We start from the raw sequence: 72,089 nt of genomic DNA, 5'->3' as shown, positions 1-72,089 counted from the left end.
ATTTTCCTTTCTCCCACGATTTTGGCATTAACAGTATGTTTTCTGTTTCTCGCTGTTAGAGTATATGCGGCGGCGAATTTGGAAAATGTATCTATAATATTTTTGCCGTTAATCGTGGAAATGTCTATATGCATTATATCTAATGGTTTAACAGGTGTTGGAGGTTTTTCAAATTTATGTTTTAAATGTTTGGAATATACATTCTGATAATGCGAAAAGTTTCATTTCCTTGTTTTTTTTTTTGGCGCAAGTTGATTTTTTGTTCTTCTTGTTTCATGTGAGAAATAGAGTTTCCTGTCCTAAATAATGTTTGTAAATTAAAATCATTTATTGGTTTTTCCGAAATCGGAATACCATCATCCCAGTTTTCTTCCGCAGAGTGAGTAGTACTACCCAAAGTGGCTTGATTGGACATTGTATCAAAAGCATTTATGTTTAGATTAATTGATGTGTCAGTCTTTATTCGACTAAGGGCATCGGCGTTTATGTTTAGTTTCCCTTTTTATACCCTCCATAGTTTCCCTTTTTATACCCATATAGTGTGGAAGGTATATTAAGTTTGTCATTCTCTTTGTAACACTTCGAAATACTCATTTGAGACCCCACAAAGTATATATATTCTTGATCAGCATACAATTCTAAGTCGATTTAGCAATGTCCGTCCGTATGTCCGTCTGTGGAAATCACTCTAGCTTTCGAACAAATTGAAGTAGATTGATAAAATTTTACTGAATTGTATGTTATGTCTGCAGGACGATTGGGCCATGTAGGTCCACGTTTTGATAACGCCACCTTCCAGTATTCGTTATTTTTATGGTTCTAGCGACATTATTCACTGACATTGCTTCAAAGTTGGTATTTGAAATTCGTAATGTATACTACAGCATATGACAAAAAATGGGCCATGTAGGTCCACGTCTTCATATAGCCCCCATATAACGGTCCCCTTCCCGATATTCGGTATTTTGATGATCTTAACGACATTATTTTCCGGAACTTTTTCAAATTTTGTATTTAAAATTCGTAATGGATACTACAGCCTATGGCAGAAAATTGTCAGTGCAGGTCCACGTTTTATAACACCCATGGTACCTCCCTATATTCGGTATTTTGATTTTAGCTACATTATAAACAGATTTTTTTTAAGTTATTTAACGGATTTTATTTTTTTTAAATTATTAAATTTGTACCAAATGGTGGAGGGTATTTAAAGATCGCCCCGGTCGAACTTACGGTTTTTTTACTTGTTAATAAAAATTCCATGCACTTTTTTTGTTTTGTGATAATCCGTCACAACACTGTGTATTTTGACAGAAGTTATTTTGGAGAAGAATTTGTCCGGTACCAAACATCATTCTTATGGATGAAACATATACATGAGAGCTATAGTTATATTTGATTGACTGAATTCGGTGGGATGTACCAAAATACAGGTTGTATAAGTTCGATACTTTGGTTACGCCAAGGTATATGTTCGATACAGCATTACAATTTATTACATTAATTGGCCGCTCAGTCGAGTTCAATGGAGAAATCTTCTCGCCTAATTCGGATTGTGGGGAAGAGCTTATGCTCTCTTCTGCACTTTCTCCTAAGAGTCATATTCGCTCAGTTCGGATGCAGAGAGGCACTCTCCAATGCTGCGGTTGTCGTTGCTGGTCACGACCTTGTTCCGCTATTGTGCTCATCTGCAACCACACTTGTTCTTTCGTTCTCGTCGCATTCACACGCAAAGGTAAAGTCTCGTTTAGTTTGAAACTCACTACTTTACAAATAAACCATTTGAAAATACATATAAACTACCTAATGTTTGTTTTTATTTTCTTTACTTTTGGGGATTATTTGTTCGGGTATCACGCCAACATTTTGGTCCATTGGAGCCGGATAATAACTTGCAATCATTTTGATCCATTTGAGCTGTATCATTTACGCAAAGTTATTGCAGTTTTTCAAATTGTTGCTTTTTCCCCCCTCGTCAGTACTCGAAGGTACGTAGTTCAGTTTCTTTTATATTGAGCATATCGCGAGTGTTGTCATTTTTCCATTTTCGTTTCGTTAAAACATTGCCTTTTTGTTCCCAACGTTGCATACTAGTCGCCCTACAATTACCTTAACGCGAGTGTTACATACAGTCCACATAAATTCGTTAGTTGTGCTAAGTAATCGTTTTGAAATAAATATTACCTCTAATATTTTAATTTATTGTAATACATTCGCGCTTTATTTACAAAAAATCGATAATATTTTACTTTTATTCCTTCATAGTTTTTTACTATTCGCATATTATTGATTTAATTTGTCTGTCGGTGATTGATCTGTAGTGCTTGCTTGTTTTTTCTCTCCATACACTCCTTCCATTTGTCGTTGAATTCGCCAGCCACTAGTGAGAAAAAACAATAACAACACTGCTTCTATCCATCGTGCCCTTTTTTCTTGCAATTTACAATATACCAACAATTTCTTCATATTCCCGACTCTCACTGTTAGATCGGTTTCGTTGGTTTATTTTTGGTCGGTTTAATAATATTTAAATCTACCAACAATTTTATTCTCTCCCCATCTAACACTGTTAGGCCGTCGTCGTTGGTTGTTTTGCAGTGAGGTAGTTAACTACTCACATACGTTGATCGCTCTGCCGACGCTGCTTGTGTTTTATTTCGTTTTGTGCGGTATTCGTTGCAGTCAATCGCGCAGTGGGTCAAATCGTCAAAAAAGTGAAATATATTTTAAAAATTTTTTATTGAAAAATATTTTGATATTATTGTTGAATATAACAATAATAGTAATTCAATCTCAATTAACCGTTATATTTCTTGGTTAAAGCACCCTACAATCGGTCGTAGTGACTTTATGTACACAAATTCAATTATAGTTGAGGAAATTAATTATAAATACAATTTGATTCTTTCGAATTTAAGCGCTTTTTTACGGTTTATTTTTTCGTGCACCCTACTGTTGGTATTAAACGAATTTTACATAATTTTGCAAAAAATGTTCTATTTTTCTAATTTTTTGAATTTTTGTCGATACTTTTGGGGTTTTTTGTTTGTTTCTGACAATGTTGTCAAATTTGTGGTCGGCTTCAAGCTGATTAGAGCTGAAAATCATACATTATTTAACCTTGAAGTTCGAAACACAGAACTTCAGGATTTGTGGAAAAAGGCAAAGGATAATTATGATAAGTATCTAGATCACTTGATTTCTGTTGAAGGTATTAATTCAGAAGATATTTCCTCTGCTGACGCAAAACATCAATCTACGTATGAAAGCTTAAATCGGTAAAATATCCTAATTCCACACCAGCTGCTCTAGTCGTGAGTATTACTCAAAATAGTCCATCTCTACCTAATTCTCATGGTGTAAATATATCTTGTTATAGTTCGAATCTGCCAAATTTGTCAAGTACTTCTGTCCAGAACCCCTCAGGCATATCGATTTCTAATTGGAGTTTGCCACCCACTGCTTCCAATACCATGCATAATCTCAACTTACCACCGTGTGAGATTGACGATTTTCATGGAGATTTTTTGTCGTGGCCCACATTTCGGGACCTTTTCTCAGCCATGTTTATTAATAACTCTCGGCTAAGTGACATCGAGAGACTTTGTCACTTGGTACAGGTGAGACCAGCGAAATAGTGTCAAAGTTTCCGCTCACCCACAAAAGTTTCGCGTTGGCTTGGAAGTCGTTGAAGGATACTTTCGATAATAAACGTATTTTGGTTCATAATCACCTCAAATTCCTTTTTGATCTTCCGGTGTTCGATACTGAGACCAGCTCTAATTTGAAAACTCTACAGCGTGGAATAAATTGTTGTCTGTCTGCCATATCTGTATATGATGTCGTCACGGATCAATGGGATCCAATTTTGGTCTTTATTTGTAAACAGCGTTTGCCTAAGTTAACAGTAGCATTGTGGGAGCAAAGTATTAAAGATAAATCTTCCTTATCCTCTTGGAAAGAATTAGACAAATTCTTTACGGAAAGAATACAAACTCTAGCTCGCTTGCATGACACGAGAGGTTCCCCATCTAGTTCAGCCCACAAAACTAGAATTAAAACTCAAGTTGCTAACTCTGCTATTAAAGATAAATCGAAAGCGGTATGTATACTTTGTCGAAATGCATATCATTCCTTGCGTTCTTGTCCCAAATTTAGAACCCTCTCATTTGAAAAAAGATATGAAGCTGCTAAAAAGCAGGGATCTTGTCTTAATTGTCTTTCGGTCGGTCATTCTGTTAAGAATTGCTCAAGTAGCCATATTTGTAACCTTTGTAAAAGTCGTCATCATACGTTGTTGCATAGACTTTATCCAGACTCGTCATCTGCTCCATCGAACACATCCTCATCAAATAATGTAAATTCTCAGCAGGTAGATGGAAATGTTGCTTCCACGTCTTCTGGCGCTAATCCTAGAGTAATAAATAGTCAAGTTTTACATGCATCCCAAAATAGAAATGTCTTGTTAGGAAATTCCATGGTTAATATTGTTCATTTAGGAGTTTCGTATCCAGTTAGTGCTCTCATCGACCCAGGATCGGAGGCTTCGTTTATCACAGAAAATCTACTAAAGCGCCTTAAGTTGCTCACCCGGTCTATCTCTGCCACAGTATCTGGTGTAAATGGTTTAACATACTCCACTTCAAAGAAAAATTGTACCCTGCGGATCAGTTCTCGATTTGATTTTTCCTCAATTGTCGAAACTAGCGCGTTCGTACTTCCCAAAAATTTCTGGTATTCTCCCATCATTCCCCCTTAGTTCCGGCATCACTTTTCGTTTGCATAATCTTCGTTTGGCTGATTCTAATCTCTATAATTCTAGACCTGTCGATTTGTTGTTACGAGCAGATTTATATCCGAAGATTTTGAGGGAAGGTACGCAAATTAACATATTATGTTCCCTGTTAGGTCAAAACACGATGTTCGGCTGGATTCTGACTGGTCCCATGCCTTCTTCCTCAGTCCAGGTCTTTACGACTGTGTTGGATTTCGCTGAGGAAGAATCTCTCCGCAGAACACTACTCCGGTTTTGGTAAAAAGACGACCTACCCAAATTGAAACTTGTTTCACCATCGGTCATGTTCTCTGCGAGGAACTATCGTGTCACGTCAATGCGAGATTCGGAGAATCGTTCCAGCCCGAATTTCCGCAAACATCGCAATTGGGGGGACCCTTGTATTAGCTCTTTAAATTAATTAGTCGGTCAGAAAATTCACTTTTTTTGTATATCTTCGTAGATATTGTCGAGTTTAGTTCTAGCTACTTTAGCTTTTATAATAATTGTAGTCAAATTTTCAAACTTATCTAATATTTGCCTCTCCTACTCTAAATCCGGCTAAAAAAATGGTACAGCTCCGTATATTCATTATTGTTCTAAAGTCTTATTTTACTGAGGGGATTAGTCTCCATTACTTTCGAAAAGTTCACTTCGTTCACGCAACCCTTTTTGTACCAAGACGGAGTCATGCGTCTTAATGGCCGTCTATCTAAGTCTCCTACGCTGTCATACACAGAAAGTCAATTAATTATATTGCTATGTTCTTGCCGATTTGTTCGTTTGCTTGCAGAATTTTTTCACGCTATTGTTTTTAATCGTTGTAAGACATGTATACTTGAGAAAAAGCGTTCATGTACTGAAATCCTGGGCGCTCTTCCTCGGGAAAGAACCGTAGTTACTCGAGCATTTCATACTACGGGTGTTGATTTCGCAGGACCCTTTGATATGAAGTCTTTTACGGGTAGAGCGTGTCGTATCACAAAAGCCTATGTATGTGTCTTCGTCTGCTTTTCAACCAAAGCAGTTCATTAAGAAGCCACTTCGGACTTGTCTTCTGCTTCCTTCTGGCTTGCTTTGTGGGTTTCTGGTCGTCGCTGTTGCCCTACTTTAATAAGGGGACTTATTTTGTCGGTGCACCTCTCGAAATTAAAAGTTATTGTTTGTCGACCAGTCAAGAAATTAATGTTTATCGATCCTGAATAACTAGGCACGTTCTTTCATTGCATTAAAAATCATTTAGTTTTTATAGAAATGGATTCATCTTCAGACTTTTTCGCGGTACTCGTTTTGTCGTTTAAAAAAACCAAATTGCAATCTAATACTCTTGAAATAATAAAAAAAAATGCCCAGTGAAACTGAATTATCGTACCTACTCACTACAAACCTTAGTTTAAGCCGCGAATTTAGTCTAACTCATGTTGCCACGCAGAAGAGAGCTTACACTCTCTTCTGCACTTTCTCCTAAAAGTCATATTCGATCAGTGCGGATGCAGAGAGGCACTTTCAAATGCTGCGATTGTCGTTGCTGGTCACGACCTTGTTCCGCTATTGTGCTCATCAGCAAATACACTTGTTCTTTCGGTCTCGTCGCATTCACACGCAAAGGTAAAGTCTCGTTTCGTTTAAAACTCACTACTTTACAAATAAACCATTTGAAAATACATATAAACTACCTAATCCTTGTTTTTATTTTCTTTACTTTTTGGGTTTATTTGTTCGGGTATCACGCCTTTGGTATCACGTCGACACAGGTCAGTTGGACTTATATTAGCCATTTGGTGCACAATTAACGCGAGATCGGTTGAATATATATGGGAGCTATGTCTAAATCTGATCTGTCGATCACCAATTTTAATGGAGAGGTCCTTGGGACAAACAAATATTGTTTGCAAGATTTCATCTCAATCGGATAATAAATGCGACCTTCATTTTGTTCGCAAGAATACATCGACATGCAGAAATCGCCTCAGAAAGTGATTCTATGAAGATGCTCAAAAGTACCACTATGTTGTTTAGGGTATAATCACTATTTAATAATTTTTCGAATAAATATATATTAATTTTCGCTTTAAAATGTCGGGCTTCTCCGTTATTCCTAATCCATTGTTATGATTGAAAAAATTACTTCAAATTCTTTAATTTTAATTAAACAAGTAAAATATTATCAATGGGTTTTGCCGACAGATTTGCACCCTCAGAGTTATGATTATTCAAACTGTTGACCCTTTATAGGGGAGGTTCCGAAGCAGTTAGCCAATATTTCATTACAGTTATTTTTCAGTATATTGAACAATTTATAATTTTAAATCATTTTATATATAGCAATTATTTTAGTTAATGACTTGTTAAGAGTTGATGTGCTGATGTTGTTGTTGTTGATGATGCTTCTGTATATCCTCCCTCCTCAGAAGCGATAACAATAGTGGCAGGAAGTTCTTTTACCACTAATTTTGTCTTCTGTTTCGTTATATATTTATGTGCCTGTGAAGTTTTGTATAGTTTGATAAGTCTTCCATGGCTAACTTATTTTCTAGATGGTACTCTTTAAGTTTAGGTATGTTTAAAATTTCTATTGTGGACAAAGGTTTTATGTTTATTTCTGTGGGTAGTTTTACAATAATATAATCTGCATATCATTTATAAGTCTTGAGTTGGATTTTATGCTATTTTGTATCTTGTTCTTTATTTATGTGGTCTGTGATATTTTCTATTTTTCAATGATTCTAGTACTAAGTATATTCTGTTTACCAGTTTCAGTTTGTAATTTATTTGTTAGATTAAATAAAGCTTGGTTAACACGGAGAGCATCATTATCGTCCATATTACTTGTAATAAATTTAACTGCTGAACACATATCGTTTAATAATCCTCTTTTCCCGCGGTATTTAGGAGTTATTGAATTCAAGCTCTTTAAGTTTAAATTTTGTTACCTGTGAGCAAACTGTTTGACAGATTCCTCAATTTTCATGACATTATCCTTATATGTATCTAATTTTATTATATGCATAAGGTTGATATGGTCAGGTAATGTTTTAGCAGTTCCTAGTTTTATTTGTAATAATCCCTGGGTGTATGTTAAATTGTGTACCTCCAGTGTTTGGATGCGTATCATGGGTATTAATCTGAAATAAAAGATTATGAACATTGTTTTTTTTTGATTTGTGAAGATTCGTGTTTTGTGTAGTAAGTAATGTTGCTTTGTTGTTTTGTTTCACTTTGTGCCTAGAAAATCTCGGTGTTATTTTATTTTTACTACATTCCTTCCTGTATATATAGTTATCTACATTATAATCTAGTGGGTCTTGTCTGTCTGTATAAAGTTTTTCTATGCGTTTGTCCGTATCAGTTTCCAATTTTTTCTTAACATATTCCTAGAGTTAAGTTCGAAAATGATTTAGCTTGGAAAGATATTCGTGTTCATTGTTGAATGTAATTTCACGGTTAATTTTATAGGTTATTCCATAGAAAATTTCGAAAGGAGTAATTTTAGTAGAAGAATGGATTGTTTTATTATAGGTTATTAGAACTTCTGTTAGGATGTCGTCTTGATCCATTTGTTTATTTTCTTTTTTCTTTAATTTTCTCGACTATTAATCTGTTAGATTCAGTTAATGTTGAATGGAGTCTTTCCACGGGGGCATTTCTAGAAGATTGTTGGAAAGACGTAAAGTGTAGGTTAATTTGGTATTGCTGACAAAAGTCTTTAAATAAGTTTAAAGTGAATTCGGTTCCCTGAACACAAACAATTTTGTTAGGTATGTTTTCTGATTCTCGCTGTTAGAGTATATGCGGCGGCGAATTTGGAAAATTTATCTATAATTTTTTTGCCGTTAATTGTGTAAAAGTCTATATGTATTTTATCTAATGGTTTAACAGGTGTTGGAGGTTTTTCAAATTGATTCTTTGAAGGATGTCTATCTTAGTCTTTGGCATGGAATACAATTATTTATTGTTTGAGCTATCTTTGATTTCATGTATGGAGAGTAATATTCGCGTTTTAGGTGGTCATAGGTTTCTTGTATGCCTCTGTGAATATTGTTTTCGTGATAATCTTGAATGATTTTATCCTGATTATCGTTTTTTTATGTCCTTTGCTATTTCAGTACACCTAACTAAACGAAAAATTTTGCATTGTGCAAAATGTTAGGAATATACATTCTGATAACGCGAAAAGTTTCATTATCTGTAAAAATTTCCGCGGTTTTATTGGGCACAAGATGATTTTTTTAAAATGTGTGTTCTAATTTCCTCTGTATAATTGGGGTGTGGGGTTCCTATATTTGGTTTTTAAAACTACTTCTTTTTTCATGTGAGAATTAGAGTTTCCCGTCCTAAATAATGTTTATAAATTAAAATCATATATTACTTTTTCCGAAATCGGAATACCATTATCGCAGTTTTCATCGGCAGAGTGAATAGTACTCCCGAAGTGGCTTGATTGGACATTGTATCAAATGCATTTATGTTTAGGTTAACTGATATGTCAGTGTTTATTCGACTAAGGGCATCGGCGCTTGTGCTTAGTTTGCCTTTTTTTGTATATAATTTCATAAGCGAAATCCTCTAATTTCAATCGCCATCTTATTAATTTAGAACTTGGCTCTTTCAGGCTCAAAATCCATGTGAGTGGTTTATAATCTGTTATGATTCTGAAGCGGTGACCAATAGGTATGGTCGAAAATATTTGGTGGCCCAAATTATGTCTAAGAGTTCTATTTCTATTGTTGAGTTATTGATTTCCGATGTCATGAGTGTGCGGCGTGCGTAGCAAATCGGTTTGTCGTTCCCTATAGGTCCTTGCGAAAAATGGCTCCTAGCTCAAAATTACTTGCTTCAGTCGTGAGATTTAAAGGCTTAGAAAAATTTGGATGTTGTTTATAAATTTTGCTTATAGTTATCGGTGACTATAACAGTTTTATTTTTCTTCAGACAACCTGTAATTGTCTAAAATGGCTTTATTTCTTTTTGATTTGTGGGAAGAGGAAGGTTTTGGATCGCCTTTATTTTTTCAGGATTTGGTTTTACTCCTTCTGTGGTCACCAAATGGCCTAAAAATGCGCATTCCTTATTTAAGAATTCGGATTTTTCTAGTTGAATCTTAGAATTAGCTTCACTAAGGGCTTCAAAAACTTTTCCTAAATTTTCTGAACGTTTTTGGAGTAAGGTGGAATGTACAATGATGTCGTCTAAATATACAAGACACACCGCTTCTATCAAATCTTTAAATACGCAATCCATCACCCTTTGAAATGTTGATGGTGCATTTTTTTAAGCCGAAGCGCATTCTCACAAATTCGTAGTGTCCATTTTCTACTGTAAATGCCGTATTGGAAATATCTTTTGGATGTTTTGGGGGTATCTATATGAATTTGTCTAAATAGGAATGTCGCCTCTTATGACAATGTTGTGTTTTATTTAATTGGTAAAGGTAAGGTACTGATTATCTTGAAGAAAAATATCTTTAAATTCTTTACATAGCTTTGTGATAACCTTCTGTCCTCAATATTAAAATGGTTAATTCTAAGATTGTCCTAATGTTCGAAGCTAATATAATAATAATCTCTATATAATATGATTTTTTTGGATCTACTTTAATTGGATTTTCGATTAAAATTATTTTGTCCCAGTTTGACTTATTATTTATTTCATACATACCCTGTGAAATGTATATACCCGGTGAAATGGTTATTTCTGGGTTAATTGAAATTGAGGGGATTAAGATATTGTCATGTTCTAAATCTACAGGCATTTTAATAATAGCTTTAGTTTTTGGTGATATGAGAAATTTAGCGGAAGTTAAGTTTGGTTTAAAAGACAAAGGGATGCTGCAATTCCTTGCGATTAATTGCTTTCTCTCTCTCGAGGTCTATGTTCGCACCTCAATTAGTAAGTATATCGAGTCCAATGAGACCATCAAAATAGTTGTAAAACTTAAAGACAAATAATTCCAGGATTCCACATTCTCGGAATTCTGTGAACATAGGGATGTTAACTTTTGAATTAAATTGGTGTTTGTTTAACACAGTGGTTATGCCTATTGGTGCACAGTTTTCTATGTTAAATTCTACTGGGTTTTTAAAGGATGCTGATGTGCCTGTGTCTATAAAAAAACGGAATAGACGCCCAAATGGAGATAAAAGATTTATATAAGGAAAGTTAGTGCCATGGTTGTTCATATCTACGTATCCTGTTGGGTTTTCTAAATGAAAATTTTGTACATCCTCTATCGCGTTGTAATTGCCAAACTCAGGTAAATAATTTGGAATGTTATATTTTCAGGATTTGAATAGGTATAAAAGATCCTATAGTTATGGTCAATATGATTTACTTCTCTTGGAAATATACGTGTTTGTCCACTATTATGCCTTAGATGATTATAGCCTGAACTAGTGTCCATGGGTTCTGGTGTTGGAAAATTTGTGTTACTGTCTAACCGTTGTTGTTTAAAATTGCTAAATTGGTTTTGATTGTTTGTGGCTGTGGGGTAATGTATTTGCTTAGGTGTTGGTAAAAAACTCGGTGCTAACTGAGGTCTATTAATTGGTGTTGGTAAATTTAATTGGGGTCTATTAAGAGGTAGATTGATTGGTAATTGTGGTCTATAAAATGGTTGATTGATTTTTATTGGTTGATTGATCTATTAAAATGCATAGGGGGACTAGAAATCGCGTTTTGTTGTCTATAATGATTTGAAGTGAATGGTTTTTTAATGATAGGGCAATAATATTGTGAGTTATACTGTCTATGAGTTTCTTATGTAAAACGTGATTTGTTTGGTAATACAGCATGAAAAAGCTATTGGTAAAGTATCGGACTATATAGTCCTAATGGAAGAGCCTAATGGTTATCTAAATCCAGATAAAAATGTATTAATGCACATTTTATCAAATAAATCTCGTTCAGCTTTTATTATGTTGGCATCTACCTCGTGTATCAACAGATTATTGTTAATTGTAGCTTGGATCTCTACAACTGAACTAAAAAACCCCTCTATTGTCTTATTACTTTGTTTTAGGAGGTGTAAGTCTCGAATCTATGAAGTTTTATTTCGTTTATCAGAGTAATGCAATATGAGATTATTTTTAATGCTCTGCCATCTCAAGTTTATGCAATACATATTCAAAATGTCATTTGCTTCTCCTTCAACTTTCTTACATATAGACCTTAAAATCATCTTGGCAAGAGGGGTGCCATCAATGGGTGCTAAGACTGTAAGTATTTCCTCCACATTGCTTATGAAATCATATAGCAATCTAAGATTTCCGTCAAATTTCGAAGAATCCTTAACGGAATCTGGGATTCTTAAGGAATCCAGTTCTATCAAGGGTTAATTGTTTCTAGGTAGTATAAGGACGAAATTTACGCATATACTTATTTTTTTCTTAAATCAATCTATTAAATCAATCAATTCTTTTCTTTAGAAAGAAAAATTATTAAATATTATCGAAATATATATGTTTATATTTCAATATAATTACTTAACTAATATTTAATAGATAAATTATTTCAAAAATTATGTATTTCTTTTTCTTTGAAAAACATGGATAAATTATTCTATCTTTGTTCATAACATAAGTTTTCACTTTTTTCTTTTATTAAAAATTATTCATTAAATATATTTTTTTTTATATAGGGTCTTTAAAATATTGTTCTATTTTATTTTAGTAATCAAATATTTAAAAGAATTGCTTGTTTCTAGCTTTATCACCATACACTTTTCTCACAATAAATTGCTAAGAAGTAAGTATATGTCAGGTCTTCCTTCTGGCTCAGGTAAGATAAGATAAGGTAAATAAGAAAAAAAGGGGGGGATAAACATTAATGGTCACCTGTGTAAAGGGTTATAAGAAAGGAAAGGGGGTTAGCGGTAATAAATTATGACAAGTTCGGGTCGATACAGTTTTAAGTAAGGATTTATTTCACACCTAGAACAATTCAAGAAAGGGAAGGGGATTAGGGACAATAAATTAATGTTCTTGTGTTCGAGTTGTGTGAAATAAGAAAACAAATACTAGTTGTTTATGAGTTTTGCCTTGTTAAGGCGAAGATCATATGTTTTATGATTTATGTGTTTGTTTTCTCTTTCGAGACGAGCTTAATGATCCGAAATTTGCAGTGAAAAGGAAAGCCAGATAGACACTATCACACACTCACCACTATGCGACGCGTTTCGCCGTTGGTTAAGCGGCTCATCAGGCATATTTGGTGTGGATGATGGCTTACAAGGGCCGTTCTCTGGAAAGTAGTATATATTTAGAACATATTGCAAATTAGCATATGCGAATTATACACTAGAAACTCTCCAGGTTCGACTCAAGTTCTATTGGCAGATCTTTTTCACAGCAAAGTTTTTTTTTTTTTTTTTTTTTTTTTTTTTTTTTTTTTTTTTTTGTAGTGATGGATTTTTTGTCCACAACAACTACATTGCTTCCAATGCATACACTTGTTTTAGTGCTGCTTTAGGAAGACGGGTTAATGGCTCTGAACGTAGAGACGGCAACTTCTAGTTGGCTGCACACCGAGGTCCGCGGTTCAAATCCCACAGCCAGGCTCGGCTGAATTTTTGAGTTTTGCCTTGTTAAGGCGAAGATCATATGTTTTATGATTTATGTGTTTGTTTTCTCTTTCGAGACGAGCTTAATGATCCGAAATTTGCAGTGAAAAGGAAAGCCAGATAGACACTATCATACACTCACCACTATGCGACGCGTTTCGCCGTTGGTTAAGCGGCTCATCAGGCATATTTGGTGTGGTTGATGGCTTACAAGGGCCGTTCTCTGGAAAGTAGTATATATTTCGAACATATTGCAAATTAGCATATGCGAATTATACACTAGAAACTCTCCAGGTTCGACTCAAGTTCTATTGGCAGATCTTTTTCACAGCAAAGTTTTTTTTTTGTTTTTGTAGTGATGGATTTTTTGTCCACAACAACTACATTGCTTCCAATGCATACACTTGTTTTAGTGCTGCTTTAGGAAGACGGGTTAATGGCTCTGAACGTAGAGACGGCAACTTCTAGTTGGCTGCACACCGAGGTCCGCGGTTCAAATCCCACAGCCAGGCTCGGCTGAATTTTTGAGTTTTGCCTTGTTAAGGCGAAGATCATATGTTTTATGATTTATGTGTTTGTTTTCTCTTTCGAGACGAGCTTAATGATCCGAAATTTGCAGTGAAAAGGAAAGCCAGATAGACACTATCACACACTCACCACTATGCGACGCGTTTCGCCGTTGGTTAAGCGGCTCATCAGGCATATTTGGTGTGGATGATGGCTTACAAGGGCCGTTCTCTGGAAAGTAGTATATATTTCGAACATATTGCAAATTAGCATATGCGAATTATACACTAGAAACTCTCCAGGTTCGACTCAAGTTCTATTGGCAGATCTTTTTCACAGCAAAGTTTTTTTTTTTTTTTTGTTTTTGTAGTGATGGATTTTTTGTCCACAACAACTACATTGCTTCCAATGCATACACTTGTTTTAGTGTTGCTTTAGGAAGACGGGTTAATGGCTCTGAACGTAGAGACGGCAACTTCTAGTTGGCTGCACACCGAGGTCCGCGGTTCAAATCCCACAGCCAGGCTCGGCTGAATTTTTGAGTTTTGCCTTGTTAAGGCGAAGATCATATGTTTTATGATTTATGTGTTTGTTTTCTCTTTCTAGACGAGCTTAATGATCCGAAATTTGCAGTGAAAAGGAAAGCCAGATAGACACTATCACACACTCACCACTATGCGACGCGTTTCGCCGTTGGTTAAGCGGCTCATCAGGCATATTTGTTTATGTTGTTACTAAATAGACATAGAGCAATGCAACATATATTTTTGAGTTGCGGTAAAAATGACGTGGAGTTAGATAATTTTGTTTGACTTGTGTGTATGCTGAAGAAAAGTGGCGCTCTTTTCTGCTGAGATTATTGTTTTTACATACCTCACAGTTTTTTTTTTATCAACCCTTTATTTGTTTTTGCTGTTTTAAGTAGAAAATTACGAGTGTTTTCTTTTCACACCTGCTTCAAAAGGAAGACATTTTAAAGTCATTTTTAAGATGTGAGACCATTTTAAAAAGATTGAAATATTTCTTTCGTAAATATCATAAATTTTCGTGAAATCATGTTTTTAATAATATGTATCAAATTATCCATATGTGTGCATTATTCAATATTGTGCATTATTTTTGTAAACTGAAATGACTATTTTTCCTTTCTTCATTTTCAATTGAGATTTCGACGAAAAACCACGCTCCCTACAAATTTTTTAAATTTGTTTTCTGAATAAAAAAAAGAAAAAAAAATCAAAAATGAATTCGATGGGTTTTAAATGCAATATTTGCGCTGTAGAATTTGTTAACAGCATGGAATATCAAAAGCATTGTGAACTACATAAGTTATGTAATTTATGTAATCAGATGTTTATAAATTCTCAAGCATTAGAATTTCATAATGGAACTCATCACAATCAGCAACAAGGTCAATATAATTTTGAGCAATATCGTCATGCTGGACAATACAATAATCATGGGCAATATAATTATTCTGGAGAATATAATCAACAACTACAATCATATCAAAATAATCGCTATCATCCATATCTTTTACATCAACAACGAAAGAGAGAACTTCATAGAACACAGCAGCAACAACTTGATCAACAACAGGAACAACACAGTTTTCATCATCAACAGCAACAATATCAAACATACCAACAACAATACAATATTAATGAACAACAGTCGCAATATCAAACATATCACCATCATCAGCAAATGGAAAATATCGAAGGAAATGAGCAGCAACAATATAACCAACAACAATATCAAACCTCTCAACAACAACAAATGGACAATCACGAAGGAAATGAACAAAATATTCAACAACAGATGTCTGAAAGAAAGAGGCAATCATATGTCTTTATGTTTTGCGATTCGTGCAACATAAATGTCCGCAAAAATCTGTGGTTTAATCACTGTAGAACAAACTCTCACAAAGAAAAAAGTTGTACCGTTATTGATCCTAGAATGGTATTGATAAATAGTGGTTTTCAAAATCGCATTAAAACTTATCAATATAAGTGCGAAGAAACTACAATCAATATTGATGATTTCTTTTCGAAATCTAAAGATGCAATAACAAATATGATTCAACATGCTGTGGAATCGTACGCAGTTTTAAAGTTTAATATAGAAGTCTTGGTGAATATGCAAAGATATTTAAGGATGAAATCAAGGTTGTAAACATGGGGCATATAACCAAAATGAATCAAATAACGCTCTCAGATGATGTTGATGAAATATTCAATACACATGCAGACTCTATAAAGAATAAGATGTCTGAATTTCAAGAAAGGGACTCTGGATGGGCTCTATCTAAAATATTGTGGCTGGAGTTGAACTTAAATAAGTCTGCTTCAATTAAAGGATGGTAGTATATTAATACTCCTAAATCGTTGCGACATAAGAAAGCGTGCTGGAACTTAAAAAATAAAGATAAATTCTGCTTCAAATGGTGTTTAATTGCTGCAATGGATAGTACTCCGAATAGAAATCCAACAAGTACTTCATCATACACAATTCCGGACATAAAGGCAGAAAAAATCACCCTCCGAAATGCTGTTACTCTCAATTTCGAAGAATGAATTTTCAGTTGAGCTGAAAAATATATCAGAGTTTGAAACCAACAATCCAGAGATAAGCATAAATGTATTCGGATACGATAAAGAAGTTGTTGGAGCCTTATACCACACAAAAGCGGAAAAGGCGAATCATGTGATTTTAATTTTACTGGCGGAGGCAGATAAGGCTCACTTCATATTATTTCAAGGTAAATATAATATAGACAATGTATCAATTTGTCTATTTAACATGTTGGTTTCTTTCAGATTGATTAGGAGTCAGCTGACTACTAATAGAAGAAAAATGTCAATTTGTAATAGCTGTTTCTACTGCACCCCAGAGAAGATCTTATGATTATTCACAAAAAGTATTGTAGTCGTGTCGTCACAAATATGCCCACAGTTGAGGAAAGTATTTTAGAATTTAAGAACTATAGAAAACAAATGGACGTACCATTTTTTATTTATTCAGATTTTGAATGTGTTTAGAGACTGTAATAGCAGGTGGGGAAAGAATTAAGAAGCATATTCCATGTGCATATGGATTCAATATTAAATTTTCATTTGATAGCAGGTTAGATGTATATCATCACTATAGTGGTGAGGATGCAGCTCAAAAATTTATAGAGTAATTAGATGTTTCCCGTAGAGAAATTTATAATAATTACTTGTATCTTAATATGCCAATGAAGCCGCTATCATCTATCGAGCAAAGTATATTTGACTCAGCACTAAATTGCCATATTTGTGATAAAAATTTATATGATGATAAAGTTCGTGATCATTGTCCCCGAACTGGTAAATTTAAAGGGGCAGCTCATAATGTATGCAACATTAATTATACGGTAGCACAATTCATCCCAATATTTTTCCATAATTTTTCAGAATATGATTGCCATTTGTTTGTTAAAGAGCTTTTGACCACTATGGAGGGTAACACCACTATAATTCCTCTAACAAAAGAAAAATATATTTCTTTATCGCATACGGTGAATATGAATCCTTATGATAGACGCAAGACGTTTGAATATAGATTTTTGGATTCAATTCGTTTTATGGCTAGTAGTTTAGATCCTTTAGCTAGCTACTGTACAGATAGAGATATGTTATCTATTAGAAAACATTTCACCAATGATAATGAATTCACTCTCATGAGAAAAAGGGAATATTCTATTATGAGTATTTAAATTCCTTTGAGAAGTTGAACGACACTACCCTTCCTCCAATCGAGTCATTTTATTGTACATTAAATGATAAAAGGTCCTATATAAAAGAATATAAGCATGCTATAAAAGTGTGACAAACATTCAATTGCAAAACTTTACGTGATTACATGGAGTTATATTTAAAGGTTGACGTTCTACTTCTTACTGACGGTTTTGAAAATTTTAGAAAGTCATGTAAAAATGTTCATAAGCTTGATCCTTGCCAGTATTATACAGCGCCGGGATTATCATTTGATGCTATGCTCAGGTAAACAAAAGTAGGTCTTGTAACTTGTCTAGACATGTTTCATTTAATTAAGAATGGTATTAGAGGTGGTCTGACACAGTGCTCTAGGAGGTACACTAAAGTGAATAATAAATATATGAAGAATTTTGATCAAAACTCTCCATCAAGTTATTTATTATATATCGATGCGAATAATCTCTACTGTTGGGTTATGAGGCAATATCTCCCTAATGGTAATTTTCAACGGGTCAAAAATGAAGATATAATAAGAGATGCTAGACAAATTCAGAACTTAAAAGCAAATTCAAACATTGGTTACATATACGAAGTGGATGTAAGTTATCAAAAAACGTTACATGATAAACATAATGATTTGCCTTTCTGTTCTGAAAACAAAAAAGTTGGGGGTTCAAAATATGACTAGCTGATTGCCGATTTTGATCCAAAGAAATAGTATAGCATACATTATATGACTTTAAAGCAATGCTTAGATAATGGTCTGCTTTTGGATAAAGTTCATGGCGTAATTTCCTTTGATCAGTCTCCATGGTTAGCTTCATATATAGATAAAAATACTGAAGAAAGACAAAAAGCGAACAATGATTTCTTAAGGAATTTATTTAAACTTTTCAATGATGCAGTATTTGGAAAAACTATGGAAAATATAGATAAACGGAAAGATATAAAGTTAGTAAATCATTGGGAAACAACTAACCGAAATAAATTAGGAGCTCAATCTTTGATACCTAAACCCAACTTCCATAGCGCTAAACAATTTTGCGATGATCTTTGTGCAATCCAAATGGAGAGACTCTGTGTAACTTACAACAAACCTATATATTTATGGTTTTGTATATTGGAGTTAGCAAAATGGAAAATGTATGATTTCCATTACATTATATAAAGAATAAATTTGGTGAGCGCGTAATTCTAAATTATATGGATACGGATTCATTCATATATACTATATATACTGAAGATATCTATGAGGATATAAGAGCAGATGTTGATCAATACTTCGGTTCATCAGCTTACCCTGAGGATAATGCGTATAACATACCCCGACGAAATAAAAAAGTTATAGGTATGATGAAAGACGAGAATTGTGGAAAAATTATGCTTGAATTTGTTGGTTTAGGCTCAAAAATGTACTAGTATACGGTAGATGATGGCGTGGAAGTTAAAAAAGCTAAAGGTGTAAAAAAATGTTTCATTAGGCGATATAACATAGAAGAGTATAAGAATACTCTATTTAATGAAGTCATAGTTAGTGATACCATGTATACTTTTAGATCTAAGCTGCATGAAATTTAAACAAATGAGTTATCTAAAATTGTTTAAGTTTTACAGATACTAAAAGAATGGTTCGCCAAGATAAGGTGAACACATATCTATTGAATGAATTTTTTAGTTAAGATGAATGTATTTCACTTACATATATATGTTTACATCTATATAAAAAACGAAGAAATAAATAAACAATAAAAAAAATATTTTTAAAATGTATTTTTTTATTTATTAAATTATCAATTAATTAATGAAATGAGTATAGAATATTACAATATTTTTCGAACAATTCCATTTAAAGGATTATAGTCGATTAATTGATCATGAAGGATTAAGCAGTAAGCAGCTACACCAGCTGGAATTTGTGAAATAGTTTCAAATTCCACTTGAAAATCTATTGGATCGCTTTTGACTACTTCGTTTTGGTGGCTTACATCAATTACAACAATTGGGTTTTCTTTAAACTCTTCCCAAGATAATATTGGTTGTGGTTCCCTTAAAAAGTAGTTTTGTTGAAATTTCGCATACATATCGTAAAGTACGGCATATCTGTTTTCATCAAACTTCAGATTTAAGTCATCGTACGGATATGCTTCTGAGTTCAAATGAACTTTCATGTTTACCAAATTTGAGTGAATAAATTTCCCTTCTTTTTCTAAAGCGAGTAATATAAAGCGTGGACGTTCTCTATTAGTCGACAATTTTACATTCCAATGACATTTAGTTGCACCCTGGAACGTTGGATTAAAATGACAGTCCCAACTTCGAAAAGCAATAGGGAGAGGTTTTCCATTATTTATTATTCTCATAATCTGCAGCTTTGATGAATCTGCTAAGCATACATGAGGTATCCTCCATGTTATATTATTTATTTCTACATTTAGCTTCTCGTTCGAATCGGTAGAATAACATACATTTTGATTACCCGAACTACGCAGCATAATAAGATCATGTTTCTATTTAATATTACTTTATTATAGTCCTCTGCAAACCCCAACAGCATTTTAAGTGGAATACAAAAATTAAACATGTTACTATTTAAATCAGCACCATTAGTCCATCCAGCATTCTTCATAATATTACTCTCAACACTTGTAAGAGAAACAAATTTTTTTATAGTGCTCGATGCTCCTAAATGGCGTGTACGATCAATTTCGATACCATTTAATTCATATCGTATTTCATCAAATAAATATGCTACGCAGTTATTACGTAAACGAGCATTAGCCGTTAGTTTTCCATCTGATGATGTTATTACACCTTCAACGTAGATGTAACTCTCACTTGACAAGACATATAAATCTCGATTTTGTATTGTAATTCTAATTTCAACATTATTCTTAAAAAAACGAATGTAGGGTACATAGCTGTTATAATCTTTTTTGATTATGCTGACATCAGAATACGGCGCGTCTTCAACATTAAGTATTTCAGACATTTTCCTTTAAGTGTAGTTTAACGGATTTCAATTTTTTTTAATAATAACCTTTATAGGAACGCGAGACTCTCTCTGTGTTTTATTATACTTATTATATATAATCATTTTGATATAGGTCTCAAATGTAGCCGAGCAGTAGTTTCTTCACCGCGAAAATTAATTAGGCGTTGTGCTTGATCAGTAATCCAAATTTTTAGGCAACTTATTTCTTTCACATTCACAGGTAAATAAATCAACTTACGAGGTATTTCATCTATTTTATATCCAGGGGAAACATTTATTCCGAATTCATGTAAAGGTGTATTATTCTTATATGCTTATATACTCGCAAAATATTTACTGGGAGTTGCGAGCAATGTCTTCTACCTGGTGGTAAGATACCGCCCTCGAATCCAAATAGTAAGCTTATAGAACGGTGCACTGTTCGCAAAACACACTTTTCTTTACTTTATTCTATAAATTTTTATTTAATATTTTTTTTTTTCTTTTTTATACAATATATCATTTTTATTTATCCATGAGTTATGATGGATTGTAAGCCCCAACCATTTTACATATACCTTATTACCTTTGATTTTAAGACTTTTTCTATCAGGTTTTGGGAAACGAGTATGTTTAATTTCTTCATTATAGAATCCTCCCTTGATAGGATTACCCTCATAATCCTCCAAAATATATGTCACAGGATTTGTAATTTGAATCGATTTTATGCGAAAGATTTCAGTGCTATAGTTTGGTGTATAACCCTTTTCAAATACATTTTTATATTTACTTATTCGAACATAATCTCCAACACGATACTTTGGTTTAGGAAATGTTTTAATGTGATTGTAAACTGAATCTAGCAAAATTTGTTCAGTGACAAGATTTACGGAAGATCTTGAACCAGAATGAGATAATTTGTTTAAACCGTAAAATACTGATTTTCGCAATTGAACTGGAACATATGGTCTTGGATTATTAGCTTGACAGACATCACAAAATATCTTCGTATTTGAGGCAGGAATTGTAATGAGTTGTAAACTCATTGATGTTTCGGATTTCAACAAATCTTGAAGTTCTTGATCGCTTTGTTGAAGTTTTGAAAGTTCCTCAAAATCCAATAATGATAATGATTCTACACGGGAGAATGTATCTGCCACGATGTTTTCATTACCCTTAATGTACCTTAAATCCGTTGAAAATTGGCCAATAAAATTTAATTGTCGAAGTTGACGAGGACTTGCTTTTTCTGGCTTTTGAGAAAAAGTGTAAATTAATGGCTTGTGATCAGTATAGATTGGAAACGAACGCCCTTCTATGTAGACCCGAAAGTACTTAACAGCTTCATAAATCGCTAATAGTTCTCGATCGTAAGTACTATAGCGTTGCTGAGTTTTGTTTAGCTTCTTTGTAAAGAAAGATAATGGTTGTAACTCACCATCGATTCTCTGTTCCAAAACAGCTCCTAAAGCAAAATCTGATGCATCTACTTTAACGGATAATTCAGCATCACTAACGGGATGAAATAACAACACTGCATTTGATAAGCTTGACTTACATTGCGAAAATGATTTTTCCGCTTTCTTAGTCCAAATAACAGGTCGATTATCATTTTTCACCACATTCTTGAGATGTTGGTTTAGTGGGGCTTGTTCTGTCGCTGCATTAGGTAAAAACCGTCTATAAAAGTTTGCCATTCCGAGAAAGCGTCGTAAGTCCTTTATCCAAGGAAATCAATTTCACTATTACCGAAAGAACATTTACCTTGATTGACGACTATGCCATATTTTTGAAACCTCTCAAAAACAATCTTTAGATGCTCCAAATGTTCAGCAGGCGATTTTGAAAATATAAGAACATCGTCAATATAGACAAATACAAAATGTAAACCACGTAGTACTTCTTCCATTAAACGTTGGAAACTTTGGGCGGCATTTCGCAATCCAAACGGCATTTTGACAAATTCGTATAAACCAAATGGAGTAGTGATAGCAGTCTTTGGTACGTCGTCAGGAAATACAGGAATTTGATAGAATGCGCGGGCCAAATCCAACTTTGAAAATATGCAGCTACCGGCTATGTTAATATTGGCACCAGTGATTAAAGGTATTGGATAACGATCAGGTTCCGTAATTTTATTTAATCGGTAATCTCCAAGACATCTCCACTCACCATTTTTCTTGGGAACCATATGAAGAGGGTTCGACCAATTACTACTTGATGATCTATTACTTCCGCGTTCGATCATGTACTCAAAATCTTTTTTGGTAATTTGAAAACGATTTTGATCTAAACGCCGTGGTTTTGCATAAATGGGTGGTCCAGTCGTTTCAATATGATGATATATTCCATGTTCCGTTTTAATGCAGGGAAGAGTGGAGGCTTAATATACATCTGGATATTTCATTAACAATTTATTGTACACAGATTAATCTTTCACCAATGTTGTTATACCCTCCACCATACCCTAATTTTGTCATTCCGTTTGTAACTCCTCGAAATACTCATGTCAGACCCAGCAAAGTATATATGAAGGGTTCACAGCTATACCGAACTAAGTCATAAAAACATAATTCGAAGATATTTAGAGGTAAAGTAAATGCACTGTCATTAATTTCTAGAAGGAATATTTCAGTCTACTAAAAGAAAATGTAAAAGTCTATATTCAAAATTAACTAATGATATAAATTTAAAAACAAAAATATATAAATATATTACTTAAAAAATATTTAAAAACAAAAAAATCTACTTTGGTTCATTATTATTCTGAATAAAATTTGAATGTTTCATAGCTAAAGCGAACCAAGTCAACAAAATATAATAAAGTGTTCGCTATATGACTAAATATAGTTGATGTTCCGCTTGTAATAAGCAACTGATGTTGATAGCTTTGGAAAAGGCAATGCTTTTTTAAGGTCGAAAGTACAGATATAGTGTTCATCAGATGGTACTTCTGTATTCAGTGAGTCTCGAGCTAGCTGTGCTGCTTTTAAATGAAGTTCCTGTTGCCAAATTAAATTTGTAGTTTCTTCTCCATCGAATTTTATTCTTATGTCAAGTCCATCACAAATTCGACAGGTATCCTTATTCGGAGACTTAAAATGTAAATAGAATTTCGTGCTGAATACTTTATAATAAAAATACATTTTATTTTGCATAATCTGCAAGTTTCCAAAATGACTTCTCTGTCAGATTCATTCACCTGGCTGTTACATTTTATTTTGCATCCACAATCATAATTAGGTATAAACGTTTTTGCGGAAATCGTAAGACCCTTCTGATTTGTGTATGCTTTTCCACTGTTGCAGCGAAGCTTACGCACATTGTGCTTCCACTTTGCCGGGATTATTCATCTTTTCAAAACGATTATATTTTTAAAAATTATAAAAATAGCGAATATAGGGAGTTACCGTAATATGGGGTCTATACGAAAACGTGGACCTGCACAGGCAAGTTTTGTCATAGTCCATTACAATATTTAAATGGGAAACTGGAAAACATCCGTTAAATAATATCGCAAAAACATCAAATTTCTGAATACGAAATACGAAAGTCACCAAAATACCGATCATTTTCAATACCAAACGCCCTGTAGACCAAACACACATCTGAGTAAAATTTTATCAACCTACCTCAATTGGCTCGGAAGCTAGAGTGATTTCCACCGATTGATGGACATCGCAAAACCGACATTGAATTTTATGCTGATCAAGAATATATATACTTTGTAGAGTCTAAAATTTATATTTCGTGGTGTTACAAACGGAATGACAAACTCAATATGCCCTCCATACTATACCCTCCACGTACTATGGCTGAGGGTATACATACCTTTTAACTAGTTTTTATACCCTACACCACAAGGGTATTATGTCTTTGTGCATTTGTTTCTAACAGGTAAATGGAAACGAAATAGACCCATAGTTCCTTTTGATGATCTGCATAGAATCACATTCTGAGTCGATTTATGCATGTGCGTCCGTCCGTCTGTCCATGTATTTTTGTAAACAAAGTACAGTTCGCATTTATTGCCCTATCCAGATGAAATTTTGCACAAATCATTTGTTTGGCCCAAGGACGAACCCTATTGAAATCGGTCAACATTTAGATATTGCTGCCATATATTTCTTCGTCCGATTTGCCTTTTATTGTGCACCAAACGTGTAATATCAGCCCGAATAGTATGGAATTTTGCACGTACGATTAGATTGGACCTGAAAATAAGTATGCCAAATTTGATCGAAATCGGTTCAGATATAGCTATAGCTCCCATATATATTGTTCATCCGATTTGTTATTTTTGTTCTCCGCAGACGTAATATGCACTCTGTAACAACAATGTTTGGGGAAATATATCAAATACAGCTCAGAAATACATTTGCTAAATTTTATCGACATCGGTTCAGATTTGGATATAGGTCCCATATATAACTTCGTCCGATTTATCTTTTATTTTGCACCAAACGTCAAATATTTCTCCAAATTAGATGAAATTTGGCACTTACGACCGAATTAAGTCTAAAAGCTGGTGTGTCAAATTTGGTGAAGATTGGTTAGATATTGCTATAGCTCCCATATATATTTTTAATCCGGTTTGTTATTTTTGTCCTCCGCAGCCGTAATATGCACTCTGTAACTACAATATTTGGGGAAATATATCAAATACAGCTCAGAAATATATTATTATATATGGATATAGCTCCCATATATACTTTTATCCGATTTCAAATTAATTGTGCAAATGGGCAATACAAGTCCGAATTTAAAAGATGCAAATGCTTCGGAATATTTAGTCCTTTGAACCTTAAATTTTAATTATAATCATAGCGTGTATGATTGAATTCTCACATCAAAAATTTTAATTGTTATGCGCAGCTCTACTAAATTAGCAAAGTGGTGTAGGGTACTGGTTTTTTTAATATTGCTGAAAAATGAACGGCAATATGCACTTGCTCACTAATAGTACTGATTCAAAGTGAAACACATTGACTTGGTTCATTTTTGCTTTGAATAAAAACGAAAAGGACAGTCGTTGACTTAGGTTTTTTACCGTTATCTTTGAAACGAAGCACTTTTTGACATTGTGCTTTGCAGAGTAAATAGATTTGCCACATGCGGGGACATTGGCACTAGTTTCGGCATTTTTTATTTTTCATGACTTGGTTCGCTATAGCAGTGAGCCCTCCATATATTCTTAATCATCGTAAAATTCTAAGACGATTTATACATGTCCGTCTTTATGTCTGTCTGTCTGTTGTAATCACGCTATATTTCGAACAAATTGAGATAGAAGGCTAAAATTTTGCCAGTAGGCAGGTTAAGTTCGTAAATGGGCCATGTAGGTCCAAGAAATCATGTAGCCCCCATATAACGGTACCTCCCGATATTCGGTATTTTGATGATTTTTGCGACATTATTCACCGGAATTGTTTCAAATTTGGTATTTGAAGTTCGTAATAGATACTGCAGCCTAAGACAGAAAATAATCTATGTAGGTCCACATCTTCGTATAGCCCCCATATACCGTACCCCCCGATATTCGGTATTTTGATGATTTTAGCGATATTATTTACTGGGATTGTTTCAAATTTCGCATGTGAAGTTCTTAATGGATACTTCAGCCCATGCCAGAAAATTGTCTGTGCAGGTCCACGTCTTCGTATAGCCCTCATATAACGGTAACCCCTATATCGGTTTTTGATGATTTTAGCGACATTATTTAACGGAATCGTTCCAAATTTGGTATTTGAAGTTAGTAATAGATACTGCAGCATAAAACAGAAAATGGGCGATATAAAGGTACCCCCGGTATTCGGTATTTTGATGATTTTAGCGACATTGTTTACAGGAATCGTTTCAAATTTAATATTTGAAGTTTGTAATGGATTCGTAATCCTAAGTCAAAAAATGAGACATGTAGGTCCATGCCCTCATATAGACCCCATATAACGGTAGCCCCCGATATTCGGTATTTTGATGATTTTAGCTACATTTTTTAGCGAAATCGTTACAAATTTGGTATTTGAAGTTCGTAATAGATACTGCAGCATAAAACAGAAAATGGGCCGTATAGGTCCAAGTCTTCATATAGCCCCATATAACGTACCCCCCGATATTCGGTATGTTGAAGATTTTAGCGTCATTATTTACCGGGATTGTTTCAAATTTCGCATGTGAAGTTCGTAATGGATACTTCAGCCCATGCCAGAAAATTGTCTGTGCAGGTCCACGTCTTCGTATAGCCCCCATATAACGGTACCCCCATATACGGTATTTTAATGATTTTAGCAACATTATAAACAGATTTTTCTTCAAGTTTCGCATTTAAATATTGTAATAACTTATGACAAAAGTTGCCTATGCAGGCTCACGTCGTCGTATAAGCATTCGGCATTGTAAGATAATAACAGAATTTTTAACGGATTATATATTTTGGAAATTGCCAAATTTGTACCAAATGGTGGTGGGCCGAACTTACAGCTCTTTTACTTGTTTTTTTTTTTTTTGAAACAAAGGCACATTTATATAAAAAATTAACAAAACTTATATTTAGTTTTTGAAAGAAATACAAGAACTCAAAAAATTATAATTTAAAAAAAAAGTATTTTTTCGCAACTTAAAATTCAAAGAAGAAGTGATGTAAGTTTACAAGAACAAACTTTGTAAAGTGTGCACCTGCAGTTCCATGTTTAGTTCGATTGTATTCATGAATCAGCTTTCTGTAGATATCAATCCAATGATATGTACCATTATAAGAAAATTCTCGAAACAGTTTATTTTTTAAGATTCGGTTAAATCTTTCAACAATCGAGGCTTTCATAACACTATATCTAGAATAGTGATTTATTGCGTATATATCTGCTAACTTCTTAAAGTCTTTGTTAAAAAACTCTTTTCCATCATCCGTTTGTAAGTTGTTAGGCACTCTGCCAGCAATCAAAATTTTTTTAAATACCGCGCATACATCTTTCGCGCTTTTTGTTTTAATCGCTTCACCCCAGGCATATTTTAGAAGGTATCTATAACAGTTAGCAAATATTTATATCCTTTATTAATGGTTGAATAATTACCCATTTCAACCAAATCTGCTTGCCATAAATCATCAATACCCTTTGTAATAACTATTCGGCGAGGAAAACGTTTCCTCGCTTGAGAATGGAGTACATTTACCATTTTCCTTCTTTCCATATTTATTTATTGAAAATTTTATTCAATATAATACTGTGTGGCATTGACATTGGCGATATAATGCTCTTATCATTTCTTTTTTTATTATTTCTTTGTTTAGGTGACTTATTCATTAAATAAATTTCTTATCTCTGATGATATTTCTCTTCTTAATATTTCTTGTGAATGTACGATTTTCTTTTGTACAAAAGCTTTGTTGACTGCGTCGTTGTCTTCCGATGGCGGCGCTAAGTTTTTAATTTTTTTATTATGGATATCGAGGTTGTAATGCTGGTCAATATCAATTCCAAATAATTTTGAACCATTTTTTCTCAAATTACTAGAGTTTGAGTAGTGATCGAATTTATCGACGCTCATTGCATAATTGAAAGTTAATTGAAACAGTTTTTTCATAATCTTTGTATATTTCGGTCTTTTATTACTTCCAATTTGTCCGGTTGAGTCATAATTTCTCCGGTGTACACACGTATTCTCTAGAATTTTCTTATGTATATCTAATTCAAATTTATCAAAGCCAGTAGGATTTTTGTGGAATAAAAGATTGTATAGACCGCTTGATAGGGCCCATGTTTTATTCCCAATTTTTATTTTGTCATCAACAAAGTACTTTTTACTCTTACTGAATTTCCAATCACCGTTTTCGTCTTTCTGGGGACCGTATATATTATCGTATGTATTATTTTTAAATAAGGATGTAAGATTTTCCCCTTCCTTCTTATACTGCCAATATTCTCCTTTCTCCTCCTCCTCTTCAGAATAGAATGTTTCATCATCGTCATTAGAGTCATCTTTATGTTCACTTTTGACAATAAAGTCCTTTTCTGGTTTGAGTTCGTTTTCCTTTTTAATATTTTTTTCATTTTTAATGGCGTTTATCGATCATTTAATGGTTTTATAATGGGTTTAAATGTATACTATATTCGCCTTCCGATGTCATCCTCTCCTTCTTTAATAGATTTAATTTTTGTCCTCAGAATACTCCTTGATTTAATGAGTTATTTTAAAACATTTCATCCATTGTTTTTCTTCCAGTCATTATTAAGATTTTTCAACAGAACAGAGGTAATCGTAAACTGATCTGTTTATGGTAAACAGATCGCTTTACAGGGTAGGAACAGCAGTGTTTATGTAAACAGGGCGGTTTATTATAAACAGGTCAGTTTAAAAAAGGATCAGTTTACAGTAAACAGGTCAGTTTGAAACAGGGGCGGTTTACTATAAACAAGTCAGTTTGAAACGGACCGGTTTACAGTAAACAGGTCAATTTGAAACAGGGTGGTTTACAGTAAACAGGTCATTTTAAAACAGGGAGGTTTACAATAAACAGGTCAGTTTGAAACAGGGCGGTTTATAGCTAACAGGTCAGTTTGAAACAGGGTCGGTTTATAATAATCAGGTTAGATTAAAACGGACTGCTTTCAAGGAGAACAGGTCAGCTCTGAATGTATTTTTTTTTTTTTTGAAGCGGGTTCGATTGAATATAGATGTGCTTTATTCAAGAGATTATAAAGCACTAAATATGAATGAAGACGTTAAATCCTTTTCTATAGCACCGTTAGTTATGGTATCATCTTTACTTATAACCAAAAATCCATATTTATCGCTCCAACATTCACTACATATAGCAGTAAACTTGTTGAATGACATATCGCCTCCAATGTGCCCATTAAAAATGTGTTTCATGTTGATATTATCCTGTTTGAAAGCTATTATGAAGTTGGAATTATCTCTAATAAGATGTTTCGGAATTCGTGTATATGTTTGACATAAATAGAAGGAGTCTATATTTCTATGTCTATCCATACAAAAGTATGCGTGTATGTTGTTTTGATTTTCACAAGCGACATCATCAAAGATCATTATCGAATTTTCCTCTGCTTCATTTGGTTGTAGAACGTCATTGTTTTCAGCATATGTGTGAAATCAAATTCCCTTAATGGGTGTAATTAACTCTTCCAAATACTTATATTTTGGTTGTTGAAGAGATTTTGAATATAAGTATATATTTTTAAATTTTAATCCGTTAGGGCTTTCAATTAAACTAATCATGATATTAATTGCTCCGCAATTTGATGGACCTACTATTACAGCTCTAATGGAATTAGGTAATAAGGAATTAGGTTTACGCCTATCGTTGTTACGATTATTAAAATCAAAGTTTTTCACATTAATATTCGTATCTTGTTGCACCAAACGCATTTTGGAGACTGTGTATTACTTTGAATGCTTCATAAAATTTATAAGATTTTTTTCTTTTAGATTACTGATTAACATATAAAATGGTTGTTTATTATAAAAACTTAATTAATTATAAACGAATTATTCGAGGAAGAGGACTGTTGAATAACACTACCATTCGAGCTTCATTTACATGGATATGAATTTTGTGGTTCCGTTACAAAATTGGAAAAATATTGAGAAGAGGCGATAAAGGAATAAATGGTTTAGATTCAGCTTGCAAACTACATGATATTGAGTATTCCAAAATTAATGATATAAACGCAAGGCATAAAGCGGATCAAGACCTGGCTTGGCAACGAGTGGAAGCAAAAGATAGTAACTGGGGTGAAAAGATTAATGCTTTTTTAGTTAGCAATACCATGAAGGCTACATCAAAATTAGGTATTGGTATAACTAAAAATGTTGAATGCAGAAAAAAGCTATTTTCGTCAACTGTTAAAAAAGCTACTTCAATCCTTAGAAAGGAGAAACCACGCGATATTAATAGTGCCATAAAAATTCCTCGTAAAACAATAGGACAAGCATTTAAGGGTAAAAAATCTAATATAATTATTCCCAGGGTTATACGAGTACCAAAAATTGGAGGATTTCTTTCTATATATATATTAGAAAAAAAAAAGTTTTAAATTTTATTTAATATGAAATATATTAATGCACAAACATTTAAATTAATATAAGTGCTAACGCTGGTATTAAAATGTAGCAACATTTCGAACTATTAAATTTCGTACATATTTTTGTTTCTTTTAAATATAACATTAGATTTATGCACTCCACATACATCATAACTTCTTTCTGGTAATAAACTTTTAAATTCGCTGTCACATATCGGTACATTATTGGTTTTACATCTTCTGATAAGAGGACAGCTGCTTAACCAACGCATATGTTCGGCAAGGGGTGCATCTGTTTCTTTCCAAGAAAATATTTCAACTCGACAGAAATATAATATAACTCTATCAGCTTCGCCAGTATAATAGTATCCAAACATTGCCATCTCGCTGGGGTTAGCATTTTTTTATGGCCATGAGTGAAATGTCGTCAATTTTTTTCATGGAAATACTTTTCTATGATATTTGGCGTTGAATTACGTACTAACTTTCTTTTACGGTAGAATTCAACATTTATAGAAAAAAACTATCATTACTACATAGCATTAAATAAAAATTAGTGTTGTTTTAAAATATAGATTTCTTTTATTTACTTAATTTATGTGTTTACATTTTTTTATTTCTATTCATGTATTAGATGCATATTGGACTGCAAATTCCTGATCATTAAGCTCGTCTCGAAAGAGAAAACAAACACATAAATCATAAAACATATGATCTTCGCCTTAACAAGGCAAAACTCAAATATTCAGCCGAGCCTGGCTGTGGGATTTGAACCGCGGACCTCGGTGTGCAGCCAACTAGAAGTTGCCGTCTCTACGTTCAGAGCCATTAACCCGTCTTCCTAAAGCAGCACTAAAACAAGTGTATGCATTGGAAGCAATGTAGTTGTCGTGGACAAAAAATCCATCACTACAAAAACAAAACTTTGCTGTGAAAAAGATCTGCCAATAGAACTTGAGTCGAACCTGGAGAGTCTCTAGTGTATAATTCGCATATGCTAATTTGCAATAAGTTCGAAATATATACTACTTTCCAGAGAACGGCCCTTGTAAGCCATCATCCACACCAAATATGCCTGATGAGCCGCTTAACCAACGGCGAAACGCGTCGCATAGTGGTGAGTGTGTGATAGTGTCTATCTGGCTTTCCTTTTCACTGCAAATTCCTGATCATTAAGCTCGTCTCGAAAGAGAAAACAAACACGTAAAAAAACTCTGTTGGTAATATGTGTTGTAACTCCAACTTATAAGACATATTGTCATTCCCTTCATGCAAATGTGTTTTTGTGATTGAAAATCCTCCTTGACTTAATTGTGTTATGACATCATCTTCTAGGGAAAGGAATCTCGCAGGCAGATATAGAATTGAATCATCCAAATTTAATACTATCTTGCTTCCATATTTTGTTTGCGTTTTATATGCTCCTACATCACCAGCTATTTATATTCAAAAGATTCACTGTCTTTCTCTTTCCCTCCTACATAAAATATGTTTGCACCTTTTCTAACCCCATAAATGTAATATAAAGAAAGACATTTTTTTTTGTTTTAATTTTTTATTTAAAATTTTTTTATAAATATTTTAATAGGATCATCATCCTTTAAATCTTCAACCAGAATTCTTAATTGCTCTATATTATTAGAAATAGATGAAATTAAATCTAGTAATAAATTATTTTGTTGTGGCTCAGAATCATTTCCGTTTGTATGTTGAGTCTCCGCACTGAATTGTATCAGCCATTCATCATCATCCTGAATGGCTACCAACTGCTGTCCGCTTTGAAAGATCTCGTCTGCTTGACTTATTTCACCACCACGGCCATCTTCTATAGCATTATTAGTGTTCAATATGTCTTGGGGAAGGAGGGGGAGATAGTGATAAACAACACGCTGATAGACTTCTTGTGTTGTCTGATCTTACTCGCAGGGCTCCCCAGAGAATGCTAAAAAGTTTTCTGACATATCACCTGATAAAAATATGTCATTTATTATGTCTTCATCAATTAAGTCTCCAATCCTCTCGTCTTCACGGAATTCAACCGAATCTCCCTCATTACCATTAAGCCCGCATGTAGGGGCTTCTTCATTTCTTCTGGCGACTCTGTCGTTTTCTCTTTTAAAATATTTTGCTACCTCTTCATCTACATCAAAGTCCTCAAAAAACTCTGCGTCACTCCGCTCGCATTGTGAAAATTTCCTTATTATTGTATACGGAGAATATTTTTGAAGACTGAATGACTTTCTACAAATTGTGCGCTGTTTTAAACGTCCTAGACGAAGCATTATTTCCGATAAAAACACTGAATACAATTCTAAACTTACATTTTCAATTTTATTATCTCAATATTGTATCATTTACAATTTGAATTTATCCTATCAAATAAGGATAAAGCAAGTAACTATCCAACTGTAAACATAAACTAGGACGCTTATATGAAACACACAAACAAAAAGAGGAAAAAAACTTTAATGTTTATCCACGATCGTATATCTAAACATTCTTATACAACAATATTTACTCAAAAATGGTCACTTGAGTTGGCTCTAGATACCACGCGTGTGAAAAAATCTTTTCTGGTCACACGTCTAAAAAATGTCTAGCTAATTAAACAGTTGTTTAAAGGAACCACTAGTAATTTTCTAGTTAACAACAACGTAAACAAAGTGTAGGTGTGAAGAAAAACCTCACACACAAGTCAAACAAAATTATCTAACTCCACGTCATTTTTACCGCAACTCAAAAATGTATGTTGGATTGCTCTATGTCTATTTAGTAACAACATAAACAACTAGGATTTGTTTTCTTACTACACACAACTCGTACATAAGAACATTAATTTATTGCCCCTAATCCCCTTCCCTTTCTTGAATTGTTCTAGGTGTGAAATAAAACCTCACTTAAAACTAGATCGATCCGAACTTATCATAATTTATTACCGCTTACCTCCTTCCCTTTCTTATAACCCTTTACACATAGGATTTGGTTTCTTACTACACACAACTCGTACATAAGAACATTAATTTATTGCCCCTAATCCCCTTCCCTTTCTTGAATTGTTCTAGATGTGAAATAAATCCTCACTTAAAACTAGATCGATCCGATGTTTATCCCCCTCCCCTTATCTCATTTACAAAGGTGTCCGTTGATGTTTAAACCCCCCCCCCCCCTTTTTTTCTTATTTACTTTATCTTACCTGAGCCAGAAGGAAGACCTCACATATACTCTAATAATCCAAATTTCTTACTTACAATGTTAAAACTATAGTTGTTAATAACATTATTGCTGTTTCTGTTTGTCTGGATTCAGCGGATCTTAAAAGTATTTTTCCTTGAAGAGTGATAACCCGTTACAGATGTCCTTTGTTGCCGGTTCTGTCTATTTTCGTGTCATGATGATCCGTCACGGATGTATTTTATTGCTGGTTCTGTTCTGTTTTTAAGACGATTATCCTTCGTTTGTAATTCCATTCCATGCACTTTTTTGTGATAATCCGTCACAACACTGTGTATTTTGACAGAAGTATTTTGGAGCAGTATCTGATGTCCGGTACCAAATATCATTCTTCTGGATGAAACATATATATGAGAGCTATAGCTATATTTGATTTAGTTGCTTCTGGTCTGAATTCGGCGGGATGTACCAAAATACAGGTCATTTTGACTTATATTAGCCATTTGATGGACAACTAACGCGAAATCGGTTGAAGATATATGGGAGCTATGTCTAAATCTGATCCGTGATAACCAATTTCAATGGAGTCGTCCTAGGGCCAAACAAAAATTGTTTGTAAAATGTCATCTCAATCGGATAGTAAATGCGACCTGCATTTTGTTCACAAGAATACATCGACGGATTCTATGAAGATCCTTAAAAGTGACTCTGGGTCTATATCGGTACCTTCTCCATGTTAAAAACAAATGCACAGATAATACCCATCCCACAATGGGGTTAAGGTATAATTATTTTTTAATAATTTTTCAAATAAATATATATATTGATTTTCGCTTTAAAATGTCGTGCTATTGACAGCATTTCTCCGTTATTCCCAATCCATGGTTTTGATTGAAAACCTGTTGGAGAAATATTACTGATCTTTTATTGAAAAATAATTGAAAATGAAAGTTACAATTATAAAATTACTTAAAGTCAAAATTGCAATATCTGTATTTTAACAATTTATACAATTATAAGTAATTCAATGTTCAGTCTGTTATGCTTGTTTAACAATTTTTTTATTTTCTTTTCAATTATTATGTTTTTATTTTAATTTGCTTTACAGTTCTTTTTCAGTTTATTGAACTATTTATAAATCTTAATAGTTTTATGTCTAGCACGATATGTTAACAGTTCTTGATAATTTTATTACTTATTTGCTGAATTTAACCTTGGTGGTTTTTTTAGGTGATTGTGCTGATGTTGTTGATGATGCTTCTCCTCCGCCCTTAGTATGGAGCGAGGCCAAAAAATGGTTTGTCAGAAGCGACAACAGTAGTGGCGGGAAGTCCATTTATCACTAATTTTGTCTTCTGTTTCATTATAAAGATGAAAATTACAATTCCAATTATTAACATTAGAGTTCCATAATTTATATGCCTGTGAAGTTCTGTTTTGTTCGATAACTCTTCTATGGCTAACTTATTTTCTAGATGGTACTCTTTAAGTTTAGGTATATTTAAAGTTTCTATTGTAGACAAAGGGTTTATGTTTAGTTCTGTGGGTAGTTTTACAATAAAATCGTCCCAATATATGTTCGGGTTGTCTTCGTAGGTAATCCCGTTGATAATAACATTAGAGTTTTTAAAATTAATTAATAAGTTGCCTTCAGTATTATGCTTTTCGGAGTTACATGATGTTTTCATTTCTGTTGCCAGTTAATTTTTTGTTAAATCAAGCCCTTGTGCGGGTTGTGATATTTCATATTATGGGAAATCGTGTAATTGGTTAATGAGATGTGGGGAATTTGAATGTTAAAAACGATATTGGTATCGTTGTAAAATGCCTGCAATTGTAAAAGTTCATTCAAATGTTCTGTTGTATCAATTTTAGTTGACTGATTCTCTAAATTGTTCTCTATTTCTTCTAACTCTTGCTTGTTTAATATCATTTTGGGTATAATTCCGAGGCTAAACAATGTCATTGCTTTAGAAACATCTGTATTATGATTTCTCAATAAATCAATGTGGAAATTAACCTGATTTAAATACTGCATATTATTTATAAGTCTTGAGTTGGATTTTATTCTATTTTGAGAATTCTTTTTCACCCTACTATTATATCTTTTTCTTTATTTATCTGGCCTGTGATATTTTCTATTTTTCCAAAGATTCTAGTACTAATTATATTCTGTTTACCAGATTTAGTTTGAAATTTATTTGTTAGATTAAATATAGCTGGGCTAATATGGAGAGCATCATTATCGCCCATATTACTTGTAATAAATTTAACTGCTGAACCTATACCGTTAAATAATCCTCTTTTCCTGCGGTACTTAGGAGTTATTGAATTCAAGCTCTTTAAGTTTAAGTTTTGTTACCTGTAAGGAATCTCTGTTGTAATATGTGGGAGTAAACTGTTTGACAGATTCCTCAATTTTCATGACATTAGCCTTATATGTATCTAATTTTATTATATGCATAAGATTGATATGGCCAGGTATTGTGTTAGCTTTATTTGTAATAAACCCTGGGTGCATGTTTAATTGCGTATCTCCAGTGTTTGGGTGCGTATCATGGGTATTAATCTGAAATAAAAGATTATGAAAATTGTTTTTTTTTTTTTATTTGTGAAGTTTCGTGTTTTGTGTAGTAGGTAATGTTGCTTTGTTGTTTTGTTTCACTTTGTGCCTAGAAAATCTCGTTGCTATTTTATTTTTACTACATTCCTTCCTGTATATATAGTTATCGATATCATAATCTAGTGGGTCTTGACTGCTGGTATTAAGTTTTTCTATGCGTTTGTCCGTATCAGTTTCCAATTTTTTCTTAATAGATTCCTAGAGTTCAGTTCGAAATTGATTTCTCTTGGAAAGATATTCCTGTTCATTGTTGAATGTTATTTCACGATTAATTTTATAGGTTCTTTTCACGGGGACATTGCTAGAAGATTGTTGGAATTGCTGACAAAAGTCTTTAAATAAGTTTAAAGTGAATTCGGTTCCCTGGTCACAAACGATTTTGTTAGGTATGTTTTCTGATTCTCGCTGTTAGAGTATATGCAGCGGCGAATTTGGAAAATTTATCTATAATTTTTTTGCCCTTAATTGTGTAAAAGTCTATATGTATTTTATCTAATGGTTTAACAGGTTTTGGAGGTTTTTCAAATTGATTCTTTTAAGGATGTCTATCTTAGTCTTTGGCATGGAATACAATAATTTATTGTTTCAGCTATCTTTGATTTCATGTATGGAGAGTAATATTCGCGTTTTAGGTGGTCATGGGTTTCTTGTATGCCTCTGTGATTATTGTTTTCGTGATAATCTTGAATGATTTTATCCTGATTATCGTTTTTTATGTCCCTTGCTATTTCAGTACACCTAACTAAAGAAAAATTTTGCTTTGTGCAAAATGTTTAGAATATACATTCTGATAACGCGAAAAGTTTCATTATCTGTAAAAATTTCCGTGGTTTTATTGGGCACAAGATGATTTTTTTTAAAATGTGTGTTCTAAGTTCCTCTGTATAATTGGGGTGTGTGGGGTACCTATATTTGTTTTTAGAATCTACTTCTTGTTTCATGTGAGAATTAGAGTTTCCTGTCCTAAATAATATTTGTAAATTAAAATCATATATTACTTTTTCCCAAATCGGAATACCATCATCGCAGTTTTCATCGGCAGAGTGAACAGTACTACCCGAGGTGGCTTGATTGGACATTGTATCAAATGCATTTATGTTTAGGTTAATTGATATGTCAGTCTTTATTCGACTAAGGGCATCGGCGTTTGTATTTAGTTTGCCTTTTTTGTATATAATTTCATAATCGAATTCCTCTAATTTCAATCGCCATCTTATTAATTTAGAATTTGTCTGTTTCAGGCTCATAATCCATGTGACTGGTTTATGATCTGTTTTGATTCTGAAGGAGTGAGCAAATAAGTATGGTCGAAAATATTTGGTGGCCCAAATTATGGCTAAGAGTTCTTTTTCTTTTGTTGAGAATTGATTTCCGGTGTCGTAAGTGTGCGGCGTGCGTAGCACATCGGTTTGTCGTTCCCTATAGGTCCTTGCGAAAAATGGTTCCTACCGCAAAATTACTTGCGTCTGTCGTGAGATTGAAAGGCTAAGAAAAATCTGAATATTGTAAGATTTGGTCATTTACAAAGAGTTGTTTACAAATTTCAAAAGTTTTTTATAGTTATCGTCGAGTATAACAGTTTTGTTTTTCTTCAGACAAGCTGTAAATGGCTTTGTTATTTTGGCAAAGTCCTTAATACATTTACTATAGTAACTTAATAGAACTAAAAATTACTTTATTTCTTTTTGCTTTGTGTGAAGAGGAAAGTTTTGGATCGTCTTTATTTTGTCAGGATTTGGTTTTACTCCTTCTGTGCTCAACAAATGGCCAGAAATGCGCATTCCTTATGTAAAAATTCGACTTATCTAGTTGAATCTTAAGATTAGCTTCTCTAAGGGCTTCAACAGCTTTTCTTAAATTTTCTAGATGTTCTTGGTGTGAGGTGGAATATACAATGATGTCGTCTAAATAGACAAGACACACTGTTCCTAATAAATCTTTAAGAACGCAATCCAACACCCTTTGAAATGTTGATGGTACACATTTTAAGCCGAATGGCATTCTCACAAATTCATTTCTATTTGATGGGATCCGCTAGAAATGTCCAATGTAGTGAAATACAAACACTTGCCAAGTTCGTCCAGTATTTCATTTATGTTTGGCATTCGGTATCTATCTGATATTGTTTCATCGTTTAGTTTCCTAAAATCAATAATTAAACGCCCCTTTGTTTTCCTTCTCGCGTCCGATTTTTTTTTTGGACTATCCAAACAGGTGCACTCCAAGGTGAGTAGCTTTCCCGTTTGATACCCTGATTTGACATGTCTGAAATTTTTTTTACTCCCGCTTTGTGGCTGTGGGGGTATCTATATGATTGCAAATAGGAATGTCGTCTCTTGTGACAATGTTTTATTTGCTTTTATTGGTAAAGGTAAGGGACTGATTATCTTGAAGAAAAATATCTTCAAACTTTTTACATAGTTTTGTGATAACCTTCTGTTCCTCTATATTCAAATGATCAATTCTAAGATTGTGCAGTAACTGAGGGCTTTGATATTCAGGAATATGTTCGAAGCTAATATTACTAATTTCTACATAATATGCATTTTTTATTGGATCTACTTTAATTGGATTTTCGATTAAAATTGTTTTGTCCGAGTTTGACTTATATTATATTTTTTTCAATGAAGCTGTACCAGTTTTAGCCCTGTAATACCCGGCAAAATGGTTATTTCTGGGTTAATTGAAATTGTGGGGATTAAGAAAACGTCATGTTCTAAATCTACAGGAATTTTAATAATGGTTTTAGTTTTTGGTGATATGAGTATTTTATCGGAAGTTAAGTTTGATTTAAAAGACAAATGGTTGCAGCAACTCCTTGCGATTAATTGCTCTCTCTCAAATAAATCTCGTTTAGCTTTTATTATGTTGGCATCTACCTCATGTATCATCAGATTATTGTTCATTATAGCTTATATCTCTACAACTGAACTATAAAACCCCTCTAGTGTCTTTTTATTTTGTTTCAGGAGGTGTAAGTCTCGAATCTCATTTCGTTTATCAGAGTAATGCAATATGAGATTGTCTTTAATGCTCTACCAGCTCAAGTCTGTGCCATACATATCAAAAATCTCATTTGCTTCTCCTTCGACTTTCTTACGTATAGACCTTAAAAAAAAAACTTTGGCAACTCTATGTCTGAGAAAAAGTGTTTTTTATTCGCGGCGGATCGTTTGCTCAATTACTTACTATCTTGTTGTTTCATAAAATTGTTTTGGCATAAATATCTTTGGAATTTAACGTGTTGTCGAAACAAATAAAATTTTGGTGAACATTTCAAGCAAAAATACTCAAAATACTGCTTAACTCGTTTGCTGTGGTGTTACAACATTTTCTTCCGTTTTTGACATTTGTTGATGGGTACCGTTGCTGTGAATATTTTGTTAGTGTGCCTGCTCTTGTTGTAGAAAATGCCGCCTTCCAAAACCAATAGAGCAACTGAAAGCACTGAATGTACAATATGCTATAAGTGGATCCATTCGTTGTGTGCGAAGCTTTCTGATAATGATTTGTCATTAAGTCTTTTAGTGCTGCCTCCTTTATCTGCTCATCATGCAAAAATAATCTCAGTAATATACGTGAAAATAATTTTGTTGCTCAGGATATTCGAAATGTTAAAAAGCAACTTGACTCATTTGTGGGTGTCCACCAATCTGAAATAAGTGCCATTAAATGTGCTATTGAAAGTATGAAATCTGACTTGGGTTCTTGCTTGTTGGAGATCAAGGCTGACATCACTTAATGCAATGAACGCATACATAATGTCGAGGAGTCAACAAGTTCCAAAATAACAAAATTAGAAGCTGAAAATAATATCCTACATAGACGTATCAACCGTGGTGATTTTTTTATTGGTGGATTGCCTGATGGGCTTCAAGATCTTATTTCCCATGTCATTTCAATTGCTAAATTCTATAACATTAACTTGAACAAAAGTGATATAAACCACATCTGTTATATTCATGGAAGAAAGCAATTACTTGTTAAATTGAATAGTGTAGCTCTTCGTGATGAGATAATGAGGCAATATTTCAAGACTCGTTCATTGCATGTGTGTGATGTCATCAAGGATGGGCTGGTTGCGATGTTATTAGCCGCCTATTTCTAAATGACCAGTACACTCCAGTGGCTGCTAATCTTAGCTTGATATGTAGCAATCTTCGCAGATTGAATATTATTTCCAAGTTTAGAATTCTGAATCGAGACTCTGTACTGGTTGAAATAACGGACCCCAATGGCATTAAGACCAAAAGGGATACAAACCTCTGTCTTTCATTATTGCAACAATCTGAATAATTACCTCTTCAGTGACATTTATCGTTATATAGTAATTGCCATATCATTATTATGATCTCATTATTTTTATGATCAGCTGTTAAGTTGAATGAATTATAAATGTTATTGTTTTTATATATATTTGAATTAAAATCTTTTTTAATAATATATTACTTCTGGTTCCCCACCATTCCTTTTTACAAATATTTTGATGTCTTTTAATGACAACTTGGGACCTATTGTTAGCAGTAGTGCATATTTAAAATCAAATCCAAAACCAATTAAAAATAGGTCATTGGAACTGTAGGAGTATTAAGCCTACTTTTGGATGAATTAAGGTCTATTATAAGTGACAATGTTTTAGATTTAGTTGCTGTTTCCGAAACATGGCTTTCACCTGACATTCCTGATTCTGTTGTAACTATCCCCGGATACAAACTAATTCGCAAAGATCGCTCTATACCCAATAAGGGTGGCGGTGTCGCTATTTATATTTCAAATGGTCTTTCCTTTAAACGTACTCTTGCGGTATCTGAGCCGAATTGTGAGTCCCTTTTTGTTCAATTACAACTGAATAATGCAACGATTTCCTTCGGCGTAGTTTACCTACCATCGGGTAGCATAGATGATTTTGAGTTTTACCACCGGGATTACTTTTTTATCTGCCTAACATCATTACTGTTGGTGACTTTAATTACAATTTATTTAATGTATTTAGATCCGATTCATTTCGATCTCGTTTCAATCTTTCCATTGTTCATAATTCTAAGCCAACGCATTTGGACTTGAGAAGAAGAGCTATGTCTCTAATCGATTTTATGTTATGTACTGATTTATCTTCCTTTAAATTCTCTGATCAAGTACAAAGTCCCACAATTTTAGATCATTCTTTAATATTTGCCTCTTTTTCTTTTAGCTATAAACGCCAAGATGTAATTGTGGAGTATCGTAATTACGATAAAATTGATTGGACAGGCATGTTTTCTTTCTTCGATGAATATGATTTTGGTAATGTTTTCAATGCTGTAAATGCTGATCTGAAATGTTTTCACATTCTAACATGTTAAATAGACTTTATGAAATGCAAAAAATGTCATGAGAAGAGTGCGCAGAAAACACTTTTCGAAACTGTTTAACGGTGTAGATACATCTGGCATGTGGAGAATTTTAAGGAAGTCCGTGTGTGTTGGTAGCAATAATACTGAATTTGATTTTGACCCGAATATATTAAATGCTTATTTTGTTGGTGATTGTGATTCTTCCGATGAGATGTTTGGTGTTGAGAACTTTTTGGATTCCGCCAATCAGTTTTCCTTTTCAAGTGTGAATGAAATTGATATTCTTGAAGCATTGTATAAGGTAAAGTCAAAATCTGTAGGAATAGATTGTATTCCAATTTCATTCATTAAAATAGTTTTTCCTTACGTGTCAAATGTTATAACAGATTTAGTTAACAACATTTTAATGAATGTTGTACCAATTCCGAAAACCAAAAATGTTAGTGGACTTTCGACCAATTTCCATTCTACTGTCTTTTTCTAAACTTGTTGGACATATTATTAAAAAACAAATAATTCAATACTCTTCAAACATGATCTGCAACTCACAATATGCCTTTAGGTCTGGACACAGCACAACGCACTTACTTTTAAAGCTTACGGACAGAGTTCACGAAAATACAAATGTTGGCAAGCTTAGCATGCTTGTTTCCCTGGATTTATCTAAGGCGTTTAATTCAATAAACTATAACAGATGGATATCTAAGTTAAACCAGCAATTTGGTTTCTGTCATTCCGCCTGTAAACTTATTTATTCTTACCTGACTGGAAGATCTCAATATGTCACCTTAAATGGACTTCAATCTGATTTTTTGCCTATCTTTTCGGGTGTTCCCCAAGGATCTGTTTTGGGACCCCTGCTATTTATCCTTTATGCAAATTACCTGCCTAGGCACACAAATATTAATGGTTGTGATACTTTTATGTTCGCTGATGATATCTTTCTTCTTTTTAGTGGTTGCCTTGCTTTGCCTGGATCATTTCAGGACATCATTAATGACTGTCTTCTTAATATTTAGCTGTGGACGAATCTCATTTCCTTATCTATTAATCCATCAAAGAGCAAAGCAGTTTTGTTTCGTTCCTCAAATCGTACTTACCCGGATATTGACCTATATATACAACATCATAGAATACAGATACTTGATCGACATACATGTATCGGGATAGTAATTGACAGTGAACTATCTTTTAGACACCACATTGACGCTTTATCTGGTAAAATTGTTTCTTTATTACGTAAAATTTATTGTTCAATTTATATTTACCCTTCCACATCAAGTATAAAATTGGTCATACTTTGCTAATGTGTCAGGTAAACTATTGGTTTGAAATTGTTACAGGTACTCTGGGGTTTCACTTAAATAAGTTAAAGCGGCTTGTCAATTCTATAGAACGGTTCGTTTATAAGGTTCCTATTAGAAATCATGAGCTATGTCATGAGATTTCTCGGATGTACATTCAATAAATATGTAAATTTTCGGTGCTTGTCCCTATTTCATAAAATTATAAAAAATTCAAAACCAGTATCATTCTATAATGATTTTTGCTTCTCTCATTCGTCCAAGAACACGCAAATATTTATTCCTAGAATATGATGAAACTTATTCGGTCGATCATTTCTGGTTCGAGTTGCGCGTAACTGGAATGTTTTACCATTAGAGCTACGTGTTTTCTCTCATTCTAACAATTTATTCAAGTTAAAAACAAATTTATTTGATGTAAACTGTTCGTATATATAATGGTTGGGGACCATACTTGCTCATTCATTGATATAAACATATATATAAAAATATAAATGTCAATTTTTATATTTGTTATTTTTTTACTTTTATAAATATTTTGTAATTATTTCCCCCATATTCCTTATGAAATCATATAGCAATCTAGGATTTTCGTCAAATTTCGGACATCTGGGATTTATAAGGCATCCAGTATATTTCTTTCTGTCGAAGGTGAACTGTTTGTAGAATTCATTACACCACTATTTCGACTAATACTCATATCGGTTTCAGATTACTGGATAGGAGTAGGGATTCTTGGGATAGTATAAGAACGAAATTTACACACATACTTATTTTTTATTTCTTAAATAAATCTATTAAATCAATAAATTCTTTTCTTTAGAACGGAAAATTATTTAATATTATCGAAATATATGTGTTTATATTTTAATATAATTACTTAACTAATATTTAATAGGTAAATTATTTCAAAAATTATCTATTTCTTCTTTTTCTTTGAAAAAACACGGTTAAATTATTGTATCTTTGTTCACAATATAAGTTTTTACTTTTTTCTTTTATTATAAATTATTCATTAAATATATTTTTTTCTATGTAGGATCTTAAAAATATTTTTCTATTTTATTTTTATAATCAAATATTTAAGAATATTGCTTGTTTCTAGCTTTATCACCATACACTTTTCTCACAATAAATTGCTAATAATCCAAATTTCTTACTTACAATATTCAAACTATAGTTGTTAGTAACATTATTGCTGGTTCTGCTTGTCTGGATTCAACTGGCCTTAAAAGTATTTTTCCTTGAAGAGTGATAACCCGTCACAGATGTCCATTGTTGCCGATTCTGCCTATTTTCGTGTCGTGATGATCCGTCACGGATGCGTTTTATTGCTGGTTCTGTTCTGTTTTTAAGACGATTATCTTCGTCTTTTTATATTAATTCCATGCACTTTTTTGTGATAATCCGTCACAACACTGTGTATTTTGACAGAAGTATTTTGGAGCAGAATCTGATGTCCGGTACCAAATATCATTCTTCTGGATGAAACATATATATGAGAGCTATAGCTATATTTGATTTACTTGTTTCTAGTCTGAATTCGGCGGAATGTACCAAAATACAGGTCATTTTGACTTATATTAGCCATTTGATGCACAACTAACGCGAAATCGGTTGAAGATATATGGGAGCTATGTCTAAATCTGAACCGTGATCACCAATTTCAATGGGGTCGTCCTAGGGCCAAACAAAAATTGTTTGTAAAATGTCATCTCAATCGGATAGTAAATGCGACCTGCATTTAGTTCACTAGAATACATCGACGGATTCTATGAAGATCCTCCTGGGTCTATCTCGGTACCTTCTCCATGTTAAAAACAAATGCACAGAGATATAATACCCATCCCACAATGGGGTTAAGGTATAATTATTATTTAATAATTTTTCGAATAAATATATATTAATTTTCGCTTTAAAATGTCGAGCTTTTGACGGCATTTTTCCGTTATTCCCAATTAATGGTGATGATTGAAACCCTGTTGGAGAAATGACCGCAAATTCTTTAATTTTAATTAAATAAGTAAAATATTATCAATGTGTATTTAGGCTTACCTTTATTGCCTTAAGCCTTCTTGAATTATAAGAAATATTTTTTGTTTAATTTTTAGATATTTTATTTGTATTTTGGGGCAGTGCAATTTATTTAAAATAGTTTTAAGTTTTCACTAGTTCATAAGTTTTGCTTTATTTAGATAATTATATGTAGTTTGTAATTCAATAGGTTTTAAGTTTTATCTTAATTATAAGTTTTAAGTTAGCAAGTAAGTTTTAGCAATTAGTTTCACAATTAGTCTTTTTGTACAATTTGTTCACCCTTTTGTTGTATATTGTATGTTGTAGAAAGTTTTTGTTTAATATAGATAATTTTGTAATATTCTGTTTTTTGTAATTTTGATACCTTTTGTTGTATTTCAATGTTCACTGGTTTTTGTAATATATAAATGTTGTTAGTTTTTTTTTCTCTTTTGTTTTTGCACAGACACTTGTCACTCGGGGGGGAAACTTGCGCTCGCGAAGGTAATTGAAAAAGAACTAACTATTGTCCAATTTGCATCGCCACATCACATGGCTGTTGACGATGCTTAGTTACTAGAATTCAGCATTGGAATTTACCGATGGCTGCATAAATGTACACCTAAGTCTGTTTTTACACGGTAGATTGGTTCCAGAAGGAGCCGTGTAAAAATAAAACCGTGTAAAAAAAGACATTGATCTTATGCAAAAATGGGTGATTTGTTCATAATCTCTAAAACCTATTAAAATTAGCGAAAAACAAGAATTTTTAATTTTTTTATTTTTTCCTTTACTAAACACGTCTTATTCCATTGACAGTTCACAAAATATTAACACGTTTCAATTGCTCTGACCAGTAAATTTTATTGTATGCACATAAAGGGAATTCCCCTAAATTAGTGCTATTCACATTTTCTTTGACCAGTAAAAATTGTTTGTACGCGCTAAAGGGGAATTCGCTTAAATCTTTAAGCTAGAGTTCGCAAACTATCGATACTATCGCAAAAATTAAATTTGACAAAAAAAATTTAAGTACATAAAATTTCAAATCGTGCTAAATGGAATAAAATCGTGTAAAAAATTAAAAATATTCAAAATTTCAAACCGTGTTATATCAAAACCGTGTACAAAAAAACCGTGTAAAAACAGACTTAGGTGTATGTGTGTATGTGTATGTATTTACATTATTTACATCATTTTGTTATGATGCCATTTATGCGGCCGGCGGTAAATACTCAACCAACAGTGTTGGGCAAAATTATAGCAATTTTATGAACATTTTCTGGGCCCCGAATGACAAGTGTAAGTATTCATTTGTAATATACCATAAGGATCCTCGGTTTTCACTTCCTCGGCATGTTCTTGATTGGCCCAGCAAACACGTAGCCCAGTTGTGTGTTGTAGGCCAGGACATCTCCAATTCCAGCTGCTGTACACCCATCTTTCCTTATGGCGGAGTACGTGTCCGCTTCCAGTTCCACATCGATTGCACTATTTCCTTGGGGATCAGGGTCAGAAAGGGCGTAATTTGTAAAGCATCTCGTGAGGTCTTCTAGTATTGGGTCCGAGTAAATGTGTCTTGGGAGATCTTCGATTATTACCGCATTTACCTTCAGACTCCAAGTACTGTTCGTGCGTCGGGGCGAAACGGTGAAGGTTGTGAATCGCTCCCCTTTGTACTCTCGCGACTGCAGACCCAGGCGACGGAACGCGGCGTACGAAATCTTAGACATCGTGGCAGATTGGCTAATGATGACTCGCAGCATACTAAAACCCTCCATGCCCTCGGCCGTTATGCGTACCATCGCTGTTGGTACAAAAACCAAATCCCATGCGACGGCTTCTATGTTGAGGGATACCTCGTCCAATTGAGATGCCCCGTGCAAAAGTGTATGGTGCCGGTCGTTGCATCTCCGGCAACCAGTTAAAGACGGGCAGTGGGGGCCAAATGACTTCTCGCCAGGCAATTTCGGCAATACCCCTGACGCTCCACTGTCTCATACCGCTGAAAGGGCGTCTGTCTGCGGAACCGTTCACAGGCACTGAGAGCATGGTCATCTTGGCAGAGCCCACACGAATATTGCCACTAACTTGGTCTCTCATGACGTGGCCGGGGTTTTACATCAGATCTGCTTCTCTGTCGCCTTTCAGGGGATGTGGAACTGGGACGTATGGGTCTATTGGCGCTTCTTGCTGTTGGTCGGGCATTTGTGTTCGGGCTACGGCTGCTATCGTCTAGACGGCAGTCCTGGTTGGGCAAGTAAGCAGCCATATCTGAAAAGAAATTAAGGCCAGTAATAAATTCTTTTTTGAGTGAGAATCCGACTAGTCAGTCGGACAACTATTTGACAATTTTTGTGATGGGTCTGCTAATGTTGCCACTTGTATGTCTACAACCCTCGTATTTTGGTCACTACCTGGATACGTTTTTTCGAAACGACCTAACTTCCATTCATGCGGAGCCAATCTATCATCTTCTACGTCAACTAAATCTCCTTCTTTGATATTCTCTTTCATATTTCCTTTTAGTTCTTCTGTGAAGTTCATGAAGATATTCTAATTTCCATCTGTTGCAAAAGTATTGTGAAATAACTTTGAGTCTTTTCCAACGATTGACTAAGCTTAAATCTGTATCTGAAATGTCTGGTTCAGCTGGGGTAAGAATAGGTGTTCCTATTAAGGAATGACCAGGTGTCAAAGGGGAAAGGTCGTTTGGGTCGTCGCTAGCAGGACTTAAGGGTCGTGAGTTGAGACGGCGTTCAATTCTTGATAAAATTGTTGTAAATTCTTCAAAGGTAAAATTCATTTTTGGGATACTTTTTCGCAAATGAATTTTAAATGATTTCACGCCAGCTTCCCACAAGCCGCCATATGCGGAGCACTAGGAGGAATAAATTTCCAAGTAAGATTTTGAGTGAAATTATTTTGAATTGTGCTATTTTGAATACTTTTATGAAAGCTAATCTATCTCGCTTTAAAAGATCAACCGCTCCCACAAAATTAGTTCCGTTGTCCGAAAATATACAAGACGGACAACCTCGCCGACTAATAAACCTAGAAAAAGCGGCAAGAAAGGCATATGTCGACAAATCGCTTGTGGGTTCTAAATGTATAGCCTTAGTGGCGAAACAAACAAACAGGCACACGTAGCCTTTTGTAATAAAGCAGGCTCTTCCTGAATAACTTTTAATGTTAAAGGGTCCTGCAAAATCTTCCCCTGTGTTTGTAAAGGGTCGAGAAAAAAAAAAGTACGTTCGGGTGGTAGCGAAGCCATTATTTGAGTTTGGGTTTGTTTTTTGTGAATTAAGCAGATTCGACATTTTCGTATGGTTTGTTTGATAAGCGACTTGAGTCCAAATATCCAGAATTCGCACCTTAATACTTGGGTCATTAATTGATTACCCCCGTGTAAAGTAACCTTATGAGTGAATTCGACTAATAATTTGCTAAGTTTTGCGCCATGTGGTAATATTATTGGGTGACGTTCGCTATAGATAAGGGCTGGCGATTGTACCAATCGGCCATTTGCTCTAATAATACCCTTTGAGTCTATTAACGGGTTGAGTGTCAACAGAGGACTTGATGGAGAAATTTGAGTCTTTTTCATAAGTGAGTTGTATTCGCCTGCATATACGAATTTCTGGGTACGAATTATGCAAGATCGTTTTCCATCTTGGATTTCATCTGAAGTAAGGTCTTTTGATGAGGTGCGAAGGTGTTGCCTATTTGTTCCAGTATTTTTCCAGAGTCTTAGGGCATATGCGTATGATCGATAAATTTTAGATAAAGAGGAGAAATTTTTTAAAGGGTCTTCCTTTTCCGCGAAAAGGGTCATGACTTTTGCCGTTTTGGCTTCCAAATTTTGTGTCATTTGGGATTTCATACGATGGCCAACGGTCTTTTGGCATTCTGAGCCATTGAGGTCCCTGCCACCAGAGATCATTAGTCTTGAGCACTGCAGGCGAACATCCACGGCTCGCAATATCAGCTGGATTATTTTCCGAATCAACATGTCTCCACTTTTCTTGTCCAACATTATCCGAAATCTCGAGACTCTATTTCCATCAAATGTGCTCCAATGACAAGGAGGCTTTTTTAACCATGCTAATACGATGGTAGAATCGGTCCAAAATTGTGTCGAATATTTTGATATTTGTAGGCTATTACAATGGATTTTGCTAATTTTGATAGTAATACTGCCCCGCATAACTCGAGTCTGGGTATTGATAATTTTTTAATAGGAGCGACATGAGTCTTTGCTGCTAGCAAGAATGTATGTGTGGTATGTTCAGTATTTTCCACCCGAATATAAAAAGTGGCTCCATATGCGCTTTCTGATGCGTCACAAAATCCATGAATCTCTACAGAACCATCTAGCGTGTATTGCTATTTTTGACAAAATTGTTCCAGTTCATTTGTGTTATTGGCTTTAATTTATCATCCCAGTCAATTTTGTCTAGCCAGATTTGTTGTATTATTAACTTAGCTACGACGACCACCGGTGCCAGCCATCCACATGGGTCAAACAATTTAGCTATCGTTGATAAAACTTCTCGTTTTGAAGATACATTTTTATTTTTCATTGAGGGTGGTGTGAAAGAAAAATAATCGCCTGAGATATTCCATCGAGTTCCAAGGGTCTTAGTTGAAGCATCTTCGGAAATGTCTAGCCAATTGAGTGGTAGCAAATGTTCATGTGGAATATCTTGTATTATTTTGCGATCATTTTATGCCCATTTCATGAGTGTAAAACCGGCAGAGTCTAAAGCGGCAGTTAATTCCTTTCGAGATTTTATTGATTCATCTTCAGTGTGACCGCCAGCTAATACATCATCAACATACAAATTATTCAAAATTATATTTGCGGCTCTAGGGTATAATTCTTTTACATCTTCTGCTAGTTTAAGAAGAGTTCTCAATGCTAAAAATGGTTCGCAGTTAACTCCAAATGTAACTGTTAGCAGCTCATAATCTTCTACTGGGTTTTACGGAGACTTTCTAAAGAGAATTCTTTGATATTTTGTTTGATTCGAATCCAAAAGTATTTAGCGATACATCTTTGTAATATCGGCGTTAAAAGCATACTTAAAAAATCTCCATTTTAGAATTTGTAGCACCAAATCTTGTTGTAAAATGGGTCCCGGAAACAATATGCCATTGAGACTTGTTTTGTTTGATGATGGGCAAGAAGCATTGAAGACGACTCTTAACTTTTTCGTGATTCGATCTGTCTTAATTACTGCATGATGTGGTAGATAATAATTTGGCATTTTATTGATTTCATTCGGATTGACTTTCCTCATATGACCAAGTTCTAAGTATTCAAGTATTGAAGCATCATATTGTTCTTTGATCTCTGGTGTTTTCATAAGTTTTTTCTCCATTCTGTAGAATTGAGCTAGGGCGATGTTTCGGAAATTCCACAATTCTTCGCATTTTTTGAATGGGAGAGTCACCACATATCTTCCATCCTTGTTCCGTATTGTTGTTTCAATGAAGTTTTGTTCACAAAATTGGTCTTCTTCTGACCGTAAAACTTTTTTAGGGGTCTCTTCCACCTCCCAAAAACGTGTAAGTACTTTCTCTATTGAAGTTGTATTTAGAAGTGATATTTGTTTTCGTTGAAGGATGCTTCTATCATAAAAACCATCCAAATTTGGTTTTTTGTGTTAAAATTGACCCAAATATTTTTATTGGAGTTCCAATTGTGAATATTAATGGTCCTATGTCCATTCCAATAAGTAAATCGATTGGTCGTATTTGAATCTCATAGTGAACAAGCAAGATTTCGTTGAAGTCTCAGAAACAAATTGACTTAAGCCAGTGACATGAACTAAGTTATTCCGTGTAGGTAACTTCAAAAAGTTTTTCATCTTTTCCGAAATAAAGGTGAATTGTGATCCTGAGTCTATTAGAGCTCGGGCATCGTAAAGTTGTCCTTTGGTTTCAATTTGTACTATTGCTTGTGTAACAAAGTATTGTGTTTCATAGTACAAATACGGCAGCCAAAGCAACTTTTGCAATCCTGTACTCCGTGATTTGATGACAAGCAATTGTAGCATAAGTGTGAAATTTTCACGATGTGAATTCTGTCATTCACACTCTTTTTCAAAAATTCGCTGCAATCTCTTATGAAATGATTTGATTTACAGACTTGACAAGTTTGAGTATTTTTCGGTTTATTTTGTTGAGGTAATATTACATTAGTAGGTCTTCCTCCAAAGTTGTTTGTATTTTTTGAGACATTTGTTTGAAATGTTTTCAAAAATCTAGGCGTGCAATTGCTATTTGGTTTTTGTTGAGTAAATTTCGATATAGAGGGCTTTATATTTCCAACTGATTACAAAGTTTTGAATTAGTTTGTTAAGAAAGCGTCAAACTGTTCCCATTTTATAATTTGTTTACAATCGCTTAATGAGTTCTCGAAGTCTTCTAAAAAGCCTCTAGGTAATTTTGTTGAACAAATGTATATTAAAATCGGATCCCATTCTTTAACATCGACATCAAGCATCCCCAGTGTCTGAATGCTGCTATTAACAGTGCGTTGTAGTTTTTGTATAGTGTGACTTGATTCAGTAGAAACTCCAGGTAGATTAAAAAGTGTCTTGATTTCTTCATTAATTTGCATTCGTTTATTTTCGTAACGATATGTGAGATTTTTCCATGCTAATGTAAATCCATCATTAGTTAGTGGGACATGTGAAATAATTTCTCTAGCTTCTCCTGCCGTCTTTTGCGTTAAATGGAATAATTTTTCGACATTGCTTAATTTTGAGTTATTTATATAAATTGCTGAAAATAGATCTCTGAAGGTAGGCCATTCCCTATAACCACCTTTAAATGTGTCTGTATCGCATGGAGGTAGCCGCGATACATTAGTAAAATCCACTTCCCTTCCTTGTTGTGACATCTCTGACTCTCTTTTCATTTTTTTCTTGTGTCTTTTCATCCAAAAGGTGTTTAATTTGTCCATTTATTGAACTCAGCGCTTTCTTGTACGACCCCATGGTATCCATATAGTGCTTCCTCAGTTTATTTTTATCGATCGGCTTTCCTTCCTCATCTGGAACATAATCCCGGCAGTCTATGTATGCTTTCTTGGCCTGGTCCCATGCAGAGTCCAACTCCATTCGTGTTGTTTCCAAAGTATGTACCGTGTCATCAGGTTTGGTTATTGTGAATTTATCGCTTAACGTTTTATCCTTTTTGAAAGCTGAGCGTTAACCTTTACGAAATTTTTGTTTTGTTACAAAAAAGAAAAGTTGCCCAATGAAAAGGACTAACTTGGTTTAGAATTTAAACTTTTATCCAAATATTTATTTTTAAAATGAGGATAAGTTTCTCTCTCCAATTTTGTCGACGAAAACGATCTTATCTTATTGGTTTGAGTCAAATTATATTTCGTTTCCTTTTAAGAATTTCAAAATTTTTGAAAAATTTCAAAAAATTTTCTTTGTATTAGACGCCGGACTGATTTGATCAAAAATGTTTGTTGGGTTGCCAGAAGGAGTCAACTTTTAGCCAAAATGAGGAAAAAGGAAAATAAAATCTCTTAAAGTCCACTTACAGGAGGATTTTATTTTTGCAAATCGACAAATAATCAAAAGTTTTTAAAACAAAAGTGTGTAAACGAGAATTGCAAAAGCAGAAATTACCAGAGATGTTTTGCTGCAATAAACTATTTTTTCCAAAAAAAAAAAAAATAACGAGAGTATTTTTTGATAGTCAAAGAGAAGTTTTATGTTCCAAAAAGTTTCAGAAAATCCAAAAAAAAATTGCAACGAAAGAAAAAATGTGTGTTGGGTTGTCGAACAAAAGTTTCAAAACTTTTACTTAAAATCGCTTAATATCCTATGATAGGAGGATTTTATTTTATAAAAGCTAATAACTTTGATTATTGCTGTGAAAATTTGTCTGATTCAACAAATTTTCTAAATTCGCCAAATTTTCCGATAAAGTTCGCAACGAGAGTTAGAAAAAATTATGTATTTATAAATCCAACTATTTCAGCAGAAATATTTCAAACAAAAAATTAGGGTCAAAAATCCAAAAATTTGATTTGGGTCAAGGTCCAAATATTTCAGCGGAAAATTTTATGTCCCAGCAAAATATTTCAAAAGAAAATAATTTGGGTCAAAATCCAAATATTTTCAGCAAAGAATTCAAGAAAGTCAATGAAGATTTTTTTTTCCAAAAAGTTGTCGTGTTATGTGTCACAAAATCAAAAAAAGTATACCAGCAAAATATTTCTGCGAAAAATGCAAGAAATTAATTTTGGGTCACAGAAAAATTTTTAAGTTTCTTAGAGCAATAGATATTGTGCTAAATGGGAAAAAAGGTTAAAATTAGAATAAAAATTGTAAAAATATGGGATCGATTTTATGTCTGTCCACCAGACTTCGATATAAAATTTTTTCTCCAAAATTTCAAAAAAACTTGTAGTTTAAGTTACAAATGTATGTCTGTCCACCAGACGCTTGCTTGTTTGCCAATTTTTTCTCCAAAAATTTCAAAAAAATTGTATGTTTTGTATCACATTTATGTCTGCCCACCAGACGCTTGCTTGATTTCCAAATTTTTAACAAAAATTTTAGGTTATTTTTCGTCGGTCCACCAGACGCTATTTTTTTAAAACGGATTTTATTTACTCGTTTATGTATTCGGGTGACGCCAAATTTTTCCAAAAAATATGGCTTTGTTTGCAAAAAATTGTATATAGTTTTTGCAATATGGCGTTTATATGTTTGCCAAGTTTAGTGACGCCAATTTTCCAAAATTAAAAGCTTATGTATTTGTGTCAATATGGCGCTTATGTATTCACCTGAACTCCACGTTCAGAAAATTCCAAAATTTTTAGTATATATATATTTGTATATGGCTGAAAATTCCCGCTATTTTTGAAAAAAATATGTGTCTGTCTGCTTTTTTTCCGGGTCAATAGCCAAATGTCTGTCCACAAAAATGGCTCCAAATGGAAAATTTCCTTCACTGTGTCAGAATGGGCAACTAGCAGCTTTGAATATGGGTCAAAGTGTTATTGCATGTTATGGGAATATGCGGGTCAATGCAAATATTGAAGATTTGCCTGCTCCCGAAATGCCCTTTTGTGTCAAAAAAGAAATTTTAACGAGTACTCATTTTGGGTTTTTTCCGGGTCTCGATGTACCTTGTTTGTTGTTGTTGTGCTGCGTGTGTCCGTCCTACTGCTGGCTCCAAAATTCTCCGTGTTGTGGTTGTTTTTTGTGTTACTGTATATTGTCTTGTGTGTATCACTGTGTATAGTTTGTAATGTTGTAATTTTTTTTTTTTGTAAATTGTATACTTTTTAAAATTGAAGAAAAAATTAATTTTTCTACAATTTTAAAAATTTTATTTTTTTGTAGCACTGTGTAGCTTCACTTTTGTTGCACTGTGCAAAGTCTATTTTTTTTTTTGTTAATTATTTATTTTTTTTCGAATTTTCTTTTTTTTAAAGATTTAATTTTTTTCTTAGCACTTATTTTTTACACTCACTGTTCTTTTGTCCGTCCACTCACAAATTGTTCTTTTTTTTTGTTTTTAATAACTTAAAAAACTTTCACTTTTTGATCCGGCTCTGGAGGACCAAATGTTTTTAGGCTTACCTTTATTGCCTTAAGCCTTCTTGAATTATAAGAAATATTTTTTGTTTAATTTTTAGTTATTTTATTTGTATTTTGGGGCAGTGCAATTTATTTAAAATAGTTTTAAGTTTTCACTAGTTCATAAGTTTTGCTTTATTTAGATAATTATATGTAGTTTGTAATTCAATAGGTTTTAAGTTTTATCTTAATTATAAGTTTTAAGTTAGCAGGTAAGTTTTAGCAATTAGTTTCACAATTAGTCTTTTTGTACAATTTGTTCACCCTTTTGTTGTATATTGTATGTTGCAGAAAGTTTTTGTTTAATATAGATAATTTTGTAATATTCTGTTTTTTGTAATTTTGATACCTTTTGTTGTATTTCAATGTTCACTGGTTTTTGTAAAATATAAATGTTGTTAGTTCTTTTTTTCTCTTTTGTTTTTGCACAGACACTTGTCACTCGGAGGGGAAACTTGCGCTCGCGACGGTAATTGAAAAAGAACTAACTATTGTCCAATTTGCATCGTCACATCACATGGCTGTTGACGATGCTTAGTTATTAGAATTCAGCATTGGAATTTACCGGTGGCTGCATAAATGTATGTGTGTATGTGTATGTATTTACATTATTTACATCATTTTGTTATGATGCCATTTATGCGGCCACCGGTAAATACCCAACCAACAGTGTTGGGCAAAATTATAGCAATTTTATGAACACAATGGGTTATGCCGACAGATGTGTACCCTCAGCCTTGAGTTGTGATTATTCAAACTGTTGACCCTTTATGGGGGAGGTTCCAAGGCAGTTAGCCAATATTGACCAAATCGTCAAGACTGATATAAATATGACAACGCGAGTTATTTTGTGGAGTAATCCGTGTTATAAAAAACACAAATTTGTTGGTTGACTACTCAAATATTACTGATCTTTTATTGAAAAGTTAAGTTACAATTATAAAATTACTTAAAGTCAAAATTGCAATATCTGCATTTTAACAATTTATACAATTATAAGTAATTCAATGTTCAGTCTGTTATGCTTGTTTAACAATTCTTCTTATTTTCTTTTCAATTCTTTTGTTTTTATTTTAATTTGCTTTACAGTTCTTTTTCAGTTTATTGAACTATTCATAAATCTTAATAGTTTTATGTCTAGCAATTATTTCGGTTAACGATTTGTTAACAGTTAACTAATTTTGTCTTCTGTTTCATTATAAAGATGAAAATTACAATTCCAATTATTAACATTAGAGTTCCATAATTTATATGCCTGTGGAGTTCTGTTTTGTTTGATAACTCTTCTCTGGCTAACTTATTTTCTAGATGGTACTCTTTAAGTATAGGTATATTTAAAGTTTATATTGTAGATAAAGGTTTTATGTTTATTTCTGTGGGTAGTTTTACAATAAAATCGTGCCAATATATGTTCGGGTTATCTTGGTAGGTAATCCCGTTGATAATAACATTAGAGTTTTTAAAATTAATTAATAAGTTGCCTTCAGTATTATGCTTTTCGGAGTTACATGATGTTTTTATTTCTGTTGTCGGTTAATATTTTGTTAACTCAAGTCCTTGTGCGGGTTGTGATATTTCAGTTATTTGTGTTGGTATATGTCTATTATTTGTGTTGTGATATGCCTGTCATTTCATTGAGATTACAGTTGGCTTCTAAATTACTTAATATTTTTCCAAACCAGGAAGAATTTTCCATGGATTCTTGTAGTGAACTTTCTTTACAATAAGATATGTTTTCGACTTCCTTAAATAAAATCTAGAAATATTGAATTTTATTGTTATTATGAATTGTGTATGGTTTTATAACTATTTCTTTTGTCCTATTAATTGGTATAGGGATTGTATGGGAAATCGTTTAATTGGTTAATGAGATGTGGGGAATTTTTATAATAAAAACGATATTGGTATCGTTGTAAAATGCCTGCAATTGTAAAAGTTCATACAAATGTTCTGTTGTATCAATTTTAGTTGACTGATTCTCTAAATTGTTCTCTATTTCTTCTAACTCTTGCTTGTTTAATATCATTTTGGGTATAATTCCGAGGCTAAACAATGTCATTGCTTTAGAAACATCTGTAATATGATTTCTCAATAAATCAATGTGGAAATTAACCTGATTTAAATACTGCATATCATTTATAAGTCTTGAGTTGGATTTTATTCTATTTTGAGAATTCTGGAGAGCATTATTAACGTCCATATTACTTGTAATAAATTTAACTGCTGAACCTATACCGTTAAATAATCCTCTTTTCCGCGGTAGTTAGGAGTTATTGAATTCAAGCTCATTAAGTTTATATTTTGTTACCTGTAAGGAATCTCTGTTGTAATATGTGGGAGTAAACTGTTTGACAGATTCCTCAATTTTCATGACATTATCCTTATATGTATCTAATTTTATTATATGCATAAGATTGATATGGTCAGGTATTGTGTTAGCTTTATTTGTAATAAACCCTGGGTGCATGTTTAATTGCGTATCTCCAGTGTTTGGGTGCGTTTCATGGGTATTAATCTGAAATAAAAGATTATGAACATTGTTTTTTTTTTATTTGTGTTTCGTGTTTTGTGTAGTAAGTAATGTTGCTTTGTTGTTTTGTTTCACTTTGTGCCCTGAAAATCTCGTTGTTATTTTATTTTTACTACATTCCTTCCTGTATATATAGTTATCTACATCATAATCTAGTGGTTCTTGTCTGTTGTATTAAGTTTTTCTATGCGTTTGTCCGTATCAGTTCCCAGTTTTTTCTTAATAGATTCCTAGAGTTCAGTTCGAAATTGATTTATCTTGGAAAGATATTCGTGTTCATTGTTGAATGTAATTTCACGGTTAATTTTATAGGTTCTTCCATAGAAAAGTTTGAAAGGAGTAATTTTAGTAGAAGAATGGATTGTTTTATTATAGGTTATTAGAACTTCTGTTATGATGTCATCTTTATCCATTTCTTTCTTTTCTTTTTTCTTTAATTTTCTCGACTATTAATCTGTAAGTTTCAGTTATTGTTGAATGGAGTGTTTCCACGGGGGCATTGCTAGAAGATTGTTGGAATTGCTGACAAAAATCTTTAAATAAGTTTAAAGTGAATTCGCTTACTTGGTCACAAACGATTTTGTTAGGTATGTTTTTTGATTCCCGCTGTTAGAATATATGCGGCGGCGAATTTGGAAAATTTATCTATAATTTTTTTGCCGTTAATTGTGTAAATGTCTATATGTATTTTATCTAATGGTTTAACAGGTGTTGGAGGTTTTTCAAATTGATTCTTTGAAGGATGTCTATCTTAGTCTTAGGCATGGAATACAATTATTTATTGTTTGAGCTATCTTTGATTTCATGTATGGAGAGTAATATTCACGTTTTAGGTGGTCATAGGCTTCTTTTATGCCTCTGTGATTATTGTTTTCGTGATAATCTTGAATGATTTTATCCTGATTATAGTTTTTTTATGTCCTTTGCTATTTCAGTACACCTAACTAAACGAAAAATTTAGCTTTGTGCAAATATTTGGAATATACATTCTGATTAAGCGAAGAGTTTCACTATCTGTAAAAATTTCCGTGGTTTTATTGGGCACAAGATGATTTTTTTAAAATGTGTGTTATAATTTCCTCTGTATAATTGGGGTGTGGGGTTCCTATATTTATCTTTAAAAACTACTTCTTGTTTCATGTGAAAATTAGAGTTTCCTGTCCTGAATAATGTTTGTAAATTAAAATCATATATTACTTTTTCCGAAATCGAAATACCATCATCGCAGTTTTCATCGGCAGAGTGAATAGTACTACCCGAAGTGGCTTGATTGGACATTGTATCAAATGCATTTATATTTAGGTTAATTGATATGTCAGTCTTTATTCGACTAAGGGCATCGGCGTTTGTATTTAGTTTGCCTTTTTTGTATATAATTTCATAATCGAATTCCTCTAATTTCAATCGCCATCTTATTAATTTAGAATTTGTCTCTTTCAGGCTCATAATCCATGTGACTGGTTTATGATCTGTTTTGATTCTGAAGGAGTGAGCAAATAAGTATGGTCGAAAATATTTGGTGGCCCAAATTATGGCTAAGAGTTCTTTTTCTTTTGTTGAGAATTGATTTCCGGTGTCGTAAGTGTGCGGCGTGCGTAGCACATCGGTTTGTCGTTCCCTATAGGTCCTTGCGAAAAATGGTTCCTACCGCAAAATTACTTGCGTCTGTCGTGAGATTGAAAGGCTAAGAAAAATCTGAATATTATAAGATTGGGTCATTTACAAAGAGTTGTTTACAAATTTCAAAAGTTTTTTATAGTTATCGTCGAGTATAACAGTTTTGTTTTTCTTCAGACAAGCTGTAAATGGCTTTGTTATTTTGGCAAAGTCCTTAATACATTTACTATAGTAACCTAATAGAACTAAAAATGACTTTATTTCTTTTTGCTTTGTGGGAAGAGGAAAGTTTTGGATCGCCTTTATTTTGTCAGGATTTGGTTTTACTCCTTCTATGCTCACCAAATGGCCAGAAATGCGCATTCCTTATGTAAGAATTCGGACTTATCTAGTTGAATCTTAAGATTAGCTTCTCTAAGGGCTTCAACAACTTTTCTTAAATTTTCTAAATGTTCTTGGTGTGAGGTGGAATATACAATGATGTCGTCTAAATAGACAATACACACTATTCCTAATAAATCTTTAAGAACGCAATCCAACACCCTTTGAAATGTTGATGGTGCACATTTTAAGCCGAATGGCATTCTCACAAATTCATTTCTATTTGATGGGATCTGCTAGAAATGTCCAATGTAGTGAAATACAAACTTGAAAAACTTTCACTTTTTGATCCGGCTCTGGAGGACCAAATGCATTTAGGCTTACCTTTATTGCCTTAAGCCTTCTTGAATTATAAGAAATATTTTTTGTTTAATTTTTACTTCTTTATAAGTTTTGCTTTATTTAGATAATTATATGTAGTTTGTAATTCAATAGGTTTTAAGTTTTATCTTAATTATAAGTTTTAAGTTAGCAGGTAAGTTTTAGCAATTAGTTTCACAATTAGTCTTTTTGTACAATTTGTTCACCCTTTTGTTGTATATTGTATGTTGTAGAAAGTTTTTGTTTAATATAGATAATTTTGTAATATTCTGTTTTTTGTAATTTTGATACCTTTTGTTGTATTTCAATGTTCACTGCTTTTTGTAAAATATAAATGTTGTTAGTTCTTTATTTCTCTTTTGTTTTTGCACAGACACTTGTCACTCGGAGGGGAAACTTGCGCTCGCGACGGTAATTGAAAAAGAACTAACTATTGTCCAATTTGCATCGTCACATCACATGGCTGTTGACGATGCTTAGTTATTAGAATTCAGCATTGGAATTTACCGGTGGCTGCATAAATGTATGTGTGTATGTGTATGTATTTACATTATTTACATCATTTTGTTATGATGCCATTTATGCGGCCGCCGGTAAATACCCAACCAACAGTGTTGGGCAAAATTATAGCAATTTTATGAACACAATGGGTTATGCCGACAGATGTGTACCCTCAGCCTTGAGTTGTGATTATTCAAACTGTTGACCCTTTATGGGGGAGGTTCCAAGGCAGTTAGCCAATATTGACCAAATCGTCAAGACTGATATAAATATGACAACGCGAGTTATTTTGTGGAGTAATCCGTGTTATAAAAAACACAAATTTGTTGGTTGACTACTCAAATATTACTGATCTTTTATTGAAAAGTTAAGTTACAATTATAACATTACTTAAAGTCAAAATTGCAATATCTGCATTTTAACAATTTATACAATTATAAGTAATTCAATGTTCAGTCTTGTTTGCGTTGCAAAATGAAAGTAAAAGAAAATAAAACACAATATTTAGAATTTTATTTCAATGCAGTCGTGGACTGTATATTTTATTGAATAATTGTTCGTGGAACAATTAAATTACCTTTTTTACAGGATGTAGGGGATTGATGCTTTCTGGTCGTGAACCAAGGAGCGAGAGATCTTAGCGAATTAAAAAAGCTAAGATGTCGCAAAGCGGGGTTTAAAGCTACTCGTTACATTTTGTTACTACATTTGTCTTTGTCTACGAAATAAACAAAGACGTATAAATGAGTAGTGGACAAAATGTAACGAAGGGATAAAAAAGGACCCGTGAGGAAATTTTAAATTGAATAAATCACAATTACTTTGAAAATATACATTGCCGCCCGCGTTGCAACATCCTGCTGTTGCAAAATTATGAAAAAAAGATATATATGTGTACATTTTTTTCTCTTATTTTATTTACATTTTTTTTTTTTTTACTTTTTTCAAAAAACAAAATTATTACAAAGTTTTTGCTCGTAGAGCAAGGATCGTTAAACGGCTCGTAGAGACCAGATTTAACTTTTTTTTCAACAAGTGACTCGTAGAGTCTTGTGACGAGGGCTCGTAGAGCCAGAGGCAATTGAAGATTGCCCCTCACATGGTTTTAGATATTACATGGGCCCGATATTACCCAGCCAAAAATGGTGAGCTGGGCCCATGGGAAACCAGGGCTAGAATAGGTTTGAGGATTCATTACCTTATGGTAGACTTCTGGGCCTAAAATCAAACTGACTGCAGCTGTTTCGTAGAACCGAGGATCGGCAAGTTGCAGGCCAGCATAATGATCTTTTAGACCCTCGGACACAGACTCCAAAGGAGAAATTAGGTGCGCCAGGTTTATCACTCGCGCCGACAAAGAAATGCGTTGCGTACCATCGTAAGAAGATGCAACGGACAACTGACAGAATCTTTCTGGACCCACAATCACAGGACATAGTCCGAGGCTGTCGGCCAAAGACCGACAAATCAAACTGTGGCCTGCACATGGGTCCAGAAGTGCTCTGACTGGTATCCGGTGGTTGGCCAAAATGACCTGTACCACCAGCGTAGGTCCAAGCGTGGCTACAGACTGGATGGCGGATACAGGCCGGGGTTGAGCCAAATGTGCCGCATTATGTTGGGGAGCGATACTGGGACCATAGATTGGAGGTTGGGAAGTATTAGCGGACGGACGTTTCGAAGATCTACGCTTGCGTAGTTTTTTGGACGGTTTGGAGTTGTTGGTTTGGATTAGAGCGGGTGAGCGCGATGGCGGGTTGGAAGAAGGCTGATGTAGCAAAGTATGATGCTGCTTGTTGCAAATAGTGCAACAACGCCGACTGTTGCAATCTCGGAGAGAATGCGTTGACGCCAAACAATTGCCGCAGCATCTGTGAAGAGCGACGGTTCGAAGCCTTCTCTCAATGCGCATCACCTGAAACTCTTTACAATCACGTAGGTGATGTTTACCGTCGCAAAGAACGCATGCCTTGTTCGAGCCCTGGTTACTTCGGCAGGGTGCCGAAGAAGGTGGCGTGACCACAGTTTCTCCTGAAGGAGCTTCAGGGACCGTCGTAGACGGATTTTTTGAAATTGGGTTTTCCTCCGAGGGAGGAGCAGTTTCAGGGGGCCCAAATACCATTGGCTCATCGGAGATGGGGGTAGTACTGGCGTCGAGCTCCCTTTCCTCATCAGACATGGGGACGTCGTCCTCATAGTCGGGTAGAGTTGCAGCCATCTTTCCTAAATTTTCCATCTTCTGTGAAAATAGAGAGGATGCAATAATACAACGATGAGGAGAGAGTTATTGGAATTATTGGCCAGGATGACCATCAAAAACCGTAGGTCGTTTTAAATTGTCATGGCCCGAGAATTCGCGACGCGTTCGCGGCCATCAATTATAATTTTTTCTTTCCCCGAAAAAATATAGAGGATACAAATACGAATCGAAAAACATGGACTATGACAATTAAGGTAGCGCAATTAATTTTACAATTGGCCGTCGGATAGTGCCATTTTCCGTATGTATATCTGCGGCTCGTACTCGACCATCAGAACCCGGGTGCACCGCTATAATCCATCCTAATTTCCACGAAGTGGGAGGAAGATTTTCATGCCTGACTACGACTAAGTCGCCTTTTTGAAGATCGCGTTGCGGAAACTTCCATTTGTATCTTTTGTGCAAGCTCTTCAAATACTCATCCTTCCACCGTAGGCAGAGTTGATGAGTGAGAGCTTTAAGTTTCCGAAACCGATTTACCAGATGCAAAGGCGCTTCGTCAATTACTGGCTCCGGAGGAGCAAGGATTGGGGTTCCAATGAGAAAATGTCCTGGTGTTAGTGCTACTAAATCTTGGGGGTTGTCATTTATGGGACATAAAGGACGTGAATTTAAACAAGCTTCGATTCTGGAAAGATGGTAGAAAGTTCTTCAAACGTAAATTTGAAGTTCTTAGCTTGCTTACGAAAATGCAACTTAAAACTTTTTACGGCGGCCTCCCATAGACCACCCATATGGGGGGCGCCAGCGGGAATAAATTGCCATGAAAGTTCCTGATACTGGAGTGTGGAACACAGGTTAGTACGACTTTCACGAAGAACTATTTTAAAGTCATTTTCGATTTCCCTAGAAGCTCCAACGAAGTTGGTGCCGTTATCAGAGAAAATTGTTTTTGGACACCCACGTCTGGGGATAAAGCGATGAAAAGCTGCTAAAAATGTTGCCGTAGACAAATCAGAAGTAGCCTCAAGATGTATTGCTTTCGTAGAAAAGCAGACAAAAACACAGACGTAACCTTTAGTGATTTTAGCAAAACGGCCTGTAAATGATTTAAGATCAAAGGGACCTGCAAAATCAACACCGGTAGTGGTGAATGGTCTAGATAATACCGTTCTCTCCGGAAGAAGAGCAGCCATTATCTGAGAGCAAGACCGTTTTTTGTCCAAGAAACATGTTTTACATTTAGTAATGGTGGTTTTAATTAGTGATGTGAGTCGTGGGACCCAATATTCAATTCTAATGATGCGTAACATCAGTTGATTTCCACCGTGGATGGAAAGAACATGTATGAATTGAAGAAGTAAGTGCGTGAAACGACTTTGGCGAGGTAGAATAATGGGATGCCTTTCTGTGTAAGACAGAGTTGGTGATTGCGACAAGCGTCCATTAAGCCTAATTACCCCGAATTCATCCAGAAATGGATTTAAGGGTAAAAGAGAACTCTTTGCATTTAAGGGAACCTTATCTGACAAAGACTGGTACTCATTTGCAAAGTGGACTTTTTGAGATAAAATAGCCAGACGTAATCTAACCGCTTTTATCTCTGAACTGGTAAGGGCCTTCTCATTGTAAATGTATTGACCTCTATGAGCAGGATGAGTCCGATGGAAAAATCTAAAAACATACGAGAGGACCCGAAGAGCCCTGTCTAACGAAGAGAAATCTTCTAAGGGGTCACAATAATTACTGAAGAAAGAGGCATGAGTCTTGACAGTACGCATTTCAATTTCGGTGTCAAGCAGAGGAAGATTGGGTAAATTCCAATGAGAACTATTTTGGCGTAGCCAATGTGGTCCATACCACCAAAGATTAGAGGAGGCAAGCTCGGAAGGCGAAACCCCCCGGCTGCCTAAATCAGCGGGATTATCTTCAGAGCGCACGTGATGCCAATTACCTACGTCTGTTATCTCCTGAATTTTGCTAACACGGTTGGCAACAAATGTCGTCCACGTAGATGGACTTTTGTTGAGCCAGGAGAGGACGATCGTAGAATCAGTCCAACAATAAATTTTTTGAAATGAAATGTCAATTTCATCTATAATATTTTTTAATAATTTGGAGGCCAAAACGGCTCCGCAAAGTTCCAACCGTGGTAAGGAAATTGTCTTTAGGGGGGCTACCTTAGTTTTGCAGGTCAGGAGGTGAGTATAAATGTCTTTATTCGGCGTTATAATCCGAATATATATCACCCCCGCGTATGCCTTTTCTGAGGCATCAGAAAAGACATGAAGTTCGGCGGAACAACTTGGCGTATAATGGACCCACCGAGGAACTTGAATGGAATTCACATCCTGGTAGCAATCCACAAAATTTTGCCAATCACGTTCTGTCGTGGACAGAAGTGCATCATCCCAGCCGATTTTATCTGTCCAGATCTTCTGCATAACTATTTTAGCTGTCACAATTACGGGGCCTAACCAACCTAAAGGATCGAACAGTTTGGCAATAGTGGACAAAGTTTCTCGTTTTGTATAGTGGGCTTTTGTGGGAAGAGCATTCACACTAAAATAAAACAAATCAAGCTGAGCATTCCAACGTATACCTAACGGCTTGGAACTGCTAGCTTCCACAAAAGAAAGAACTTTGGCGTCTATTAAATCTTCCGTAGGAAGATTATGCAAAATAGCACGGTCATTTGCTGTCCACTTCCTCAACTCAAATTTAGCGGACGAAAGAGCAGATCTTAATTGATCGCGAGAATTTAAAGCTGTACGCAAGTCATGATATCCTGTTAGCACGTCGTCGACGTACATGCACCTACGTAGTATGTGTGCAGCGAGAGGATATTCATCGTCAGTATCGTCAGCTAACTGTAAAAGCGTCCGTATGGCTAAATAGGGGGCGCAGTTTACGCCGAATGTCACCGTCTGCAACTCAAAATCCTGAACAGGTTTTTGAGGAGAATCCCGGAAGAGTATTCTCTGTAGTGGAGTATGTGCCGGATCGACACGAATTTGGCGATACATCTGTGTGATGTCGCAGTTATATACAAATTTAAATAATCTCCACCTTAGAATGAGGAATACTAAGTCAAATTGCAGAGTGGGACCCACATGTAAAATATCATTAAGACTTTTCCCGTTGGAAGTTTTATTCGAGGCGTTGAAAACCACTCGAAGCTTGGTAGTCTGCTTGTCGGGATTTATTACTGGATGGTGGGGGAGGTAACAAACCGTAGAGTTTGTTGACGCGGCAACTACTGGCCTCATATGGTCCAAATCTAAATATTCATTGACAACTTGGTCGTAGACTGCCTTGATTTGTGGCTTTCGAAGAAGAGATGCCTCATTCCGAAGAAATTGTCGTAAACAATTATTTCGGGAAAATCCTAAGTCTGCCTGTCCAACTAACTCTGTCTTGAGGGGAAGGCTGACCACGTACCTGCCCTCTGAATCCCGACGTGTGGTACGTTTATAATTTGCCTCACAAAACTGGTCGGAGGGCGACAAAATTGGACGTTTAGGAACTTCCTCCAGTTCCCAAAAACGAAGAAGAACCTTGTTAAGGTTTTCTTCGTCAGATAGACTGACTTTAACGGAAAAGACTGATAGATGTTGAGGGGGAATAGAACCAGTAATGATCCAACCAAAGACCGTATTTTGTGCTATTAGGGAGCCTAATATATTAGTGTGAATTCCCTGTAGCAGAATCTTCGAATAAAGATCTGCTCCCAGCAAAAGGTCAACAGGGCGACTGTTGAACAAATTTGGATCAGCCAAACGTAGATTTGGCAAACGAGAAACGAAGTCGGTATTGACAGAAAAGGAAGGCAGATTGCCAGAGATGGAAGGTAAAATCAGGACAGTAGTTTCCATTGAAAGCGAAGCATCCAATGGAGAACTTATACAAATTGAACACAACTTGCGCGACGTAGTCGAAACTGCCTGATTAATGCCAGAAATTGTAGCAACAGTTGTAGTGGAGGCGAGGCCTAGTATGTGCTGTAAGCGATCTGTAATAAAAGAAGCTTCTGAAGCAGGGTCAATTAATGCTCTGGCAGGGTACGTGGTACCCTGGTGAACGATGTTCACCATTGCCGTGCCTAATAGAACATTTCGACTTTGAGCGGTATGAAATACCTGTCTATTAGCAGAGCTGGAAGTTAGACCGGAAGAAGTGGAGGGTTGATCAGAAGAAGCTACGTTCCTAATTTCAGAAGTTGCTGCAGTCGAAGACGTGGTATTATCTCTATGTAATAGAGTGTGATGTCTTTTATTACATTTGCTACAATTGTATGGACTACTGCAGTGGTTGACTAAATGTTTAGGAGACAGACAATTTAAACAACAATTATGTCGCCTAATGGTGTTAATTCTTTCAGGAACTGAAAGTTTTAGAAATTTTTGGCATGCTCTGATATGATGCATTTGTCGTGGACATAGAATGCATGTTTTATTGGAGGGTGCTCGGGATGGCCTAGATGACAAAGGTGAATTACGAGGCGTAAAAGTAGGGGATCGGTTCGTGCCAGCATTCGTGAAATGTGAACGAACTTTTTTACTACTTTGAGGTTTGACGTTGTCAATGCCTCTAATGTCACGAAGACAGGTAAGAGTTTGGATGCGTTCTGTAAGGAACTTATCCAAATCTTCCCAGGAAGACAAAGCTGATTTATTTTGATACTTTGTTCCCAAAGTGTGACGCTATTTTTGGGGAGCCTCTGAAGACATATGAACACTAGAATAGGGTCCCAGCCTTCAGTAGACACGTCATAGTTCAACATGGCCGAAATACACCCATTTATGCCTCTTTGCAATTTCTTTAAACCTAAACTTGTCTCACTGTCTAATACTGGCAGGTCAAATAAAAGTTTAAGTTGGTGGTTCACCAAAATACGTGGATTGTCATACGTTTGTTTTAGAGCTTTCCACGCAAGACCAAAGTTTTTGTGGGTAAGTGAAAACTTAGCCACTATGTCATGGGCGTCGCCACTGGTCTTATTGTTTAAATGACATAGACGTTCAATGTCACTAATGCCAGTATTGTTAATATACACTGCCGAGAATAAGTCTCTAAATGTAGGCCAGGAAAGAAAGTCGCCATTAAATATTTCTATGTCACAAGGCGGTAAATTCAACCTATGACCAGAATTATCACCACCACAGGATGTGAGTGATGAGTTATAAGATATTGGCGAATGAGACGAAGCCTCCAAAATCGAAGCTCTATCCTCGGAACGAGGAGTAGGCTGATTGACGGGGTTAATCTCGGAACGAGATATAGTCCTATTACCTACGCTAGCCTGAGGAGACGATGTCACAATTGATGACTTAGGCGGAGCCCGAAGTTCATCTAACTTTCTGTTGATGGAAGCTAAAACTTTTAGATAACATCTAAATGCGACATCGTATTTAGTGTCAGCGGCAGTGATGTCCTCACCTGAACTGTCTTCTTCTGCAAAATAATTAAGACACTTGTCAAAAACGGTTTTCACCTTTTCCCATAACGTTCTGACCTCAGCTCCCTGTAATTCTAAAATATAGACATCGAGCTCATCGTCCCGTTGGGAACTGAAGTTGGCATCAAATTTAACCAAAGCATCAGTAGCTCGGATGAACAAATCTAGAGGTGTGAGTGGCATTTTATTTCAAATAAATGAACGTAATTCAGAAAAAAATTAGAAAAATGTCTAAAGTTTTCGTGGAAAACTGTATTTTGTTTAAGAAAACTGCAGGAAAAGTAGCAAAAACACCAAGAATTTTCAAAGAATTGTTTGAAAAACAATTTGTACTATGAAAATCTTTAAAAATATGTACCAAAAATACAGCAGAAATATAAAAATATAGAAAAATTGGCAATAAAGGCTTTAATTTCTATAAAGTGACACGTAATGTCGAATAATTTGTGTGAAAATCCAAAAAAAGTTAGTTTTTCACAAAAATATTAATAAAATGTACTTAAAGCACGTAATGCTTCAAGAAAATTAATGTGTTTTATTAGAAATACACTGATTTTATAATTAGTCGTTGACTAATCGTAACAAAGTATCATAGATACGGCAAAAATATTGAGGTTTAACGTGATTAAACCACAAATATATAGAAATTTTAAGAAAATAATTAAATATTAACTCAAATTTTCTCTCAGTGTATTCCAAATTTCGTAAAATGTTTACAGTGTATCGTATAATACCTGCAAACTATGGCAAAGTATCGATGATAACAATTGCCAACGAGAAAATATCAAAAAATTTTAATACAAAATCAAAAATTCGAAAAAATATTAAAAATTTCAATAAAACCGATTGTAGGGTGCACGGACTGTAGGATGCACGTTTTCAATCGGTAGCGGACAACAACAAAAAAATTAAAGCAAAAATATTTTATAAAAAATTAATAATTTTTGATTAAATATATAATATATTATATTTTATTTATATAAAAATAATAATATTTTAATAAATAAGACCGAATATAGGGTGCACAGTGTCGAAAACACAATTTAAATTTAATTTAAGTTGATATCCGTAGGATTCAACACAAAAAATACCCAAAAATGGCACTAAAATATTTTGATCAATTTATTGGATAATATTAGGAAGTGTGAACACCCCTAATAAATATGATCATATGTTACTTATATGTAAGTGTCAAATATGTCACAAGGTGGCAACAATCAGCAGAGATGACAAGGTGGCAACAATCAGCAGAGATCACATATGGTAATTGTTGTTGTGATGATTTTGGTGTTTTGGAGAAAGAAGAAGAAATAAATGAAAAAACAAAACACCAAAATATCAATAGATCAAAAAAAATGAAAAATAGAAGAAAATGCGCGAAAACACAATAAAATGCAAATGAAAACGAAAGAAAATTACTGTGATTGTGTGTGTATTTTTGTTGTAAACAAAAATGAGAGTGACGGACTTGACACTTATTGTTTTTAAATTGCAATTTACCGACGGCAAACGGACGGACACTTAGCGCGTTTTAAAACGACCGACGGCTTTTTTATTATTTATCACATGTATGTGTAAAATAAAGATGTGTACATACCTGTGTTGCTGATACAAATTTATTTAAAAAATAAATAAAATAAAAAATTTGTTGTTGATCGTTGATCTTTGTGTGGGTGTTGTTGTCCTCGACGAAGTCGATTTTTGCCTTTGTAAAAGGAAAAAAAGAGACGGGTTAGTTTTGTTGAAAATAATCCGGCTCGATTGGACCAATGTTTGCGTTGCAAAATGAAAGTAAAAGAAAATAAAACACAATATTTAGAATTTTATTTCAATGCAGTCGTGGACTGTATATTTTATTGAATAATTGTTCGTGGAACAATTAAATTACCTTTTTTACAGGATGTAGGGGATTGATGCTTTCTGGTCGTGAACCAAGGAGCGAGAGATCTTAGCGAATTAAAAAAGCTAAGATGTCGCAAAGCGGGGTTTAAAGCTACTCGTTACATTTTGTTACTACATTTGTCTTTGTCTACGAAATAAACAAAGACGTATAAATGAGTAGTGGACAAAATGTAACGAAGGGATAAAAAAGGACCCGTGAGGAAATTTTAAATTGAATAAATCACAATTACTTTGAAAATATACAAGTCTGTTATGCTTGTTTAACAATTCTTCTTATTTTCTTTTCAATTCTTTTGTTTTTATTTTAATTTGCTTTACAGTTCTTTTTCAGTTTATTGAACTATTCATAAATCTTAATAGTTTTATGTCTAGCAATTATTTCGGTTAACGATTTGTTAACAGTTAACTAATTTTGTCTTCTGTTTCATTATAAAGATGAAAATTACAATTCCAATTATTAACATTAGAGTTCCATAATTTATATGCCTGTGGAGTTCTGTTTTGTTTGATAACTCTTCTCTGGCTAACTTATTTTCTAGATGGTACTCTTTAAGTTTAGGTATATTTAAAGTTTCTATTGTAGATAAAGGTTTTATGTTTATTTCTGTGGGTAGTTTTACAATAAAATCGTGCCAATATATGTTCGGGTTATCTTCGTAGGTAATCCCGTTGATAATAACATTAGAGTTTTTAAAATTAATTAATAAGTTGCCTTCAGTATTGTGCTTTTCGGAGTTACATGATGTTTTCATTTCTGTTGCCGGTTAATATTTTGTTAACTCAAGTCCTTGTGCGGGTTGTGATATTTCAGTTATTTGTGTTGGTATATGTCTATTATTTGTGTTGTGATATGCCTGTCATTTCATTGAGATTACAGTTGGCTTCTAAATTACTTAATATTTTTCCCACGCAGGAAGAATTTTCCATGGATTCTTGTAGTGAACTTTCTTTACAATAAGATATGTTTTCGACTTCCTTAAATAAAATCTAGAAATATTGAATTTTATTGTTATTATGAATTGTGTATGGTTTTATAACTATTTCTTTTGTCCTATTAATTGGTATAGGGATTGTATGGGAAATCGTTTAATTGGTTAATGAGATGTGGGGAATTTGAATAATAAAAACGATATTGGTATCGTTGTAAAATGCCTGCAATAGTAAAAGTTCATACAAATGTTCTGTTGTATCAATTTTAGTTGACTGATTCTCTAAATTGTTCTCTATTTCTTCTAACTCTTGCTTGTTTAATATCATTTTGGGTATAATTCCGAGGCTAAACAATGTCATTGCTTTAGAAACATCTGTAATATGATTTCTCAATAAATCAATGTGGAAATTAACCTGATTTAAATACTGCATATCATTTATAAGTCTTGAGTTGGATTTTATTCTATTTTGAGAATTCTGGAGAGCATTATTATCGTCCATATTACTTGTAATAAATTTAACTGCTGAACCTATACCGTTAAATAATCCTCTTTTCCCGCGGTAGTTAGGAGTTATTGAATTCAAGCTCTTTAAGTTTATATTTTGTTACCTGTAAGGAATCTCTGTTGTAATATGCGGGAGTAAACTGTTTGACAGATTCCTCAATTTTCATGACATTATCCTTATATGTATCTAATTTTATTATATGCATAAGATTGATATGGTCAGGTATTGTGTTAGCTTTATTTGTAATAAACCCTGGGTGCATGTTTAATTGCGTATCTCCAGTGTTTGGGTGCGTATCATGGGTATTAATCTGAAATAAAAGATTATGAACATTGTTTTTTTTTTTATTTGTGTTTCGTGTTTTGTGTAGTAAGTAATGTTGCTTTGTTGTTTTGTTTCACTTTGTGCCTAGAGAATCTCGTTGTTATTTTATTTTTACTACATTCCTTCCTGTATATATAGTTATCTACATCATAATCTAGTGGTTCTTGTCTGTTGTATTAAGTTTTTCTATGCGTTTGTCCGTATCAGTTCCCAGTTTTTTCTTAATAGATTTCTAGAGTTCAGTTCGAAATTGATTTATCTTGGAAAGATATTCGTGTTCATTGTTGAATGTAATTTCACGGTTAATTTTATAGGTTCTTCCATAGAAAAGTTTGAAAGGAGTAATTTTAGTAGAAGAATGGATTGTTTTATTATAGGTTATTAGAACTTCTGTTATGATGTCATCTTGATCCATTTCTTTCTTTTCTTTTTTCTTTAATTTTCTCGACTATTAATCTGTAAGTTTCAGTTATTGTTGAATGGAGTGTTTCCACGGGGGCATTGCTAGAAGATTGTTGGAATTGCTGACAAAAATCTTTAAGTAAGTTTAAAGTGAATTCGCTTACTTGGTCACAAACGATTTTGTTAGGTATGTTTTTTGATTCCCGCTGTTAGAGTATATGCGGCGGCGAATTTGGAAAATTTATCTATAGTTTTTTGTGTAAAAGTCTATATGTATTTTATCTAATGGTTTAACAGGTGTTGGAGGTTTTTCAAATTGATTCTTTGAAGGATGTCTATCTTAGTCTTTGGCATGGA

At 34.1% G+C, this 72,089-nt stretch overlaps 1 protein-coding gene across 1 annotated transcript; it reads left to right on the top strand.

Moving 5' to 3' along the window:
- The first annotated feature begins 15,188 nt into the window (after nucleotides 1-15,188).
- LOC131803478 (sex-determining region Y protein-like) lies at nucleotides 15,189-41,728 on the top strand. The gene is made up of 2 exons (XM_059124838.1): nucleotides 15,189-15,937; nucleotides 41,578-41,728. Exons 1-2 carry the CDS (start codon nucleotides 15,189-15,191, stop codon nucleotides 41,726-41,728), a joined length of 900 nt encoding a protein of 299 aa, XP_058980821.1.
- The last annotated feature ends 30,361 nt before the right edge of the window (nucleotides 41,729-72,089 follow it).

The sequence above is a fragment of the Musca domestica genome, unplaced genomic scaffold (genome assembly GCF_030504385.1).
Source record: "Musca domestica strain aabys unplaced genomic scaffold, Musca_domestica.polishedcontigs.V.1.1 30, whole genome shotgun sequence".
NCBI classification, from domain to species: domain Eukaryota; kingdom Metazoa; phylum Arthropoda; class Insecta; order Diptera; family Muscidae; genus Musca; species Musca domestica.
Note: the sequence above shows the minus strand (reverse complement) of the source record. Positions and strands in the feature narration are given on the sequence as shown.

Coding starts and splice junctions, on each gene's coding strand:
- LOC131803478 (XM_059124838.1), top strand. CDS start 15,189: ATGTTTATAAATTCTCAAGCATTAGAATTTCATAATGGAACTCATCAC. Junction 15,938..41,577: donor ATTCAACATGCTGTGGAATC/GTACGCAGTTTT, acceptor TTTTTCTTTTAG/CTATAAACGCCAAGATGTAA.